At 44.1% G+C, this 72089-nt stretch overlaps 1 pseudogene; it reads left to right on the top strand.

The window, feature by feature from the left end:
* Window positions 1-28669: 28669 nt before the first annotated feature.
* Window positions 28670-65071, top strand: LOC144133778 (uncharacterized; annotated as a pseudogene).
* Window positions 65072-72089: the final 7018 nt, after the last annotated feature.

Raw genomic sequence — 72089 nt, 5'->3', positions numbered from 1 at the left:
TAGCGGTAAAGTATGTTACATGGCTTGACGAACACGTCACAGCAGCCAGGAGGACACCGACTTTCAATAGCACCATTTGACTTGCGCACGGCGCAAGAACGTGCGGATACGCAGGCACCGCTGGCTTCGTCGCTTGTGCATTACAGCTTTCTGGCGTTTCTAAGGCGCATTACTCTTGTGTATGCACTACCTTCGTCACACTGTCATGTGGGAACAGAAAGGAATTAAGTGAGTGCTCGAGCAGTGCTTCTCCTCTACGCCAATTCCCGTTCGGAGAGAGAGCCATGTCGCGGGAAGCGAGTTGAAAACTCGACTAGCCAATGTGAATTAGCGCTTCATTTCGCTCGGTGCCCGCCAGCAACATACCAGAGCACCTCGCAACCACTTCGCCACTCGCCACAGTGAACGCGCTTTAACGCACCTTTAGTCAGTTTGATCATATCGCTGTCACAGGACGGCTCGACAGTATTCTGCAGTAAAACAATTCTGCAGTAAAAGAATTACCCTCGCCAGGAATCTGTCGTACGACACATCCCACGATAGGTGTCTCTCGCGCGACACATCCCACGGCAGGTATCTGTTGCGCGACCGACTCCACGACAGGTCTCTGTCGCGCGGCACATCCCACGACAAGCTTTTGTGTCGCGCGACAGGCCGCACGACAGGCACTTTTGTCGCGTGAAAATAGGCGTGCTAGAAGTCTGTCGCGCTACTGAACCCACGACAGCCAACTCTGTTGAGGCACGCCGTCTATGTCGTGCCGCACGACTCCCTGTGTCGCACGACAGTACCTGCGACAGAAACCTCTCGCGCGACAAATGCTGCGACAAGGACCTTCCTGGCGCGACAAAGTACAAGAAGGATGTCTGTCGCGCGGCAGAACCTACTACAAACACCTTTGTCGCGCGAGAGAACCCACGACACGAGCCTCTGTCGCACGACAAAAGGCACGAAAAGACAGCCTGTCATGCGACACAAAATTGTGTCGCGCGAATGATGCGCGCCAAAAAGTTCTGTCGTGCGTTTTGATCGGGAAGGCTCAGCACACCACCTAGAGGAACTGCCACTACGGTTTAAAGAAGGCCGGTTCATACACTTCCCCCGGATGAACAGTCAGTTGGGAGAAATCTTAACATCCTGCCTGTACGAACTGCCAAGCTCGCAAGCTGTCTTGCAGTCTGGTCGTCTTCTTAACATGCTCGCGTTCACGCCTGTTAAACAGCCAGTCTCTCACGCTGTAGTTTGAGATGTGGTCTTCATTATCTTCCATCCGTGCGCATGGAAGCGTCATCAGACGAGCAAGCAGCAAACCGCACGAAATGCAGGGAGATTAGAAGCAGCGAAATTGAGAAGACTCAGTGGTATTGCAATGTGATCGGGAAATAGTAATTAAAAGACCTACAAACTTTCTTTGTTCAGAGTATATTCTGTGCTCGGCATTTATTGTAAAGGCCGTAGTAAATGCTACTGCATTGCTTTCTAAATATTCTTCGTATACATTAGTTTTTGTGCAGAGACACAACAACGGGCTGACTCATTTGAGCAATGCATATAGATAACAATGAAATGTCATAAGTGCAGGGCGCATGTATGCATGCAGTGCATGACAAAATTAAAGGCACAGATATTCTGGGGCTCAGCTCATTACTGTCTTGGTTTTGTTTCACGTATTACCTGAAACAACATACACACGTACACGCGCAACAATAAACTGTCTAACCTCTCATTCAATAGTGCCTTGAGCCGCCGTGGTGGCTCAGTGGTTATGGCCCTCCGCTGCTGACCCGAATGACGCGGGTTCTATCGCGGCCGCGGCGGTCGAATTTGGATGGTGGTGAAATTATAAAGGCCTGTGTACTGTGCGATTTCAGTGCACGTTAAAGAACCCCAGGTGGTTGAAATTTCCGGAGCCCTCCACTACGGTATCCCTCACAGCCTGAGTCGCTTTGGGGCGTTAAAGTCCACAAACCAAACCAAAAGTGCCCTGAGGGCTTTGCTTGTATGTTTATTACTGAGTAATATCGCCTGAAGTTGCCAACTGCAAAAAATAAATTGAGTTTCACAACGACTGCCAGTGGGTGTGAGGGAGGACCGACGATCTGAGGGCGAGGGCGAGGGAGGGCCATGGATTTAAAATTGCGGGCGAGGAAGTTGAGTTCAGTATATTTATTTCTTGCTACAGAGAGCAGTGGGCCCCGGGAAAAAAAGCAGTAGCTTGACAAGCTCCAGAGGCCCACAACATCCAGCAACAGTGGCGCCATTGGTCACGTGAAAACAAGAAGGGCATACATCAACCGAAGGCATGATTCACAATCTGTGAATGAACAGCGGAAACACAAACTAAGCGCGCAATATAACATAAAGAACAAGTAATATATAAAATTGAAAGCATGCACTGAAAGCAATATTTAAACATTCTATATGCGCTGAGATTATAGCACTTAATTTCACAGCAGTTAACACATTGACAACGCATAAAAGAACAATTTTCAACATACATGAATGAAGACAGCATGATATTGGCGTGCTGACGGGTTACGATAAGCATTCAACGAGCCTGCATATTTCTACCGTATACGTAAGAACCACAAACTATAAAAAAAGAGAATTATTTAGAGAAAGAACGCCCGGAGGTACGCATTGCTGCATTTATTAATGTCAATGCCTGCATCAAAGAGACGATTGAGTAGTGCGGGGAGATAATATCTAAGCATCTGGATCCCGTAGTTCGTGGCGTGTTAAGGGTGTAGTGCCGCAGACGGCGTAGCGGGTATGTAGGCACTAGGAGCTCAAGGTTAGCAATTGGAGATATTGTTGAAATTTTGTCCCGTGTTTCCTCTTTGTAGCGCAAGGACAGACGTATATCATAGAGACTAAATATTCTCGGCACGTTAATATTGTGAAAAAGGGCTGCGGAAGGATAATCGTAAGGTTGGTTAAAAATCATTCTAAGGCCTTCTATTGAAGGAGGTAAATATTTTGAAGACTGGTCTTAGTAGTAGCTCCCGAAACTAGGTTGCAGTAATGCAAATGTGACATGAAGAGGGTTTTAAACAGAAACAGATTAATTGAGGTAGAGAAAAAATGGCTATAACGTGATAGTACGCCAACTACACGAGCAACCTTAAGGCATATATGATCAATATGAGTATCCCAGAGCAGTGTTTTCTGTAAACCAGATTCCTAATGTTTTAAAGGTGTTAACAATTTCTATACTACTCGAGGCACAGCAGAGTTGTCTGGAGAAACTTAATATTTTTCGTTTCGGACGAAAGAACATTTCTTTCGTTTTAGTAACATTTATCTGTAGAGCATCACAGTTTACCCAGTGGACAAGCGCTGAAAGCGTCCTGTTTGCAAGGATCATCAGGGTTGTAACCACTGAAGAATATGCTTGTGTCGTCCGCGTATATTATAAAGTATGCATTCGTATTAATAGTGGTAATATCATTGATGTATAAATTAAACAGAAGTGGACCTAAGATACTCCCTTGTGGGAGGCCAGTTTTGATTTGAGTCATGCGCTAGGAGCATCCATTGATGTCGACTTATTGATATCTGTGAGAAAGATAAGAAAGAATTTGCTCTAGCACATGGCCCCTGATGCCATATCTCTGAATTTTCGCAAGAAGAGTGTCATGACTAATGCTGTCGAAGGCTTTTGTAAAGTCTATAAAAACCCCAAGTGTAATCTTTTTTTCTTCAAAGTTTACTAAGATAAATTCTTTTTGGGCCACCAATGCAGTTTCAGTAGAAAATCCTTTCTGAAAACTGTGTTGAGATCGGGCAATAATAGTGTGGCGATCCAAAAATTGGTGGGGGCGTTTAGCGACTTTTTCAAGACCTTTCGAAAACACTGGTAGAAGGGATATTGGTCTATAGTTGTCGATATTATTGCGATCACCTTTTTTAAATACAGGCAGTACTCTAGCAACTTGCATCTCCGTGGGAAACGTACCAGTGCTAAGACATAGATTAAAGATATGAGTAAGTGAGGGTGAAATAAAGTCTATAACATACTTCACAGGAGAAATTTGAAGTCCGTCCGCATCACGCGATGGGCTATTGTGTAGTTCCCTGAAGATTGACTGAACTTCGTTGTCAACTGCAGTAAGAAAAACACTCTGCGAGTTGTTAGTCTCTAGAAATTCGATCACTTCAGGGTTATGTTGGGAAAGCGAGTTATCAAGGAAGGAATCATTAAACGCATTAGCCAAACACTCTGCGAGTTGTTAGTCTCTAGAAATTCGATCACTTCCGGATTATGTTGGGAAAGCGAGTTATCAAGGAAGGAATCATTAAACGCATTAGCCAAGTCGAACCTACTCATCTCAACACCATTACTGTTAAAATAGTAAAAGTGAAAACGAGTGAGGGCATTTGCCCTTTCTGGTAGAGAGTGAACACGAGCTTATGTGAATGCTTGTGAGTGAAAGTGGCCGTGAGTGGTTGTGACTGGTCATCTGTGTGAGTGGTTGTCAGTGGACTGGAGTGCGAATGAGTGGTTGTTAGTGTCAGTCGACAGGAGTCTGAGTGCGTGATTGGTTGTGAGTGTGAGTGGATGTGAGTTTGCGTGAGTGGTTGTGAGTGCGGGAGGTCATGAGTGTGAGTGGTTAAGTGTGTGAATGGTTGTCAGAGAGTGGACATGAGTGCGAGTAAGAGGTTGTGAGCGCGAGTGCACATGAGTGCGAGTGAGTGGTTGTGAGTGCGAGTGGTCATGAGTATGAGTGAGTGGCTATGAGTGCGAGTGGTCATGAGTGTGAGTGAGTGGACATGAGTGCGAGTGAGTGGTAGTGTGAGTCGACATGGCTCTGAATGCAAGTAAGTGGATGTGAGTGGCCGTGAGTGAGAGTGTGATTGAGCCACCTCTCATGGTGCCGGCGGTTTGACGCGCTGTAGCAGACGACGTGGCGAAAGCCACGCCTATGGTTTACCCAGGCGCCCGAGAAAGGTGCTGCGCGGAGCGCCGGCTAGAGGTGTGCGCCGTGTTGGTTTCGAACGGCGGCGGCGTGGCGGTCGTTTCTAGCCGGCGGCGCGCGCCTGGTATTCATCGGAGGCGGCTCTAGGCCATTTTAAGAGCGTTAGCTCTTACTCATTACGTTTGGAGATTTCGCGGGGTCTACTACTACTCTGAGATCAGAGCGCCATCTGTGGCAGCAACTGCTCATCACGTTTGGAGATTTCGTGGGGTCTCCTACCGATTGATGGATAAGGCTGAATCCTTTAAAACGGGCGGTGGTTCAAGCCACCTAGCCATGACTTGTGAAATTTTACTCTAGTCTTGATTTTAGCCATCAATCAGATAATCTTCGCTTGGTTACTTCTACCCGCTTAAAATTTACTTTCCCTTCACTGTCCTTAAACCCCAATGCCTTTGATAAATCACAGCCCTTCTTTCCACTGTAGGGTGAAGCACTTTACAGATAAGTATCAAGTGTTCAGCCGTTTCCTCCTCCCCGCACGCAACGCACAACGTGTCTATCTCGTGGTACCTGTCTCTATTTTTCTTAATGCGCAAAACTCCCGTCCTGCCCTCAAACAACAAAGAGCTTCCCCTACAATTATCGCAGATATTTTCTTTGGCAGTTTCCTGCTTAAAGATCCTGTATGTTCCCAGTGCCGGTTTAGTCAGCATCTCTGTTTACCACAAAGCTCTCTCTCTCTTTCTTTAACCTTTTTCTTAACCGATAATTGCTGATTTGCCCCCTACTGCTGTCCAGATATTTGCTTGTCAATTTTCTAGTACGCTTTCTCTATTTCGTGTCCACATTCCATATGTACACGTATCTGAAAACATTCCTAGCCCACTGCTTTTCCCCCATTTTTCTCAATCGCTCCTCAATTGCTATCTTACTGCTAGCTTCTCTGCTTTCGAACGACACCCATCCTATATCACCCTGTACTCCCTGATTTGGTGTATTGTCATGTGCTCCCAAAGCTAGCCTCCATACACCGCGTTGTTTGATTTCTGACCTTGCTTGAACATCTGGTCTCATGCATAGGACTGCATTTCCGAAAGTCAGGCTAGGAACCATCACTCGTTTCCAGATCCCTCTTACCACTTCATACCTATTGTAATTCCACAGTGCCCTGTTTTTCATGACAGCTGCATTCCTACTAGCTTTATTCATTGCATATTTTTCATGCTTTGTTAGATACTAAGCACCGCTATTTATCCAAGCCCCAAGATACTTGCACTCATCCACTACTTCTAATGTGAACGCCTGTATACTAAGCTCGCTGCCCTCATTATTAAATATCATGACTGCAGATTTTCTCTTACTAAACTTGAAACGTAACCTATCTCCCTCTCTACCACAAGTGCCTATCAACTTCTGTATATATTCCATGTTTTCAGCCATTACCGCAATATCATCCGCGTACATTGGTCCCGGTAATTACTGTTCAATCCATTCTCCTTGCTTGAAAAAAAAAGAAAGGTCGAGGCCTAGTCTGCCCCTCTCCAGTTTGGTCTCTAACCCTTACAGGTAAAACATGAAAGCAAAGGAGACAGAGGACATCCTTGCCTAAGCCCCCGCTGTATCTCAATAAGCCCTGATACAATTTTTCCCATTTTATAAGCACTCTGTTGCCTTTATATATATGTTTTAAAAGATTATTTACTTCATCTTCCAGATCCAATGTGCCTAGTATGTTCCACTGATCCTCTTGAATAACGTTGTCGTAGGCTCCCCTCATATCCAAAAATGCTAGCCATAGGGGCTTGTGTTTATTTTCAGCAATATCTATACACTGCGTCAATGAAAACAGATTGTCCTCCAACCTCCTATCGAAGTGCTCGGTGCGGTGAAAAATTGCATCCATTCATGCGAAGATGCTCGGTAAGAAGCATCAAAGGGGTGCATCTAAAGAAAAGGCGTAGTTAGAAAGTGAAGAGAGTGAAAAGAAGCTACCAAAGACGACGAAGTACCTACTGAATGCAGCTTCCGCGGAGCAGTATAATCGCTCTATCCATAGTCCGTGTCAAACTCCCAACAGTACAGACTGTGCTTCTTTGAAGAACTTGCCAACTCCATCACCATGGTTTCCTGGCAGGAAGCAAGGTTTGACTCATCTTGGTTGTCTGGATCCTGTGAAAACTGTGCCAACCTCGGTCGCCTATATTTCTGAGCAACCGACGCTAACCGAGCCCTGTCCTGAGTCAGCAACGTCTATGCTAAGTTGCTGGACTTCCAGGAAAAGTTGTGCGTGATAAAAACGCCTCGAAACTTAAAAGGTCTCATTACTACAATAGTGAAGATTTTTCAGCCAGTGTCCGCGCTATTAGGAAAAAAAAATTGGGATGCTTCAGCACTTTTACGAAGCCTGGGTTCTGTGGTACATTTACGCTATGATCAGGCTTTTATCGACAAGGTTCGCTACATTTGGGACGACGTTTCGAATGCTCTTATCAGAGACCCGAAGTTTTCGATTACTGGCACTTCCCGATCACCATCTCGCGATTCTTCCCCTCAAGATAAATTTTCTGAGTTACCACGTTCCGCTTCCCCCGTTGACTGCCGAATAATTCCGACTGTAAGCTTTCCATTTTGAACCTAAATGCCAGAAGCATAACTGACAAATTCGCCGACTCTATCTTTAATCACTGCGCACTCACCTCATGTAGTTGGCATCACAGAAACTTGGCAGCATGACAACATATCATTAAACTCAGAATTCACGCCTCCTGGCAACGTTGCGGTTCGCACAGACAGGCCACACTAAAAGTGGCGGCGTTGCGTTGCTTTTGCTTTCTGGCCTCAAGTTTTCAATGTCACCGCCAGATGACATAGAAATAGTCTGGTGCAAACTTTATATGGAAGTCATGTCGTAATCGGCGTCTTCTACCGCCCTCCAAGTTCCTTTGTAAATGAAGTTCAATCCATTAGTGTACTAACAACCAGCAATTCAATGCGGGCAACCTTATTTGCATGGGTGACTTAAATGCCCCCGGCATCCACTGGACTACTTCAACACTTGTGAAAGAAACTTCGATAAATAGAGAACTACTTTCATTTGCGCTTTCATTTGACCTTATAAAGGTTACCAACAGCCCTACAAGATGTGATGCTCTGCTCGATTTGGTTTTCGTTAGTTCTAACATTGTTGTAAAGGGCTACAAATGTGACGTCATTGAAGGAATCTCCGAACATAAGGTCGTTCTTGTCTACTTAAACTTTTCGATAACTAAACAGAATTTCGTTTTTTTTTCCACATTTCCCGATTTCAATCAAGCTGACGAAACTTCAATAACTGACACCCTAGCTGATGGATATGAAGAATTTGTTGCACTCAGCCCTAGATGTGATGTTAACACATTAGTGAGCTATTTCGAATCCTTAGTTAAAAAATGTATTCACTGTTTTATTCCTCTCAAAACCAAGAAGAAAAATATAAAGATTTCCTGCATGACCCGAGATATATTACATCTCACATAGTGTGCACACAGACTTAGGCGTATGAAGCGCTCAGGTAATCAGGCAGCCATTGCACGTTTCATCAAAGCGAAAGAAGAGCTTCGATTGAAACTTAACTGCACTAAGGATTTTTTCTTCCGTGTGCAGCTGCATGATCTACTAAAGACTAACCCGCGTAAATTTTGGTCATCTGTTTTTCCACGTGATACGACAGCTAATGCAATGAGGGTTAACAATGAATCTACAAACGATCCATATCATATATCCAATGCATTTATTGAGTACTTCCACCCCGTATTTTCTTGTGACAATAACGTCATCCAGCCAGTCATCACTGCTCGTAGTGCCGTGCCATTTGACGATATTAATATTAGTGAAGAAGGTGTTTTGAACCTAATATCGAAACTTGACACGAAGAAGTCTGTTGGACCTGATGGCATCTCGAACTTGTTTTTGGTACGCTACTCATTATGAACCTGTCGATACCTTGCTGTCATATTTCTGGTGTCTCTAGCTTCCTGTACAGTTACTTCATCCTGGAAAATGTCTCAAGTTGTCCCTTTATTCAAGAGCGGTGACAAGCAAACAATATCGAATTATAGACCAATCTCTCTGACCCCTCATGCATGTAACATTTTAGAGAACATCATCTACAAACACATTATGGAATGCTTGGAATCACATAATTTATTAACGAATGCTCAGCATGGCTTCAGACGGGGTTTCAGCACTTCAACACACCATAATGAATTCACTCATAATATTTGCAATAACCTGGATGCGGGCAATCAAATAGACTCAATATTCATTGATTTTTCGAAGGCGTTCGATACAGTGATCCACTCGAAACTAATGTATAAACTTAACGCCATTCTGAACAACCCCCGCCTTCTCAACTGGATTTCAAATTTTCTTTCTAATCCTTCCCAATTTGTGTCTTTCAACGGAAGTAATTCTAGAATAGCAGACGTGCCCTCAGGAGTTCCACAGGGTTATGTATTGGGTTCCTTGCTTTTCTTGATTTTTATTAACGATCTACCTTGCGACAACACCTCTAACCTACGTCTGTATGCTGATGACTGCGTGTTATATCACAAAATTACATGACTCGATGACCACTTACACCTTCAGAAATCATTCTCAGAATTTAGCTGTTGGTGCGACACATGGCAAATGACGACTAACATCCGCAAAACCGTTGTTATGACTTTCCATAACAAAACAGCACCTTCCGTATTTACTTACAAAACAAACAACACCCCTATCCAGAGCGTGAATCAATACAAATACCTTGGTCTTCTTTTTACAGCGAACATGTCATGGTCCAAACATGTAGATTAAATAACCTCAAAGGCACTTAAAAAGTTAGGATACCTACGTCGCGCAATAAAAGCTGCTCCTAGAGATACTAATCTACTAATGTACAAGTCGGTAATCCGTCCGCTACTTGAATTTGCCACTCCTGTCTGGAACCCGCATAAACAACGCGAAATTAACCAAATTGAGGGAGTCCAGGAAAAAGCCATTCACTTTATATACCACAGGTTTGATAGAGATTTCTTGCCTTCCACAGCACTTTCATCTTTGGGCCTGCAACTTCTCTCAGCTCAACGAAGGGCTGAGTTTTTAAATTTTCTGCACTGTATTGTTAACTCTTTTTGCCGGACCTCTTCAAATGATTACCTAAACCCAGCTATACCATCTAAAACTAGAAGTCACCACAGCATAACTATCACTCCTTATTTTGCCCGTCCGACCACTTTAAGTACAGTTTCTTTCCGCGTGTAATCGAATGCTGGAATTCTTTACCTGGTTGTACGCGCTCCCTTCCCTTAAAACTGTTTTTAGAGGCTATTGAATTGTATTGCCTTTTCTTGCATATGTTTTTTTTCTCTACTCACATTGTCTCTGCTGTTCGCCATGGTTGTGCTCCTTGTTTCTCTACGTTGTTTTGTTTACACCCAGCCCTGCATAAGCCCAATAGGGCTGCAGTATGTACAAAAAAATTGTGAAGAAGATGATGACCCAGACAAAACAGATGACTCGTGAAAACGAAGAAAATGGCCCAGCGCGTCAGCCGTATTGCTATCGCCACGTGTGTTTGTGCCCGACCTGGTTGCTCTCGGATTGTTCTCGCCGCTGCTCCCTTCCTCCCAGCTCTTTTAAATAAACCCCCGCCTTACATTTGGTGGAGGAGCCGGGTAACAGCCCTAGAATTGCGCAACCGTACTCCCCCGCCACCTGCGATGCCTCACGACGTTCAACATCAAGCCGTGCAAGTGGGCCCAGCTGTTGAGGCGCGTTTATACTCCGACTTCCTCGGCGTGCGGGCGAGCGCCGGCGGTGGTCATTCACGTCAGGTTGGCGACACCACGCCAGGCGCGAATTCGGCCCTCCTATACTCCGGCCACTCTGACGCGGCTCAGCGGCTGCGTAAGGAGTAGCGCATGCGCAGACTGCGCAGAACGTTCGACGCGCCATCTCTCGTAGGTTTGCGAAGCAGTGCCGACCCGAGGAGCACGCGGAACCGGTCTGGCGGGGCCGGCGGCGGCTGGCGCATTCGGCACGAAATGCTCCAAGTCCAAGACATGCTCGAAGTCTCCGCCAGCGCGGTCAGAATGCGCCGAAGCCATCGAACGCGTCGGCGGTCAAGCGCAGTTGGAGTATAGAGGGTCTCGCTTTGGCCGACGTGACGTCGCCGTGCCGCGTGCGCGAGTTACGTCGGAGTATAAACGCGCCTTTACCTGCGCCGGCTCCCTTCGCCAACGGGACCGGCCATCTTCAGTGGGACCGATGAGCAGGATGTCGAAGATTGGCTCACGTCTTACGAGAGGGTGAGCCTTTACAACAAATGGGACGATTCCACCAAACTAAATAACGTAATTTTTTATCTCACCGGCGTGCCTAACCTGTGGTATCGGAACCACGAGGTGGACATCCGCACCTGGTCTGCTTTCAAGACAACCTTCTCCGAAGTGTTTGCTCGCCCTGCTGTTCGGAAACTCCGCGCCTAACAACGCTTGCGCGAACGGTCTCAGCAAGTCGCCGAAAGCTGCACCAGTTACATAGAAGACGTCGTTGACCTATGCAAGCGTGTCAACCTCAACATGTCAGAAGCTGACAAGATTAAACACATTTTGAAGGGTGTTGACGACGACGCCTTTCAGGTGCTGGTAGCGCGCGACTTGCGCACCATTGCTGAAGTCGTCACCCTCTGCCAAAGCTTCGAGGAGCTGCGGAAGCAGAGGCTCCTGACTCGACGGCACCCTCGACGGGTTGAGTCGCTTGCTGGACTGACACCAGCACCTGACACCTCATCGCTGCTGCAACAAATCAAAGACTTTGTTCGGGAAGAAGTGGCGCGTCAGCTTTCCCTTCTGCCGAACCCTACAGGGCAAGCGACAGATTTGGCTCCGGCCCTTCGACACGCCATCCAAGAACAAGTTGCCGAGGCTCTTCCACCCACCCATCCGCCACCTTCTGTCGCCGCTCCACTGACATATGCTAAAAAAGACAAACACGGCGAGAGAACGACGACACAAGGGATGTGTCGTCGTTCTCTCGCCGTGTTTGTCTTCTTTAGCGCTGACCTGTTTCAAACGAAATGCTTAACCAACTAGCCCAGCACCAAATTTTGCTGACATATGCTGACGTTGTCGCCCAGACGCCGCCCCCTGTGGGCGCTCCCCTGACATACGCGGACTTCGTCGCCAGACCTCGACCGCCTACCTATGCTTTGCCTCCAACACCTGCGCGAGCAGTGGCTCCTTCTCTTCGGCCGGCACCGCGAGTCAGCAATCCCTGGCGCACCATCGACAACCGGCCTATCTGCTACAACTGCGGCTTGCCTGGTCATGTGGCCCGGCTTTTCCGCCGCCGTCTCCCAGTCTACGCGCCACCTCCTCCAGCTCCCGCGTACTGGCCTTCCACGAGTCAGTACTGCGGATCTGCGGAGCCGCCGTCTAGTCGTCCTTTTTCTCCTGACCGTTCAGCCCTTTCTAGACGCCGTTCACCTTCAGCCAGGCGCCGCTCTGTTTCTCCTATGCGACATCGCCCCAATCTCCCGCAGGAGGAAAACTAGGTGCCGCAGTTCCTGAGGCGAGAACTGCGTGCCCGTCAAACTTTCCAAGGCCTCACATATCCCCTGCTAATCTGATTGAAATGTCTGTCGAGAGCATTTCTGTATTGGCCCTTGTGGACACTGGTGCTGCGATTTCTGTTATGGACGAAAACTTTTGTAGTTCGCTGAAGGTAAAGACGCCGATTGCTGGACTGTCGCTGCGTATGGCCAGCGCTGAGTATATCAAGCCGTCCGCAGCGTGTACCGCTCGAGTTGCGATTCAGGACTCCCTCTACACAATAGAATTCGTCGTGCTACCTTCTAGTTCCCATCCTGTGATTCTGGGCTGGGGTTTCCTTTCCGCCCATGAAGCTATCATCGACTGTACTCGAGCGGAAGTCGGGTTCTCTTCTCTGCCCAATCATTTTCTGGACGCTACTCCTCCTGTTGCCTGTGTTAAAGCCCTCGCCGCCGAAGACAACGACATTCCCCTGTGCTCTACCATTCTTGTACACTTGTCTTGCGTCTCTATCGGTGACGACACTGTCCTCTTTACTCCAAGGCATACTTTTCTGCACCGCAAGTGTCTTCCTCTGCCATACGCCGTACAGACTGTGTCCACTGGTCTTTGGATACTTTTGGTTTCTAACCCGTTTTTCTGCCCTACCACACTGCGCCTTGGTGAATGCCTCGGCAGTGCGCAGCCTATCGCATCTCTGCTCATCCGCGAGGAGACCGGCGATACACCACTCCTCGCCATGAACGCGCTCAGCCCTCTTGCCTCTACGCCAGATCGCTCTTCTACTGAATTGTTATTGCGCTCCATCGACGCCGATCTTCCACCGCCGCAAAGAACACAGCTTCTCGCCCCCTTCATCAATTTCGCTCTTCCTTCGACGCTCACCAAACTTCCTTGGGCCGAACTTCCACCGTTACCCATCGCATCAACACTGGTGCCCACGCGCCAATGCGGCAGCGCCCCTATTGTGTGTATCCAACCGAGCGCCAGACTATTACAGAGCAAGTCGACCAAATGCTTCAAAACGGCGTCATTCAGCCCTCAAGTAGCCCTTGGGCATCGCCTGTTGTCCTTGTGAAAAATAAAGATGGCTCCATACGCTTCTGTGTCGATTACCGCCGCCTTAATAAGATAACGCAAAAGGATGCCTATCCGCTCCTCCGCATAGATGACGTTCTGGGCTGTTTGGAAGGGGCGGAGCTCTTTTACTTCCACGATTTACGTTCTGGGTACTGGCAGGTCCCCATGGAAGCAGCCGATCGTCCCAAAACTGCTTTTTAGACCCCCGACGGATTGTATGAATTTACTGTGACGCCAGTAGGCCTTTGTAATGCCCCTGTAACCTTCGAACGGATGATGGACACCATTTTACGTGACTCAATTGGAAAATGTGTCTATGCTATCTCGACGACATTGTCGTCTTTTCCCCCGACTTTGAAACCCATCTATTCCGCCTGAAGCACGTTTTGAGCTGCCTCTCTGACGCTGGCCTCCAGCTCAACTTGAAGAAATGCCGCTTTGCTGCGCATCAGCTGACAATTTTAGGACACGTTGTCTCTAAGCAAGGCGTTCGTCCTGACCCAGCTAAACTTCGCGCTGTCGCAGACTTTCCCGAACCCACTTCCATCAAAGACTTGCGCAGCTTCTTAGGTCTGTACTCTTACTTTGGGAGGCTTATTCGCAACTTTGCTTCAATTGCTGCGCCTTTAACACAACTGTCCGGCAGTTCCGACTTATCGATGTGGTGTCTTTGAGGCATTAGTGTAGAATTCTGTGCACTGGTATTTTGCTTGTAGGGACAGGAACTGCTGTTGTATGCCAATTGGTGGCCCATTCTTAGCAACCTCACGAAAAGAGTGTGTCGCAGTCAATTGGATGCACTTGCCAGGGAGAAATTATGCCTTTAGAAGTTACCAGAATGTTGGAGACAGGTATGCCCCTGTCTTGGACAAGTGTGGCGACTATAATGGGTAAAAGCGGGGATTCAGAAGGTCGGTTTGAAAAGAGCAGTTTACTGTTTGGGTTTCGCAATAGCGCATTGCATGGATGGTCAGCATGAGATAATACCTTCGTAGCATACTATATACTTGTGTATTTCCGTCGTCGTTCAAGTGACCATCGGTTGGCCTCAATGTACAAACTTGCAATTGGGCTTGTACGGAAATCACCAGTTGCTAACCGCAGACGAAGGTAGTACACAGCGTCGAGCATTTTTAAGGAGCTTTTTCGTGCTGACTCTTACACTACTAAGCAATAGTCTATATGTGATAGAACTACACTATTTTGAAGACTCAGCAGGCAGTCTCGATCTGTACCCAAGACCGGTGGGACAAGATTTTTAAAAGGTTCATTGATTTTATGCATTTACGTCTAAGGTGCTTAATGTGTTTGATGAGTGTAAGCTTTCGTCGACTATGACGCCAAGTAATTTGTGCTCTTTTTGGACAGCAATACTCTGCCCGTTAAGTGTAATGTCGGGCTTAGGTCTTATACCTCGCTTTTTTGTGCAGAATACGCTTACAGTCTGATGGATTGAGTTTAAATCCATTTTGGTCTGCCCACTTTGCTACTTTGTTTACTCCTACTTGAATTTGCCGCTCACATATGGCCAAATTACATGTCTTGTAACTTATTTGTACATCGTCGACATAAACGGAGTAGTAAATCGATCTAGGCAGAACGCTCTTTAATGAATTCATTTTTACTATAAAAAGAGTGCAGCTAAGAACGCCACCTTGAGGGACACCGTTATCTTGTATAAACTGCTTGGATAACGAGTTCCCTACACGCACCTTGAATCTTCGTTCAGAAAGATAACTTTGAATGGCGGACAGCATATTTCCTGATATACCAAAGACAAACAGGTCAAAGATTATACCTTAGCGCCATGTGGCATCGTAAGCTTTCTCTAAATAAAAGAAAATAGATAAACAGTGCTGTTTATGCTCGAAGGCGTCCCTCATGTAAGATGCGAAGGCAACGAGCTGGTCAGTGGTTGACCGCTTCGCTCTAAGTCCAGCTTGGTGCTGGTCAAGAAGACCGTTGATTTCAAGAAAATGCACAAGGCGACGATTTACCATTTTTTCAAAGAGTTTGCATAAGCAGCTGTTAAGGGCAATTGGCCGATAACTGGCCGCAAGTGTGGCTTCTTTGCCTTGCTTTAATACCGGGATAATGATCGATTCTTTCCAGGAATTTGGAAGACGTCCAGCAGCCCATATCTTATTAAACAAGTCCAGCATAGTTTCAAGGGTTTCTTCATGCAAGTGCTTGAGCATTCCATTTGTAACGCTGTCAGTGCCTGCTGCTATTCAGTTCCCACAAGTGCCTAAAGCAACTTTCAACTCTTGTAAAGTAAACGGGCCATTGTATCCTCCTGCTGATGGCCTTTTATTATTGTGAACAGGCTTGCACTCCTCGGATAGTTTGTATCTCAAGAAGGAATCTGTATATTGTGCTGGGCTAAAAGTGTATTCGAATTGTTTGCCTAATGCATCTGCTTGGTGCTCCAATGTATCACCAGCAGTGCTAACAAGAGGAATTAGATGTGAACTATTCCCTTTAAGTGCTTTTAGTCTACTCTACACTTTATGTGTATCTGTGTAGGAATTTACAGAGGAGAAAAACGATTGCCAACTTTCCCGTTTAGATATACGGCGAGTACGCCTGTCATTGGCTTTAGCTCGCTTAAAGTTTTTTAATTTGTGAATTGTGGGATAACGGCGGAGTTTTGGCCATGCATTATTTTGGTCCTGACGATCTTTCTTGCACTGCGCATTCCACCACAGTCTTCGTATGTTTTCTGGTTTACCTGATGCCTGTGGGATGGATTTCTGTGCAGCGTCTATTATAAGCAGCGTGATCAGGCATTGAAATTCATCTATACCTAGTTCTGTAATTGATGAACAGGGCAATGCTGATAGTTCCTGGAACATCTCCCAATCGGCAATCTGTTTTTTAAACTTCCTATGGTTATTTACCCCCGGGTTGATATTTTCTGTATATTTTAAAGAAAATGGAAAGTGATCACTTCCATACAGATTTCCAATAACAGCCCAATCAGTAGCTGCCAAGAGGAAAGGAGAGCCAATAGCAAGGTTTATCGCTGTGTATGAGTTGTGTGCTGAATAAAAATATGTTGGTTGTTTTCTATTGAATATGCATGAGCCAGATGACCACAGGAATTTTTCGATTAGCGCTCCTCGAGAATCTGTTTTGGTACCTGCCCATAGTGGGTGGTGAGCGTTTAAATCACCAACCAACAAGAATGGCTCTGGAAGCTGAACAATGAGTTTTTCGAGTTGATCAGTCGACAGCCGATGACCTGGTGGGATATATAGGGAACATATGGTTATTTTTCTGTCAAACGTTAGGGCTCGTATTGCCACTGTTTCTAAATCAGTCGCCAGTGGAAGACATTGAGGGGCAATTGAATTCTGCACCACAATAGCAACGCCACCTGATGAGTGCCCACTGCCTTGCCTGTCCTTCCGGTATACTGCGTATTTATTTAGAGAGTTTCTGTGTGTTGTTTAAGTGCGTTTCTTGTAGACAAAGTATGCTTGGTTGATACTCCGCGAGTATTCCATATATGTCATCCAGGTTCTTAAGTAGACCCCGGCAGTCCCATTGGTTAATGCTCTCTAAAGCCATAGTTCTTGGTGAGGAAGCGAAGATTAGTGGGAGTTATTTAGATGTCGCCGCCTTTATCAGGCGGTTTGACTGGGGGATGTCTTTTCGTTTTAAGGCGGTCTAGAAGACTCCGCCTTTCCAAGGGGGCCTCCCTACGCGCCTCAGACGCTGAGGGTCCCACTGTCATGTCCATTGCTTCCGGTGGAGACGCGGAAGCACACGTGCAGTTTTCAAGATTGGGAGACTCCCTTTCATTTGTCTGTGTTTTCCCAGAGGTTTGAGAAAAGTTGACCTCTGAGACATGGAAGTGTGGTGCAACCGGAGGCTGCTTGGTGAGGGGCCGTAGTGGACGCGCATCAGTAATGTTGAATTGCGTGCCCACTGAGACGAGACGCCGCCCGGCCCCCCGGCGTGCTGCGTAAGCATAGGATCTTTCGGAGAGAAGCGAGAGCTTCTTCCGGGCTTCCGAGAATGTGATGTTTTCTGTTACTTTCAGGTGAATTAATTTTTTCACATTTTGAAATTTCTGGCATGATCGCGAGTAGGCGGCATGTGACCCGTGGAAGATTGGACACTCTACTTGAGCGGTACTGCAGTTGTCGGTTGTGTGCTTATGGGCACCGCACTTCGCACATGTGAGTTTTTTCCGGCACGTTTTTGATCCGTGTCCATATTTTTGGCAATTGAAACATCTCGGGTTGGGGATATATGGACGGACTTTGCAGTGAATGAACTCTGTATTTACAGCGTCTGGAAGACGGGACTGTTCAAAAGTCAAGACATTGTGCGGTATCACCACCTCTTCATCATTCCGCCTTATGGTGATGCGACGAAGGGCAATGACACCTTGCTCTCGGAAACCTTCCAGGAGGTCAGCTTCTGTTTCTTGGATCAGATCACGTTCTGATTTGACACCTTGCACAGTGTTTAGATTCCGGTGTGTAGTGATGGTCACCAGGAGGTGAGCAAACTGCCTTTGCCTGAGAGGGATGTCACAGTGGTCTTTCTGAGACACTTCAACAAGAAGGTCACCGGATGAGAGTTTCTTTTCTTTGTACTTTTTCCACTTAGCTTCTCAAGGGTTCGAGCGATAACGAAAACAGGAATCGCTGAAATGGGGCCATTATCTGTCAGGGAGTGTATCACTAAGAAGTGAGGAAAGTGGTCAACGTCAGGTCGGGTACTGGTGAATGTTTCATCGGTGCGGTTCCTTTTCAGGGACCGTGCAGGTTTTTTTGAAGAACAGGTACTCATGCGCTATTGATATACTGACGGTTCCTAAATGTCGCCTGTGATTCACCGTCTTATTCACAGGAAGGTTCCGGAGCCCCCCGCCTGGTAAACAGATGGGGAGCCCGTCGGCCGGGGCTTGGCCATGGCCCCGACCGCCACCGTTCATGGTTTCTACCCTTCACCTTACAATCTATCGCCACGGTGCGGATGACAGCTTCGGTATGGGGGCTAAGGGTCCGTGGTAACGCCAAGCACTATCACCTTGAGACTCAAGGTGCCCTTGCGGGGACAGTGGTCTCGGCCTCGGCGCCGTACTCGCCCAGCGCATCTGTGGTTTTGATGACTACGTTGTTGCCTGCGCAAGCCGCACACGTACGAAGGCTGAAACTAATTACTACGTCAGTGAAAAAGAATGTTTGGCCATCGTATGGGCCCTTGCCAAATTCCGCCCGTACCTCTATGGCCACTCATTTGACGTTGTGACGGACCATAATGCGTTTTGTTGGCTTTCTTTCTTGAAAGACCCATCCGGCCGCCTTGCCAGGTTGGCTCTTCGTCTGCAAGAATATGACATCCGCGTGGTCTATCGTAGCGGCCGCAAGCATCAAGACGCTTATGCCCTGTACCGCTGCCCACTTCCAGCCGAGATCGCCAGCCTTTCCACCTCTGACGTCTCCTCGTCGTCCCTTCACATCAGCGACATACCCTCAGCGCAACGTACTGACCCATGAATCGCTTCTCTTCTCGACTTTCTCTCCAACCCCAAGGCTGCTTCTCAATCCCGTGCTCACCGCCGCCATGCTTCCCACTTCGTGATTCGCGATAATCTCCTCTATCGCCAGAACTACAGCACCGACGGCCGCATGTGGTTACTCGTTATTCCTCGCCACCTGCGCACGAACATATGCGCCTATTTCCACGCTGACCCGCGATTCGGTCACGCGGGAGTTTTCAAGACATACACCCGCATCCGGCTGCGCTATTACTGGCGCGGCATGTACACCTTCGTACTTAAATACGTACGCGCCTGACTCGCCCGTCAACGTCGCAAGACATCTCCTCATCGTTCTGCTGGAGAATTGCAGCCACTCCCTTGCCCACCACGCCCTTTCGACCGTATCGGCATTGATTTCTACGGCCCGCTTCTGTACATTGCGGCCGGCAACCGTTGGACTATCGTTGCGCTTGATCATCTCACGAGATATGCCGAAACCGCCGCCCTTCTGTCTGCCACAGCGACAGACGTTGCCTCCTTCCTTTTGCAACGTCTCGTCCTTGGTCACGGTGCACCTCGTGAACTGCTTAGTGACCGCGGACGCGCCTTTTTGTCCGATGTCGTCACCGCCCTGCTCCGCCAGCGCAACATAATACATCGTACCACCACCGCCTATCATCCGCAGACCAGCGGCCTCACCGAGCGATTTAACCGCACCCTCGGGGACATTCTCTCTATGTATGTCGCATCCAATTACTCGAATTGGGATATCATCCTCCCTTATGTGACTTTCGCCAACAACACCGCCCAGCAGTCCACACTGGCTTCTCTTTCTTCTTTCTTCTTTACGGCCGTTATCCATCTGCTACAATAGACACCATTCTGCCTTAAAAACCTGACGCCTCCGAATATACACCTGTTTCCGAAGCCGCCCAACACGCAGAAGATTGTCGCCAAATCGCCCGGTCACTCACAACTGACGCCCAGTATTGCCAGAAATTCCGCCACGACAACGCTCACACCACATCGCACTTCTGGTGCGCTTGTGTGGCTCTGGATACCATCAAGTACTCCTGGACTCTCCTCGAAATTTCTCGCCAAGTATCACGGCCCCTACCGCGTCCTGGAGCGAACATCTCCAGTTGATTACGTCGTCGAACCCCTCACGCCATCTCCCGATCTCCGCCGCCGCGGCCGCGAGACAGTTCACATCCAGCGTCTCAAGCCTTACTACAACCCCTCCATATTGCAGTCGCCGTAAATCGCCAGGATGGCTCCTCTTCGCCCTGGGGGTGATTGTGAAGATGACCCAGACAAAGCAGATGACTCGTGAAAACGAAGAAGATGGCCCTGCGTGTCAGCCGTATTGCTATCGCCACGTGTGTTTGTGCCAGACCTGGTTGCCCTCGGATTGTTCTCGCCGCTGCTCCCTTCCTCCCAGCTCTTTTAAAAAACCCCCGCCTAACAAAATAAATATATAAATAAATAAATCTAATTTCGCCAAAGGGAAAGCACGAAAGATGCCATTTCAAAAGAGGACTGTTTGCGCTATACACGTATAGTTCCAATAAGTTCGTTGTGTCGCCTCCCAGGCTCCACCTTGCCAATGAAACGCTGAGCAGTGTAATTCAATATGTGCAAATCTTCGTTGTTCGTCTCGTTTGTTCTTCGTGATATTTATCGTGCTTATAAAGAACTGCATTTTTGTTGTTTTTGATTGTGCCACGTTTATTTGGTGTCGTCCTTGCTTGTCTTACCTTTAACGAAAATATTTTCAAATAATGTTTTGTAATTAGTTTGTAATTTTGATTTGTATTCTAGTGGATATTTATGGTGTTTGTAATGTCTTAAGTATTGTATATATCTACTGCACAGGAAGAGGGTCATGAGATCCGTCTTCCAGTGAAAACCGGGACACTCTGACATTGTTAGAAACGACGCAGCTGACGCGGCAGCTCGAGCGGCTCACGGCACTGCCAACATTGTCCAGATACCGTTGACAAGAGCCGAAGCAGCAAGACATCTGCGAATGTTGTAAACTTGGAAACGCAAAAAACCGGACGACGGACAGAGTAAGGGAACACAAAAAACAGGTTCACGAGCGCTTCTCAAGTTTCTCGCTTCTCACTTTTCAAAATTTTGAAGGACTCAGGACTGAGTGCCAGATTGTGAACTATCAGTGTGTGCCCTGTGTATCCTGCAAGTAACGGCCAACGGACATGTGGAAAAGTGATCATCTCCCTTTGTTCTCTCCCCTTTCTATCTCTCCCTCCGTTCCCCTTCCCACGAGTAGGGTAGCATACCGGGCGCTGCCTAGTTAACCTCCCTGCCTTTCCGTCTTTCTCTCTCTCGCTCTATTGCATATTTATACAGTAACGTGTGTAACGATTACTGCAGTCTGATGCTTGAATTTTAATAATGTTTTGAATACAACTATGCGTCTCCTCACGGGATTAAACTTAGTGATGCAAACAAAGCCCAGCTTCAGAGGGATCGACATCTGAGCTGTGTTGCCTTGTCTACGTTGTTGTTCGTCTTGAGTGCACTAAACGTTTCCTTAAAGCCTAGCTTTTGCTGAAACCAGAATGCAGTTAAACACAATGTGAACATATGTGTTGGTGTTTACAACAGCACGCGTTTCAAGCAAGTTTTGTCGTTTTCCTTATAATAACAATAATAGTAATCCAGTTGATCGCACTTCGTTTTTCTAAATTTGGTGGAATTAAAATGAAACGGCATATTTTCAGTAGCGTAGCAGGCGACAGGAGGGGGGGGGGGAGGGGTCAGTATAGGGAAAGAGGGCCTGCATGTGCATTAGCCCAGGGCACCCGTTTTTTTTAATCCGGCCCTGTTTCTGTCCACCTAACGAGGCTGCACCCCCACCAACGCTGTACCAGCGCTCTTGCTTCACTTGCCGGTGGTGGCGATGATGGTCGGTGCCAGTGTGAAACGCCGGGCAGATCACCGCAACAAACGAAGCGCGTACTATTAAACCACGTGCGATTTGCTTTAAAGGGTGCTGATGATGGGTGCTGCAGAAATTTTAAACCAAGCATATTTTTCCTGGAAAAACTGAATAACCCGATCTGTTTGATTTATCTGTGGTTGTAGGTTAAATTGCAAAGAAAAAAATGCTCGTAATACTTTCCAATGGCTGATGTGATGGCAATTTTTTAACCACAACGTTGGCTATTTTTTGGCTTTTAGCTGTCTTAACGTGGCTCGGGACCCAGCAGAATCTTATCGTATGTCCTTTTGTTTTGAAATTTTCTGTTTTGTGTATGATGCTGCCCACTAAGGGTTTAATTGCATTTCTTGACTGCAGCGCGTTGAGTAGGCTCAGGGAATCGGTGTATATTATACTGTTTTTGATGTTCTCATGTATTATTTTGTCCACAGCCATACAGACTGCATAGCATTCCGCAGTAAAAATTGATACATAATTTGGTAATCTTACTATTTTTTCCCATTTCCCCTGTACTATGGCACTTCCAACATGCATAGCTGTTTTGGAGCCATGTGTGTAAAACTCCTTGTAGCTTGAATATTTCTCTTTCAAAGCCAAGTATTCTTGTAGTAGGTGTTTATGTGGTGTTTGCTTTTTCCAAAACTGTGTAAGCGTGAAGTCAGATGCAGTGTGAGGGCAGTGCCATGGTGGCAATGGATCGTGTCTCGGGGCAATTTTAGGTAGAGCATCTAGTAATCCCAGTTCATGACATGTGTCTTCAAAGCGTAATAGCAAAGGTCTGATTGATTGTGGTTTATTACTGAACAGTCTTCTAGATGTGCACTTGGTAACTATGGGGTAGCAAAGGTGTTTTGGCACGGATCTTATTTTTAGTACATACGCACATGTAAGCATTGCTCTTCTGTTTACAAGAGAGTGTTCATTTGTTTCTACATATAGACTGTTTATTGGGGATGTTCTGTATGCACCAGTTGATAAACGGAGACCCAGGTTTTGTATAGCATCCAGTTTTTTGAGGTATGATGGTCTTGGAGACCCATACACAATGCATCCATAGTCCAAAGTGAACCGCACTACGGAGTGGTAGATCTGTAAAAGGCACATCCTATCTGACCCCCAATGTTTACGTGAGAGTATCTTCAGTATATTTAGCGATCGGGAAGCTTTCTTTTTGAGGGTGTTTATGTGAGGTAGGACAGTGAGCTTTCTATAAAAAGTCATGCCTAGGAATTTATGCTCTTGTTTTACTTGTAGAACAGTTTCATTCATGTGCAGAGTGGGATCAATTTGCACGCTTTTTTCAGTGAGAAAAGGACGGCAACTGTTTTTTGTGGAGAGAACTTAAATCCATTTTGGTCTGCCCAAGTCGCTAGTTTGTTCAGTGTAAGCTGTATCTGTCTTTCGCATATTGATAAACTGGAAGATGTGCATGAAATTTGAAGGTCGTCAACATATACGAAATACATGATGGTCTTTGGAATTGTTCGCGATATTGAGTTCATTTTTACAATAAAGAGTGTGGTACTTAGAATACATCACTGCGGTACGCCGTTTACTTGGATGAATTTTTTCGAAAGCGTGCCGCCTAGACGTATACGAAAGGAACGGTCAGAGAGGAAGTCTTTCAGACAGTTTAGCGTCCTGCCACGGATACCTAGATCCGCGACGTCACGAAGAATCCCAAACGTCCAGGTGGTATCATTAGCTTTTTTCAAGTAAAAAAATATTGCCAGACAATGCTGTTTGTGCATGAATGCTTCACGGACTGTGTTTTAAAGACGGACGAGATGGTCGATTGTACAGCATTCTTTTCTAAATCCACATTGGTGTATATCAAGAAGTTTTTGCGATTCTAGGGTGAACATTAACCTAATATTTAACGCACTTTCAAAACATTTAGCAAGACAACTCGTAAGTGCTATTGGCCGGTAACTTCCAGCCGAGGTTGGCGGTTTTCCTGATTTCAGGAATGTCACAACCACGGTGTTTTCCACGCCTCCGGTATTTTTCCAGACTGCCATATTTTATCGAAAAATTTCAGAAGAGCTTCTACAGAATCTTCAGAGACGGGTGCAAGCATTTCATAATGAATTTCATCTGGGCCTGGTGCTGTCTGTTTGCCGGCCGAAAGTACTGTACGGATTTCTTCTAGTGTAATTAATTTATTGTAATGTTCATTTGCACTGCCACTGGTCGGCAGTCGTTGTTTTTCAGTTGTGTTCTTGTATTTTAAAAATGATTGTGTGTTGTGTGAGGAGCTCGAAACTGTGGCGAAGTGTTTCCCTAGTTTGTCGGCCTGTTCGCTAATGCTTGTTTGTCTATCCGGAGATGCTAAGAAAGGAATTATGAAAGGAGAAAAGCTGCCATTAAGTTTGCGGACTTGTTCCCACATTTGCTTGATGTAACTGAAATATTTATTTACGATATGTAGTTTTGCCACGAAGTTTTTTCAGCATTGCGACAGATATGTCGTGCTTTTGCTCTCGTCTTTTTAAAATGTATGAGGTTGTCGTGTGTGGGGTATCTTCGGAAAGTTCCCCTGGCTTTGTTTTGATTCTTTTTTGCTTCTCTGCAATCTTGGTTATACCAACCCTTGTGATTTCGGCGTACTACACCTGACGACTGCGGAACAGCTAGAAGTGCAGCCGAAATTATACTTGTAAAAATTTCATTTTTTTCGTCAATGCTAACATCATCTTAAAATATTTTCTCCAGGCAGGCCTTTTCTTGAAATAGTGGCCAGTCCACTAAGTGCAGTTTCCAACGGCATGGCTTAGTTGGAATTTTTGGTGGTGGTGATGAAAAGGTAATTATCACTGGAAAGTGATCACTTCCGTACGGGTTATCAAGAATATCCCACTTAAAATTGGTAAAAATGGACGGCTAAAAGACAAGTCTATGCAACTCATTTTACCTGAGGATGAAGAGTAATATGTGGGTTTGCTTGTATTAAGCAAGCAGACTTTGTTGCACAGAATAAAATCTTCTAAAACCCGACCTCTAGTGTCTGTCTGTTCACTTCCCCAAAATGAGGAGTGTGCATTAAAATCTCCGACTAACAGATATGGCTCTGGTAACTGATTAAAAAGTGCTTCTAGGCCATTGCGTGTTACTGTGAGGTGTGGTTGAAGATACACTGTGCATATGGTAATTGTTTTAAAGCTAATGACAGTGACTGCAACGGCTTCATAATTCGTCTGGAGCTTGATTTCATGCGTTGCAACACCGCTCTGAACTACGATAGCAACGCCTCCAGAGTGCCTATTCGCCTGATCACGGTCATGGCGAAAGGCTTTTTACTTTTTAAAAATATTCTTGTGTAAAGGTCCCAAATTGGTCTCCTGAAGGCACAGTGCCACAGGAGACAGAGAATGTAAGCGATCTGTTGCATCACCATAGTTTTTTTAAAATTCCACGACAGTTCCAGTGGATAAGAAATGCCATTATAAATTTTTAAGGGGATGTATTCTGAACCTCAAGTCCCTCCTTTTTGAGGGCCTGTTATCATGATTTTTTCTTTTTTTCGGTCAAGGGAGCCCCGCCGTCGTTGCGGCGGAGGCGAGCCCTGAGTTGTATCCATCGCCTCAGTGGAGGCGCTGGAGTTCCGCGGGGAACCCACGGGCAGGGGGGTGCTGGACCTCTCCCGAACGGGGGAAGCCTTGCGGGCTGCCGACTTGGTGGCCGGCGGGCCCGTTTGCGGGGGTGGCATAGCAGCTTTCGCTGCATCTGCCAGGTGCGCGGATGGCCCTGCCTCAACCTCACTTGGTGTGAGCTGGGCAGGTGCCGAAGGCCGCTGTGATGCGCCGCGCCCGCGCACCACATCGGCGAAGTTTGTGTGAGAAGTGATCGAGAAAGTGCCATGTGACATCGCATAACGCCTTCTTGCCTCTTTAAATGTAATATTAGGTTTTGTCTTTATTGTAATTATTTCCTTTTCTTTCTTCCAGGCAGGACAAGACCTTGAATAAGCAGCGTGGTCGCCTTCGCAGTTTGCACAGCGTGGCGCGCCGTCGCAGTCGTCTGATTGGTGGTCATTTGAGGCACATTTAGCACAGGTGTTGCGGCCGCGGCAGCTTTGTGAGCCGTGACCGAACTTCTGGCATTTGAAACAGCGTCTAGGGTTGGGTATATATGGGCGAACGGAGATTTTTGCACAGCTTACCCCGATTGACTCGGGCAGGGTGCAAGAGGCAAACGTCAGGGCCAGGTGTTTTGTTGGAATTTCTTTGTTGTCTTTGCGGATTGTAATTCTATGGACGTTGGTTACATTTTGCGGGGAAAGTACTTCAAGCATCTCTTCCTCTGTTAGGTGCAGAAAGTCATTGTCTGAGGCGACACAACGCACTGTGTTCAATGATCTGTGTGGTGTGGCGGAGACAGGAATATCGCCAAATGTTTCAATGTTTGCAAGTTTTGAGATTTGAGTAATGTCGAGCAGTTCGAGCAAGAGGTCACCACTAGCCAACTTTGTGACTTTGTACTGAGGACTCAAGGAATTTGTAAGAACTCTTGAAACAAGGAACGGGGATATTTTTCTGGCTGGCTTTTCTGTTTCTTTACTGTGGACGATCTGGTACTTAGGGAAAGTTGTCTTTTTTTGTTGAAAAACAGGGATGAGACATCGGTCCGCCCCCTTTTCAGAGGGCGATCATTAGTAAGCAGGGAGGAAGTCATAAAAAATGTTGTTCTTCGGCCATGGCGCCAGCCACCCACCATGGAGCCCAAAAGGAGATGGGACAGGAACTTTAAAACAAGCCCTGCCCACGACAGCTGTACACCACTGCTATAACCAAATATGACGCAACTCAGGGTGGTTGGCCACACAAGGTTAACCCTCGCCGCCTATGAAAAGTGAAAAAACCGAGAAGGGAGGAGGGGACAGGAAAGTTCTAAGAAAGGTGATAGGAAAGTGAAAGATTGAGGGGAGGACAGGAAAAGGCGACTGCCGATTTCCCCCGGTCGGGTCAGGCCGGGGGTGCCGTCTACAGGAAGCTGGGGTCAAGGTGGTGCGTTGCCTCTGCCGAGGGGCCTTAAAGGTCCAAACGCTCAGCATCGGCTCAACCACCGGGATCCCCTTTTCCCCGGACGCTTCGATGCCACGCACGGCGAAGCGCGGGTGCTCGGGTCCGTGGTTATGCACTGTTCACCATAATCCCCCTGCGGGGGTGTCCCTGCGGATGCTCGGGAACCCGTGGTGTCGCCACTCACCAACGCCTGCAAGTTGCAGACGCCCTCCTGCGGGGAGAATGGTGCATTATATCTATGTCGGGTGGTCATTATATAATATGGTAGTTTGCGACAGTATGGTATTGAGCATGTGTGCGATAATAGAGGAATAAATGAATAGATTAGTCATTGAGCGAGTAACAAAAGTAATGTACGAATACAGGGATCCGCTATAGGAGCCGCAGAAAAGAGCCGTTAACGCTATCGAGTCATACTATTGAAGGCGGAGCTTAAGTGCCTTCCATTTTTTTTGTTGACAACTGAATACACATAAGTTTTCTCATCGTTGAAATGTAATATTCCTTACCCCATAGATGGTGCTGACCAGAGCACCTTTGTCACCAAGCAGATTCTTGAGTAGGTTCATGCCGTGGGAGGCATCAAACAGCATGAAAATTTTTTGCTGCTCATTTTCTGGGTAATGAAAAAGGTCTTCAGGCAGTTGCATGGTAGAAGGTGGTGGTAGAAAGCGGCTGCACGTTGAAACACGCTTGAGACACGCAGACGTGTTTTCGCAAAAAATGAGAAGGATCGCCCTGGTTCTTCAAGCTTGTTCCTTTTCCATTTTGTACTGTAAGACTTAATTAACATACATCACCAACTAGCCGAGCAGTTATATTCTATTTTTGTGATTGAAATTGTCATTCACTCTTATTTGCTTCTTGTTTTCAGCGCCGGCAGCTCCTACAGCTAGGGGTCCACAAGCTGCCAGAGGTTGCGGCTAGTGTAGGGAAGGCTTTTATGGGCCTTCCCGACAAGCTCAATTTCAACAAGAAAGCCGTTATTTTGACAAGGCTCTGCAGAGAGGCTACATGTGATATTTTTATTTCTAATCCTTACTGCATGCACTAGCTATCCTAGCTACTATAATGCATTTTTCCAAATAACGTTTTCTTTTGCTGTTTTTATATGCAGATGCCATCACCGAAAAGGAGAAGACAGCTGTATAGGTTGTTCCAGCATACATCGGCAGGCAGCCGTACGCAGCTCTTCACTGGGGTAGGCGGCCGCAAAATGCGCATGGCTGAGGTGCTAGCTGCCTAGGATTGCACCTGAGCCTGCCCTCATTGCAGCCGCTCCCTCGAACCTGGGCCCTGCTACAGCAGCGGAGTCATTGACGAGGCGGTCGAGCCCTGATGAGACCCTACAGGGCTAATTAATCGCTTCTACGCAGCCTCCACTGCCCGCCTAGACCTGCGGCTCTTTGTTATGTTTTTAATAAATGTTCAAACATTACACTTCATTGCCGGTTTGCTCATTTTCAGTGCATGTAACAATAGAATGTGGCATTTTCAAACTCACTGCATAGACGATAGTTGCCAAAATGAAACATTCGTCATAGATGAATTTGACAATGTGAAGCACAGAATGCTAGGTAAGCAGTGTCGGGAAACCAACAATGGGACTGCAAGTCAGCGTACCTGGATGCAATGCGGTGAACGACCAGTGGGTGTACTTGGGTGGGAAACATTCACTAGCCAGTGAGTGGCTTCATGCCTTCGGCGAAAACCAGTGCATTAGCTTGGGCGGGATATAGTGGGTAGCCAGCGAGTGTCACTGGACGCCTGTGATAAACAAACAGCGGATAAGCTTGGCCGGGAAATATTGGATAGCCGCTGGGTTGGGCCGGCTGCCTATGATATATACGCCAATGAGGAATCTTGGATGACTAATATCGAATAGCCAAGGAATGCCATTCAAGCCAATCAAGAACTTTGTATGCCATTACTGGCTTCTGATTTTAAAGCCAGTGGGGTGCACTGGCTCAAACATTGGGTCGGGTAGCGCCCCAGTCAGATGCCATTATAGCCCTTTATTGTAGCCAATTTTCCCCAGTATTCGACCAGTTCAGGGCCATTATCGGCGTGCTGCTTGGGAAGTCGTTGAGAACTTCAGCAGTGAAGCCTGGCCAGCCGCTGACAACTTGCAATTACTGCCTGATAGCCTGTACACTGGGCATAAAAAAGTGTACGTAAGTAAGCATATGGCCGTGGTGAATATCAGTAAAGCGTTGAAGAAAGCTTCATCTCATCAGTATACCTTCTGCGACAGGAATGCTCTGCTACTGCATTTTTCCTCACCCCTTTAAGATCTCTACCGGCAGATTCCAACTCTTCAATCTTTTTTTCAGCTTCTTGTGAAAGCAAATTTTTCTCTATCTCTTCAATGACGTTTTATAATGTTGCACTTTTTTTTCGTATCTGCCGTGCAGCACTTTCATTTTCTTCAGGGCAGATGTAACAGTTTCCTCCAGCAGCTTCACCCTGTCCTCGGTTATTTCTCGGCTGCATGCGTGCTCATGCTTTACTACCGATGGTTGTTGTGCTGCAGCCCGGAGATTGCACCATTTGGCTGGTCTGCTAAGTATGATATGGTGGTGTGTTTTCTCCCCGTGGGACCGTGTCAGCACATCCACTGGGTTGCGGTGCTTTCTGAAAGAGAAAGACAAGCGTGTTCAACTTTCTTTTGTGGCACTGCCGTACATCTTTATAAAGAACTATAGACACCTAATTTTATTGCGCGTTTTCTTCTGTCAAACGCTGCGTTCGACATTTGAATACATGGATTACCCGGTGATATTTGCCTACAGTCGCTAAATAATTTAGAATTGTTTATCTTCTCTTATGTTGTTTCGGTTTCATCGACCGACCGACGACTATGACGTGAAGTTGATGTTTTGGTCACGTGATCCTCTACAAAAACTAATATGCTCGGTGATATGCAGTTTTAATTCACTGCGACATTTCATCCTGCCTCTTCCATTACCAGCAATGAGAAAAAATGACCTGTCAGTGGCAAATATTGGTTTTTCTAATGCATCACATGACGAAAACATCAAGTTGACGTCATAGTCGTCGTTCGGTCAATGAAACCGAAACCAAAACAGCGTCAAGAAGGACTTCATTTCTAAATTATTTATTGGTCGTACACGAATACCACAAGGTGATCCATGCATACGAATGTCTAATGCATCGGTTGAAAGAATAAAACACAGAAGCTAAAATTTGGTGCCTACAATCCTTAAAAATTTGTTATATACCATTGTCACTTGTATTAAATTGGGACAAGAGATTGCCTAAAATTGCAGTGTCCAGCTAAACAACACAACTCTATCCCTCTGTAAAATACCTGCAAATTGTGTTCAATGTTTTGAAATGCCAGTGGTAATATTTATTTCAACAGGGCCCTGCCCCCATGGCAACTAAAGTAAGGTACATCACAGTTCTTAATTAGCACTGTGCCTACACTGCATCACGTTGGCAGTGAACCTACATTTCATATTTTACTGTGTGCCGAGCCAAGAACTTCTGTACCTAAATTAAGCCGCTGCTATTCTCTATGTTGTGTGGTCGCTAATTGATGAAATGCAATAAAATGTGAGTGTGCCTCCAGTGTGGTTTAAAACTGCGATGGCACTGTGCCTTCATGCAGCAAGCGTTGACACCCAGCTCTAAAATCGCTTGCCCTAAAGTGAGCCGAGCACAGTTTTTGGTGTCTGCCGGGCATGAAGTCTGGTTGCCCCATCGCTTGGAGCCTTTTAGAAAGTAAATTGGGGTTGTACAGTGGGGGGGGGGGGGGGGGGAACCTGCGCATTGAACACATTTGCAACAGGCGAGGAAATGCAAAAAGGTTTTTGTGAATTTGAAACTTAACCTGCCAAGAGCAGTGAATGCATTTGCTACAGGTCACAAAATCGAAAAATGTTTTTTGTGGATTTTAAACTTACCGACTTGTTACTGTCGCAACTGCACATTCCTCGTACTGCCACTTGCTTTTTAAAAGCGCAAATTACTTCGACAAGCGACAGTTGCGTTACCCGCAGTGGAAATTTTCCCGCCGATTTCGAAGCCGGGTGGTAGCCGCCCATTGCAGCAGACGCGACTTCATGAGTTCACGGAAATACCAAGATACTGCGCAATTGTCAACATACACGTCGGGCACTTACTTGTGGTAGGACAGGTTTCCGCTTCGTACATTATGATTCTCTTTGCAAAGTCCGTAAGCGCAGTGCCAAGACATGGTAAGAGCCGTCGAATGGCGCACAGCGCACGCAGATGACGTTGGACTTCGGCGCGCACCGCGCAAACGTACAGTGTGCAACAACCATAGTAGCGAAAGCGCAACAGCACACGATGCCAATAAAAGGTTTTTGTTTTCCGAAATGTCATGAAAAAAACCTCTAAAAGTGTTCAAGCGAGAATAATTTTTTAAACATATTTCTTTTTAAAAAGCGCCTGTTAAATACGAAATATTGGCTTTTGTGATGTGCAATGCTTGGCCAATAGGAGAGCAAGCTTATTTTTCGCTAATTGTGAGGAAACTTTACATATTTATGTTTTTCTGCTTATTTGAAGCAATTCATAGACAGGATATTGAATTTAAGACCCCTGATTATCGAACATTTGTGTTTTCATTAGTTTTTGCCCAAAATTTGTGGTTCCGCAGTCGGTAGGTATCCGCCCCATGATGCCTAGAGCGCCCATGGTGGCTGAGCTGGGGGCCTATTCTCGACAATTGGCCATTTTGTTCAAATTGTGACGAACGCCTGACGTGTACATCAAGGCGGTGCCAGGTCACGTAAGCACAGAAAGCGATTACGAAATGTGCACAATAAAACAAAAAAAAAGACGGATAAACACAAACTACGTTGTCTGATACTGTTGGTGCCAAGTACGAAAAAGAATGACGTTCCGGGAGCGTCATTACAGTCATTCTGCTGCGAGGCCGTCTTAAATAGCACTCACTGTGCGCCACCTGTCAACAGGATCAACCGGTTCGTGCATAAAGACCATAGCAGCCTCGGTGAGAACACGTATATGCAGCAACTGGCGCGCACTTTCACTGGAAGAGTAATGCTTGCCCTTGGCGACTGGGCCTTCTAAAATGCCATTACCGAAACATGAAAGAAACACACTAAGTAATTTCTCGGCAAATTGAAGCGATGTTCGCTTCACGGCCTTAGCATCGCACTGTTGCATAAGTGGTTGTGGTGACAAAACATATCAATCATTTGGAAAGCTTCGTGATGCGCTAAAAAAGTAAGCTCATCCAACCACGAGAAGCGTTTCGCAGTCAGCGATGAAGTAAGCGCAACTCAATTTTTCGCAGAGCTGCTACTGCGCTGGTAGTGGGGGCTGTGATTGATCTTGTTAGCAGTGGGTTCGTTTTGGTGGAGTAAGCAGGGGCCTCGCACGGCCATGCTACGAAAGCAAATAAATTTTGTTAAATATCATGCAGCCTGTAATGTACATAAGATGGAATATGTGTGAACATGACAAGGCATGTTCTCTAAAGTAGTAACTTGTATCTTCAAACCGTGAGAAAAGTCTCTTGGTTTTCCCCACGTAGTTATGCTGCAAGTCTCGTGATCTCGCCCACGTGGTTATGCTGTCGTCTGCTACGGAGCACCAGTGACGAGCATGGAGCCTACGTGTGCGAGCATGGCCGAGAGTCAGCAGCACGGTGTTTATACACCGCACCGCGCTGCCACGCTGAACAACTTGAGGTCATGCTGTGTTTCATGAAGCAGCATGTCGGTCTGCACCACGGGGCCAGCAACGCGATGCGGACAGAAACACGCCAGCACCTGTGGGTGCAGCTCGCGGCCGAGCTGGGGCGGCAACGAGCTCGCCGGAAGGCTGGAAGCGCTTCTGGCAGCAGCGGGCGAGGCAAGTGCGAATTGCACGCTCGCTAGCCGGTGCCGAACACAGGTGAGCTAATGTGCTTTCGGAGTGCGGCATGGCACGGTTACACTTTCACTATCACGTGTCTGCTCTTCGGTGCCCGCCAATTTTGCCCGTACGTCCAGTTAGGAGCGCCTGCACAAAGGCCAGTGTACTGCAGTGCGCCTGTGTTTACCCTATGAACGTGTGCACACGCGCCGAACGTTGTCACACGCTCTGCTGGCTTCTAAACAACTAGTGCTGCAATGGCTTTCAGCTCGAGGCCCGTTAAGAGACACACAGTTGAAAACTGCACATATGGAATGCCTTAGTCTGTCTAATCCAGCAGGGCAACCTAGACATTTGGCATATTAGACTGGAAGCTTTTTGTCCTAGCTTTTATTAAGGAATAGTCGGACCTCTTGGAATACTTGTAACTCTCGCGCCTCACTTCCCCTTTATGTATGAGAGCCATATCTTTTATTCATGCAGAACTACAAGCGGGGGGCTGCCGAACCCGGAGGAAGTGCTCCGCTCAAGTGACGCCCGATTTCTGGGAATCGTTGGCAAAGACTGCTCCGTGGGGTGCAGGTCCACGGCCGTATTCGGCATGGCACCAGCAGCTGCAGTTTCGCCGGTGAGTAACTATCAAAGAATTTTCCCAGCATGCAATAAGATATGTCAGCGCCTTTCCACAGCAAGTGGTGGGTGCTAACAGGCAGGAGCTGAAATCGCAAGGCAACTCTGCAAGCGCATTACAGTATGACGCAAGCATGCATGCTGGCCGTGCGTAAAATGACATAGCTTTTGTTCCCATATCACGATGGTACATTCGTAACATCCTTCTGAATATATGCCACAGCAAAACATGTCTAAAAAGAATGCAGCTGGAATCATAAATATATCAAATATTTTTTATTCAAAATAAATGTAGCATGGCACAGCGTGGAAAGCGTAACCAGAAATCACTGCTTGTGTTGCTGCTGGAGTATGACTGAACTGTGGGTATTCATCTTATGAACTCGCAGGCACCCAGCCCAGTGCCACAGGCGTCACAAGTCGTGGACGGGCATGACTATTGCTCAGTACAAGGTTTGTCATGTATTTCAGTAGACAACAACTTTCTAAGCCTGGTGGAGATGACAATTACAAGCATGGTGGGACATAGCGTTTAAGCCATGTTTCAGGAAATGTGACCATAACTACCACACTATCAGTTGGCTAATATAGCTGCTGATTTACACTGAACAAACTTTACTGTAAAACACCACTCTTTTCGCAGTCATAACATTACTTTTATGCATTTATGGCCAAATTGTTGTATACATGGCACGACATTTCCATGTATGCTACCGGAAATGAAAAAAAGGTGCACGACCCAAAAAGCTCCTGCAGTAAAGTGAGGCATAAGACAATGCAACAGAAATGTGATGTATGTTCCGAAGCACAGAAGCAGATGTGCCCTGCGATTTCACCACAGGAAACACACTGCAATTACACATACGCAGAAAACGAGGACCGGCCAAGTACGCGATCTGCACCGCCACCAATAGCAAGATGTGCACACGAGCAAGGTGACCCAAGCAGGCAGCCGCATGCGCTTCCACCTCACCGGCAAGACCACCCAGGAAGGGTGCAACAAAGGCACAATGCTATCACCGTCCTCATAGAACGGCAAGGACGCCTGGCCACAACACAGGACCAGCAGCTCTGGCAGATGACCACAGACCTTGCAGTCATTAGGGCCCACCTGGCAAGGGTAAAGTATTAGACTGTTTATTCAGTGTTTCCAGCAACACAGTGTTAAAAAACGCTTGTTGTCTTTCCAAAAAAAAAGATCGAAAACCTGTAGCTCCGCCAGGTCAACGCCGTCGAGCAGTTGGTGCAGGCCCTGCGAGATATTAACAGCGCACTGCAAGGCTGGAACCAGGCGCCCGGTGAGGATGGCGGTGATCCACGAGGCGAGTTCAGAGGAACAGAACAGTAATGCTCAGTATGAAGACGAATTTCTTTTCCTGAATGTGTTATCACTTTGTTACTGGCCATTTCATCTCAAGTGTTAGCATATTTTTCTTTCAGTCTGAGAAAAAAGCTTCCCATATTAGCGAGCTAATTCTAATACCCATTGTAAGATAACCGTAAGCAAGGTCAAACTTTTTTATCATATCAAAGTTAGCTGTTCTGGTTCCAATGCATTTGTAGTGCTGATTTTTGCTTATCAGTTTACCTCTGTACTACGAAAGTGTTAAACATGTTCAGGACATACTATTGTAACCAAGTTTTGCCACATTCTGGAGCCAAATGTGCATGTGTACCTTTTTTATGTGTTTAAATTTGAAATTCTATATATTGCCATATAGTGACATTATGCATAAAAGCCTGAATAGTGGTGCTGCATCACTTATTGAGTCATAAATGCCCAAATAATGTTGTCACCTTTATATACTCATTATGCTTAATTGCCTCTAACTCGCTGTAAGAAGTTGTGCAGTTCATTGAAAGTTTTCTGGCTGGATATGCGAGAAATCTATCTTTGACCAGGTACTGTACCTGTCTGGAAAAATCCCAGAATATATTAACATTCCTTGCTTCAGCTAGAGAGTTAAGCTGGGTAGGTTACTTCCTTCTTGTATGTGGAATTTGTTGCTTTCCAGCTGGAAAATGTCATTTCAAGCCGGAAAAGTTTCCAACTGGAATTTGATGTTTTCCAGCTGAAAGCTTTCCAGCTAGAAAGGCTTCCAGCTGTAATTTGATGATTTACAGCTGGAAAATGCCATTACCAGCTGGAAATTCTTGTTTTCTAGCTGGAAAATTATATTTCCAGTTGGAAAAGTGTATTTCTAGCTGGAAATGGAACTTACATTTTCATCTCAAGAACTACGCTTTGTCTTAGCCTTTTCGCCCCAGATGATTTTTTTTGGTAGTTTGTGACTGGTATACAAAAGGTTACCTGTTTAGGTGGTTATAACAAAAAGTGCAACTTGAGTTAAGTGACAATATGCTTCTGTGAAATAACATATTTGCATGTTTTATTTTTATCTGAGCCTAATCGTTCTTCAGACAAGCAGAACACAATGGTCATTCTGCATCAAGTAAGCAGTGTTTTTTTATTTCTTTTTACAGGTCAGCAGGCAGTGAAAGCAAACAGAGACGAGCCATACAGTTTGAGCACCTGGATATGGCCCCAATGAGTAATCCGGAAATCTACCATAAATTCTGAGGCAGTAGCCCTGATCAGCTTAGTTTAGTAAGTGTATGTACATCTTCTAGAGAGAGTACTATTTAATCATGAACATTCCCTCAGTTCCTACAGTGTTCCAGGCTCATCGCGGCATGCATGCTGGATTGAAACTGTTCCTCTCAAGGAATTGTGATAGCTAATAAAGAACAAAAGAAATTACTGATGTGACCTTACTGTAGAGAGACTGTTTGCTGCTGTGAAATCCTAATCGAAATTTGAATTTCCTGAAATGTAAATTTGAAATGCGTTCTCAACATAATGTAAATGCAACAGTCGTCAAGCCCGAATACTCCTATGGATTTCAACTTGTTAAATATCTTGAAATTTACTGCACTGCCTTGTAAATTATGAAACTCCTGCACTTCGACACCTGTTCTGTATATGTGTCACATCCATTGAAATCCACCTCACCCTGAGGTGTTGAAGCTGCTACATTCCATCTGCATGAGACAGCTGGAGCCCTCGTTTCAGATGAACTATTTGACTTCCTAGGTGAAAGTGAAAATGACTTTCCTGGATGATGATGATGATGAAGGTGACAGCACTGAGGTGCCATACGGATTTGAAGAATTCTTGGAGTTCGACAAGAAATTGTCAACCTCAGCAGCCATGAAAAAGCTTGCTGGTAATTTTTTGTTTTATTGCTCGGAACGTACCGGGTACTGCATAATTTTAAGCATGACAATTTGGCATTTGCTCGCGAGAGTGCACTTTCGGGTGTTTTAAAAATTTTCTTCTTTCTCAATCTCCGGTGGGCATGCCCAAAACAGCCTATGTTATCCTTAGTGGCCTTATAGCTTGCTCATCGATGCATTATAGCTTGATCATCAAATGGTTTACAATGTCTTCCTTCTTTTTAATCAGCTGCACGTGCACTTCTTCGGTATGCTGCTTATAAAGCAAAAGTATTTGGTTGGCAACTTTATGCAATCCGACATTTATTAAGATTAAACTAAAATTGCAAGTTAGGTTCATTTGTAATGTGTGAGAATGTTTAGGGCAGAAAAAAATTTTAGTTACAAGAGTGACAGATAACACAAGGGGCTGACTTTCAAGATTTATCTGGAAACATTGTCCTTATATCGAGAAAGCACTATTTCTAGAAAACTGTAAATTCAAAACCGCCAAATACCTTGAAAATAGTGCCAGATAAATGGCAGAAGGAAACAAGGTGCACATCAGTTCATAGATGATATTCGTCAATAACAGAACAAGTGACTTTACAACTGCTCCTGATGACTGGGGCATTGATGTGGTGTATGTTTCGCACCAAGTTTAACTGTTGGCTAACGTAATGCCAGCTGTGTGACCAAATAAATCTTGTTGATTCAGCACTTTTGTGTCATGTCAGCCTTCTCATCCTTCATTAAAAGCTTTTTATGCCACAGACAACCAAAGAGGGTATTTTATTGATGTGTGCTGTTATGTGGGCATACGTGCAAGTCGTGATAAGCATGCCCATAGAGCGTGGCCCTAGGAATGTTAAGTGCGTTTTGACGTGAAACGTCATCGTATGACCCAGGTTCTTACCACTGTGTGGGCGCAAAAGCTGTGTAATCTGATGTAGGCAGCCATGCAAATAGCTGTATTTTGCCTTTGTTGCTTTATCTGCAGTGCACCTTATTGGTCTATGGTTTGATTTTTAGCAAGCTTGTCATGCGATGTAGGCAGCCATGCAAGTAGCTGTATTTTGGCTTTGTTGCTTTATCTGCAGTGTTCCTTACTAGTATAGGAAGTTACCTGCAGTTACACTTTTACATTATCCTGTTACAGAAAATGCGTTGGAAGAAGTACGGTGGTACAATTCTTGGCGATGCAACTACACTCATACTAAAAGAGATGTTAAATGAAAGAGCCAGCCACTTCAGTTGGCAAGGGGGCACAGAAAAACTACATTTCAAGACAACAGCCTGTTGTCAAGTAATGTTCGGTATGAACACTTGCATGTTATGGCTTTCTTTTATTCATAGATGAAAAAATTGACTTATGCGCAATGTAGTAACACTGTATGGCATGGCCAGTAAAGCAACTTGCAAAGCTGGTCTGAATCGATCTATGGGCCTTCGTTTCTAGCTTTAGGTGGCTATAGTGTGTCACAACTAATAGTTACATGCTCAAAGCAAACATTGGTAATGCTTTGTTTTATGTATATTTTCTAACCATGTTGCAGGGCTGCTGGAAGGGAACACATGGCTTTTCTTTTTGCTTTTTATACTGCCTTGTTAATGGGTGCTGTCTGCATGGCACATGACCTCCGCAAGGCTGCTTTACCACATAGCACAGCCTAATAAAGAGGAGTTGCGATTGTTTGGAAAGTGGAGCACATTATAAAAGCAAAAATGACAAGGACGGTGTGATTAAGAAAAACAAGCATGGGTGTTTTAATTTCAGTGCAGCACATGCCACACTCCTACAAAATGTGCTGGTAACACACTTTTGCATCATTTTTGCATTGCTAATACTTGCCACATGCCAGTAAATAAGTGGTAACTGCAATCTGTTATGTGTGAAATTAAAGCAACTTTGCTCATTTGAATAATCGATTCAAGTTGGATTTTAAAGTAGACTGAGTCCCTTATTTTTCTTGCTTTTCTGCAAACCTGTTCATTCTTTTCTGCCCTGCGGTTTTTATGACAAACTATTTTTGCACTGAGGGTTCAGTAAGAACTCATTTGACATCTTGCAAAAAGTTATTTCTGTTGTAATTGCACATGTATGCCATTTTTGCACATGTTTTGGCTCCCAGTTTCTTGTTTCGAGATAGCACTGTAGCTCAAATTGAGCAGGTTATCAAATCATGCAAAAGCGCGTATTGAAAGAAAGACAGGCAAGAATGCAGTAAATGACAGGCAAGAGCATCTTTTTTGTCTGTGCATGCACTGAGAGTAGTTGTATGTTAATTAAAAACAATCATAGAAGCATAATAAGCCAAGAGTTGGTGGCACCAGCATTTACATGGCTGCTGCCAAGTAGCCGTAAGATGGTGGTTTCAGTTAAAAGTAAAGGGTTCTTGTTTCACCAAAGCAGCAATGACATTGCTAAAGTATTCACCTCGAGGGTTCAACAGCAGGACTACAGTGCTCCCACCATTGCATAAAGAGTCAGAAGTGGAGCTTTAAAACTGGGGTGGAGATTTTACTCATCTTATAAGCTTAGAAATTTATTTTATGATGTTCTCTTCATGAAAGAACCACTGACAGCTTCTCTCGTCAGCAGCAGCAGGTTTTGTTTATTGCCCTGGCCACCAATTAAACTCGGCGTTGCTGCTGCATTTGTACTGTCTTGGGATCTTTGCATAACATAAGACGCATCCAAAACTACATTCAGGCAATTTTTATACATCTGGTATGTTTTCAAAGCTATTTAACTGCGTAGCTTTTCTCTTCGCATTTAGTTTACTAAGCCGGGTGGTGCTGCAATCGCAGCTACTTGAACGCTGCTGGCTTCAAATGTCTCAGATTGCCATTTTCGCTTCTAAGGCCTTTTGAGGCAACAGTGTGTAACACATGCTGCGTAGATGTGCACCGTGAGCCTTTTAACAGAAGGACCCAATTCTCTAAGGCATTTGCCGTGCCTATGTGGCAGGCGTATTGCCGGGAATCTTTGTAGCGTTTTTTCATTCATCAAAGCTGTCGGCACTCTGCTTTATCAATTTTTTTTTGTGTGATGATGATGCAAGACGCGACCATATTTATCACTATTGAACGCATCCAGGCGGAGCCGATTCTACACCGTATCTCGAAAGTTTGATGTCAGCTTTAAATCTAGCACGGCCGAGCGCGGCGGGCATTCTGTTCTATGACCGCTAAATCGTTCATTTCTTTACGGGCGCAAGTTAGCACAAATAAAGAGTTTCGTTTGAAAGCCCTTTTCGCTGCCTTCCTGCTCGCTGGACTGCTGGCTTCACTACGTGACATTATTAATGCCATTTAAAATATGAGCGTTAGGCCAGTGGTCGAATGCCATGTCAGATTCTCATATTGTGCACTCAGGTCAGGTATCATACCTGAACGTAAAATTAAGTGTTTTCCGGCTCTCAAAAACCTTATTGCAAAAGCTTTTGTTTTCCGGTTTTCATTCACAAAGCTAATATTCAACTGCAGGACGAAACTACAGACATCAACACCGCCTGGTGAGCCGGCAGCCTCTGAAAACCATGATGGCAGCCTCGAGAGTTATGGCAGCAGCCCCTGCTTCTGATGATAGCCCCAGACATGAGTCTGATGTGTAGCTCCTAAAGTTTATTGCATTGTTTATTAAGGGGAAGGTAGTCTTGAACCAAAAATTATTAGCGAAGTTTTAGTTGTGAAGTCAAAAACATATTTTTGTGTGTCTATTCCAAATAGCTCAATCTCATTGAAAATGTGCTTGTGCACTTCGTTAATATGTTGTGCTGGTTTCTGTTGAGCGTTTTCGAGAACTATTGGTGTAAGAAAATTGCTAAAATGCTTGCCATTTATTTTCCTTGACAGCAAAAAAAGCAGTTAGGGTAACATCATCATCCCGCATTCAGCAAGTGAAGTTTAGGGGTTTTTTCATGATAGGGAGGATGACTGTACCCTTATTTCAATCCAAGATGTCAATAAAAACGAATAGCCTGCATTTGAGCTAGTTTCCAGCAGCAAAATTATTTGAAAATTCGACAGGAACTTGCATAACAATACACGAGTGCGCGAGGAATTTTACTTAAAATAAATGACATGCTTGAAATCTGGACACAAATATATTGCCTAAAATATCATAACAGGGAGTTCATTAATAACATTTTTTCACTGAAGACCTTTCTAGTGAGAGGAGGCATGCTGTCTATGGTGCTTCTATGGTATCGCGTCAGATGTGCTGTCAGCACTCTTTTGGGGCACTTCCCTGCTTTGCCTGGCATATTTGTCAGTGCTCCATGCCGCTGACACGTCTTTTGTTAGGTAGTTAGTTATATTGATTTTAATGGCGCAAAATCAACTGAGGCTATGATGCGCCAAACACACATTTACAGCTTTTGTTAAAGGTTACGCTTTTTATATCTAAAGTTTGTTTAAAACATTGGCATCTCGGAGAAACTTAAGAATGCTTGAAAAATCAACCAGTGCTTGACCTCCCAAAAGTAGCATGGTGTGTAGTGGTATGTATTCATTGTAGAATGTAGTGAAATATTTTTTCCCCAGTTGTTCCAGTTTTGTGCATAAAACTAAAATGTGGTTTACCGTGAATTCATAGCCACACATTACGCAGAGAGGTTTGTCTTTTTTTGTCAGTAAGAAGTTGGGTGTAAGGTGTTTCTGTCCAATGCGTAGTCGACACAAGATAACTTCTGTAAAACGCTCCTGATGTTTACATGATCTTCATTCTCCCAAAAGGGGTTATATAATGTAGTTTGTTGTTTGTCTGTTCATTCCATGCAATCTGCCACTTATTTCTGAGTTTACTGTGCAGTAATTTAGGAAAATCCCTCTGTGGTATGCTAACTTGTTTTATATGATCAATTCGAGCTTGTGCTGCGCAAGCATCTGCTCTCTCATTACCTAAAATTCCAACATGGCTAGGGACCAAGCAGAATATAATGCTATGTTTTTGCTTTGTGATTTTAACTATGTTATGTATGATTTATCCTATTATGGGTTCAGCAGCATTTGTAGAGTTCAGCGCTTTGAGCATACTCAGTGAATCGGAGTAAATGATGATATTTTCTATGTTTTGTTTTACTATTTCTTCTACGGCTAAGAGGATTGCATACGACTCCGCAGTAAATACCGGTGCATACTGTAGCAATCGTATAATTTTTTTGTTTTTTCCTAGAACTACTGCGCTTCCGACATGACTTTCTCTTTTTGAGCCATCAATGTAAAATTCAGTGTAGGTGTCATATTTTTCTTTTAGTGCGAAGAACTCTTGCAGTATGTGCTCGTGTGGCATTTTCTTTTTGTTTACGTGTGTCAGTGTGAAGTCACACACCGAAGGGAGGCTGTACCATGGTGGCAGATATTCATGTCTTTGTGCAATATTCGGTAGGGCGTCCAGCACTGATAACGTTTCACATTTATCTTCAAAGCGCCTTATTATTGGCCTGATAAAAAGTGGTTCATTATTGAATAATCTTCTAGATGGTCACTTGGTAACAATGTGATAGCAGAGATGTTTAGGAAGAGAACGGGTTTTTAGGATCTGCGTGCACGTAAGTGTGACTCTTCAGTCCTCAAGTGTGGGCTCATTACCTTCAACATAAAGACTATTTACCGGGGATGTTCTATATGCTCCAATTGATAGGCGCAGGCCAAGACTATGAACAGGGTCCGGTCGTTTCAAGTAGGATGCTCTTGGTGAACCATATACTATGAACCCGTAGTCCAGTTTCGAGCGCACCAAAGAGCGATATGTTTGTAATAGGCATGCTCTAACGGACCCCCACCGTTTTCGCGAGAGTACCTTTAATTCATTGAGGGCTTGGGATGCTTTCTTATTAAGGTTGTTAATGTGTGGTAGGAATGTAAGTTTCTTGTCAAAAGTGACGCCTAAAAATTTATGTTCCTGTTTGACTAGCAGTGTGGTTTGATTCAAGCATAGATTGGGATCGACCTGTAGGCCTCGTCGTAGTGAGAACAGAACATCTACTGTTTTTTGAGCAGAGAACTTGAATCCATTTTTCTCTGCCCAAGCAGCCAGTATATTTAGTGTGATTTGTATTTGTCTCTTGCAGGACAGTATGCTGGAAGAAGTGTATGCTATCTGTAGGTCATCTACATAAACTGAATACATTACAGACTTCGGTATTACTTCGGCCAAATAATTCCTTTTTACTATGAAGAGTGTCGTACTTAAAATGCATCCCTGGGGTACACCATTCTCTTGGGTGAATGTCATTGATAGAGTTGCTCCAAGACGGACTCTGAATGTGCGGTTAGTCATGAAGTCGTTTAAGCAGTTCAGCATCCAGCCGCTGATCCCTAGCTCTGCTAGGTCATGGAGGATGCCGAACTTCCACGTGGTATCTTAGGCCTTCTCCAAATCGAAGAAGACCCTGATACAGTGCTGTTTGTGGATGAATGCCTCCCGGATGGTGTTTTCTAGGCGGACAAGATGATCAGTGGTCGAGCATGCTTTCTTAAATCCACATTAACGTACATCTGAGAATCGACGAGATTCAACTGTGAAGGTCACTCTAATGTTTAGTATGCTTTCGAAAGAGTTAGCAATGCAGCTGGTGAGGGATGTCGGTCTGTAATTGTTAGGACTTGTTGGTTGTTTTCCGGGTTTCAGAAAATGTACTATTATTGCTTTCTTCCACTTCTCAGGTATATTCCCAGTTGTCCATATTTTATTAAAGAATTTCAACAATGCCTGCACGGCAGCCTAAGAGAGATGGGCAAGCATAGTGTAATGCACATTATCTGGGCCTGGTGGTGTTTTTTACCAGAAGATAATACCCTAATCAATTCCTGGATTGTGTTGGGTTGATTGTAGTCCTCGTGCATACCTGCTGAAAATGGAAGTTTCTTGTTTTTCTGCCACTGCTTTGTACTTCTGGAACGTGTTTGTGTAATTGGACGAAATGGAAACTTAGTAAAATGCTCACCCAGTATGTTGACATGTTCTTCTAATGATATTTGTGTCCTGGGTGTAGTCAATAGGGGAAGTGTGAAAGTGTTATGGTCATTACTGAATCTACGAGCTTTTTACCACGTTTTTTTTAGGTTATTGAGTTGTTTATTGAGGATACATATTTCTGCCGCGAAGTTTTCTCGGCATTTATTCGAATGAATCGCGCTCTGGCCTTGGCCCTCTTATAGGCAATCAAGTTCTCCGCTCTGGGAAACCGACGCAGAGAGCCTCAAGCTTTATTTTGTTGTTTTTTGCAAATGTGCATTGTTGTGTCCACCATACTTTATGTTTATTGTGTACAAGTCCTGCTGTTTGTGGTATTGCTAGTGTAGCGGCCGATATTATGCATGTAGTAAACTTTTCATTAATTTAGTCTATGCTGAGGTCTTCACAAAACTCTTTTTCTAGTGTGGCACTTGCTGTAAAAAGTGACCAGTTGGCGAGGTGAAGTTTCCACCGCCGCGGTCTTGTGGGGATGAATGGAGTAGACGACGAGAGGCTGATGATAGTAGGTAGGTGATCACTTCCCAGAGGGTCGTTTAAAACATCCCATTTAAAATCGTTAAAAAAACGATGGTGATGTGAAAGCTAAATCGAGGAAGCTCATTTTTGCCGAGCTTGGGCAACAATAAGTGGCTTTTTCTGTATTTAAAAGACAGATATTATTTGAGAGGATAAAATTTTCGATTATTTGTCCCCTTGATTCACATCGTTCGCTTCCCCAAAATGGGGAGTGAGCGTTAAAATCGCCAACTACCAGATATTTATTTATGTATTTAATTATTTCGAATACTTTCCAGGCCTGAAGGCATTACAGAAAGGAGTGGTATTGATACTTAACACAAACAGTGCATATGATAGAATATTATTTTACAAAGCGGCAGAAAATACAGTGGTCTTGAAGTTGTTTATGTCAGAATGGCAGCGATGGAGGGAGCAAGGTCGCTCCAGTTTACGCTGCTTTTGGGAATAAATGAATTATGACACCCTTTTGTTCTGAAAAATGGGACAGCAACTTTAAGCATGTGGTCAGAACGGGAGGATATGTATGATGGGCGAGCGAAAAGATGATCCTTTAACACAGGGTTATGATGATACATTCTATGAAAAAGACAAAGTCGAAAGCATTTAGGGTGCGAAGAAAGGTCCGGTAGGGCAAGGGTGCTTTTCATGGAAGCAATGCAGGCGTGACGGGAATAGTTAGATAAGATAAAACTTGCTGCGCAATTTTGAATGGATTCAAGTGTGTTTATTAGTGTGACTTGAATGGGATCCCATACTGCGCATGCATATTCTAGTTTAGCCGCACTAATGCTTTGTACAATGTTAGTTTTATCAGCAGAGGCGCAGCAAAGAAATTTCGACGTAGGTACCTAAGAACCCGGTTAGCGTTAATAGTGACGCGTTCAACGTGTATATGCCATGATAGGTTACTTGAATATGAACACCTAGGTATATGTATGAGTTGACGGATTTAAGGGAAGTGTCGCGAATAAATTAAGTGCGCGTGTTGTCAGGGATGTTGGTGCGACACGATACATGCATTGTTTTACATTTGTTAGCATTTAGTCGCATGAACCATTTATCGCACCAGTTAGATATGCTGTTAAGATCCTCTTGAAACTTATTAGAATCAGTGTGATCAGTTATTTTGCAATAAACAACGCAGTCGACAGCGAAAAGCCTGCTAGATGAATGGGAAATGCATTTAGGAAGGTCGTTAATGTAGATAAGGAAAAGAAGAGGTCCCAGTACCTATTTCTGGAGTACGCCCGATGTTACGGAAATGTGAGTAGATGAACAGTCGTTAGCAGAAACGTACTGAGTTCGATTTGACAGAAAGCTTTTAATCCAGTTTAGAACATTTGGATCAATGTTAAGCATACTAAGTTTAAGAATTAGGTGATCATGTGAAACAGTATCGAAAGCTTTCGCAAAGTCCAAAAACACGCAATCTACATCGAAGCTCATGTCACCATAGGTAAACCGGTCATTAGTAAAACATATAAGTTGTGTTTCGCATGAGAACGTCTTTCCAAAACCGTGTTGTTCAGCCGCAACGAAGGAATTAGACTCAAGGAAATTGACGAGATGAGAATATATATTAAGCTCCAAATGTTTACGTGGAATACTTGTGAGTGATTTAGGGCGATAGTTTTCGGGGGAATGAGTGTTACCTGATTTAGGGACCGGAACAACCTCGTCAACCCTCCAATCGCTTGGGAGTACTGAGGAACCTAGAGAGCGTGAAAAAAGCATCGAAAGCAAAATTGCAGAATATGGTTGAGTAATTTTGAGCATTTTACAATTGATTGAATCTTCACCCGATGAAGAAGATATTTTCACGCTTTCAATCAACTTTGCAATACCGGCCCAATCTATACAAATAAAATTCATTGGCAACTAAGAGTAATTAGGTACAGAGGGAAGAGCAGTGTTAGCACTTTTGAGGAAAACAGAACAAAATACATCATTTAAAACGGAGCAGCACTGCTTCCTAGGAATGAGGACAATGTCAGAACGGGCTAGTTTGATTACTTTGCTTTCTTTGCCACCAGCAATATTCCAGAATTTGCGTGGATTAGATTGTAGAAGTGATGGAAGGGTGTTATCGAAAAGAATTTTTTTTCCATTCTTGACTGCGATAGCGTATTCCGCGTGAATGTGATGATATGCAGCCCAGCGTTCAGGAAGGTTAGTTGCTTTCGCACGACGAAAAATACGTTTCTTCATATTGCGTAGGCAGCGCAGGGTTCCAGTAAACCACGGTGAAGCAGAATTAGAAATGATCTTTCTTGTAGGCACATGGCGATCTATTAGTGCAAGCAGTTTGTGCTTGTACAATAACCAGTTCTCTTCAACGGTACGTTCGGAAAAGTCTAGTGTGTACTCAGTAAGGAATGATTCTAATTCAGCTGTGATGGATGTGGTATCGGCGGCATTGTAGTCACATATAGTTTTAACAACTTTCGTAGAACGAACTTTCTTCTTAATTGTCAAGTGGAGAAGAGAGTGGTCACTGATTCCTTTCATGTTCTTCGGAGTAGAGACCAAATGAGGGGCTGTGGTAAAAAAAGGTCAAGCATTTGAGGAGCTACTGGTAGTGCGTGTAGGTTCAAGATATCAGCTGTGTTAGATTGAAGTCGGCGCAGATGTCTAAAAAATGGATGCATTCGGAGTATGGCTGCTTAAAAGAGGAAACAGCGGATTTCCGAACAATATATTTGGAAAATTGAAATCACCTAGCAAGAATAAATGTGATTTTGGGTATTGAACAATTAATTTGTTAAGAACATCATAAAGATCAGTGCAGAAAGGAGCTGGTGAGGATGGGGACCTATAAAAAGCACAAAAGATAAGGTCGCCTGTTGGAAAAGCTACATGAGTGCAAACTATTTCTAGCGGTGAATCAATGGGGATTGCGAAGGAATTGATAAGAGTTCACGGCAATGAGTACACCTCCGCCAGCACGGAAATCGCGATCGAATCTTTAAAAGTTACATGTTTCTTCACAGTCTAATATTTCACTATTTTTAATATTTGCTGAGAGCCACGTTTCAGTAAGGACAACTATATCAGCTGAGCATGCGTCGATATGGGATGACAGTGATGAGCGTTTGTTGGCGATACTTTGAACATTCGTGAAAAGAAGCGATATGCAGTTTTTTCTTCGAGCGTGAGATAGTTTCTGAACCTAAATGCGGAGAGGGTGAAACCGGTGATGCGTTGACCGTTTTGGGTTCAATCGAGCTCCTAGCTGGTCCGATCTTGTATACTTCGTCTGTGGTTGCGCTATACACGTAGAATTTATTACCTATGATTAGTTTGTTAAGTCGCAATAAATAGGACTGACCGCTAGCCTTTCCAAAGTCATTTAGTGCTTTCCTCAATCGACGGGTAGCTTTGCAAAAATCTTCGCCGATTGAAACACCCTCACCTTTAAACTTTGCTTTTTGGGAAAGTATGTAATCCCTCATTTTAGAAGAGGCAAACTTGGCAATAACAAGCCGTGTCTTGCCGGCATTAAATGTTCCTAATCTATGAGCTCTATGAATTGAGAGTTTCGAGGAATTCATGTTGAGACACTTGTAAAAAAAATGATGTATCTGGGCTTCTTATTGTACCCACGTCTACGATAAGTTGTCTGAGATTCCATAGAAAATTAAGTTACCGCGTCTTGATTGGTCTTCCAGAACGTCTAGCCTTGACGCGAGCGCAGCGTTTTCATTTGAAATTGCTTCTTGGACTGCGCTAGTAATATCTGTTCCTGAAGGCGTATTTTCAAGGGACTCGACCGCGGCCTCCACGGCAGCCACCCTGTTGGATAGGCCGGAAAGAGTTTCAGTAAGGGTTTCATGGTTGACCTTAAGTTCCGCTATGGCATTCATCATTTCATTATGACGCGCGTCAAACTTGGACGACAAAGCAGCCATAGCGACCATAACTTCACTGTGCTGATGATCAGCGTTTCCAGGACCTGGATTTAACTCCACGTCCCCGGAAAGTAATAGCAACAGATACACAATCATTCAGAGTGGCAACCAGCACTTGTGGGCAAGGTAAGAGCAGCATACAGACATTGTACGTTTGCAAAGTGGCGATTCAGATTGACTAACCAGCACAAGAAAGCAGAAAGAAGTTCTTAGCAGCAACCGCATGGTAGCTGCTCTCCCGTGCCCACTGGAAGCGCCTTGGAGGGACCAGTTGCTTAAATCTGGCCGCTGCAGTGCTGCCGCTGGCGGCAGTGTCGACGTCCCACTAGAGAGGGGCGTGAAGATGACGTCTTCGGTGATGAGATAACAAAGGCTGTTGTTGGCTGTTGGGGGCGGTAGATTCAGCAGGAAATACGATGCCGATGTAGACGTGACACACGTGTCAGACGGTGAAAGCCATGAGCCGTGAACAGCAAACTGCACAAGAAAGCAGAAAAAAGTTCTTAGCAGCAACCGCGTGGTAGCTGCTCTCCCGTGCCCACTGAAAGCGCCTTGGAGGGACCACTTGCTTAAATCTGGCCGCTGCAGTTCTGCTGCTGGCGGCAGTGTCGATGTCACACTAGACAGGGGCGTGAAGATGACGTCTTCGTTGATGAGATAACGAATGCTGTTGTTGGCTGTTGGGGGCTGTAGATGCAGCAGGACATACGATGCCGATGTAGACGTGACACACGTGTCAGACGGTGAAAGCCATGAGCCGAGAACAGCAAACTGCACAAGAAAGCAGAAAGGAGTTCTTAGCAGCAACCGCATTGTAGCTCCTCTCCCGTGCCCACTGCATGGCTCCGACAGTTGATCAATCAGGCTTTCTAAATCTTCGTTTGTCAATGTGATGTGCGGGGAAGATATACGGAACATACTGTTATTATTTTGTAGGTAACGACGCTAACGGCAACTGCCTCAAGTTTTGTGTCAAGTCTGATTTCTTGAGCAGGGACGCCGCTTTGAACGACAATCGCGACGACTCCGGAGAGTCGACTTGCTGCTCGCCATCGCGTCTAAAAGTTTTGTAATGTTTCAGGATATGCACAAGTTGTGGACCAAGATTGTTCTCCTGAAGACATAAAACTATAGGTAACATTGACCACAAATGTGTTATGTCACTGTAATTCCACATAAGTCCTCTGCAATTCCAATGAATTAAAAAAGCCATGTTTATGCTTTTGAAAGGAAATGAAAGAGATTTATTTATGTAGCAGGCCCGTTACGAGGGCCCTGTCTTGTTTTCGTTCAAGAGACCTGTTCCGCCGCTGTAATGGAGGTGGAGTGGGTTTTGTATCCATCACCTTAACAGTGGTGCTGGAGGACCGCGCTGCCGCGGTTGTGTTAGTTTCAGGTTTCTTCCGAAGGGGGGAGGTCCTGCGGGATGCACACCCATGAACCGGCGGTCTCTGCTTTGATGGTGGCAGAGCAGCCTTCGCTGTCGCTGCCTGGGGCGTGGAGGGCCCTGCCAATGGCTCGGTGGAAGCAGCCTCGGCAGGTGCCGGAGTGCTTTGTGGTGCTACGCCCCTGCGCACCACATCAGCGAAGTTTGGTTTGCTGTGAAAGAGAGTGTGTTGGTAAGCGCGAAACGCCTCCTTGCCTCTTTAAATGAAATGTTTTCTTTTGTCTTTACGGTGATGATTTCTTTTTCCTTTTTCCAGGACGGACACGCCCTGGAGTACGCAGCGTGGTCTCCTTCGCAGTTTGGGCAGCGCAGTGCTGCATCACATTCCTCAGAATGGTGGTACTTCGAGGCGCATTTCGCGCAGGTTTTGCGGCCGCGGCAGGTCCTTGAGGCGTGGCCAAACTTTTGACAGTTGAGACATCGGCGGGGATTGGGTATATAATGTCTGACACTGATTTTCAGATATCCAACTTCGATCATTTCGGGCAAAGTGCTGGTGTTAAATGTGAGGACCATGTGTTTGGTGTCTATTTCTTTATTGTCCTTGCTGATTTTGATTCGGTGAACGTCAATCACATTCTGGTCGGTGAGCACTTGAAGCATTTCGGCTTCTATTAAATGGATGAAGTCACTTTCTGAGATAACGCCTTGGACTGTGTTAAGAAATCGGTGGGGAGCCACGGAGACAGAGATGTTCCCTATGGAAGCAATGCTTGACAGTTTCGAGCACTGGATGCTCTCACGCAATTCAAGGAGTAGGTCGCCACAGGCCATTTTTGATAACATGTAACCAGGGCCCAAGGCATCTGTTAAACATTTCGACACAAGAAATGGCGATATTATTCGGGCTTGCTTTTGCTCGCATTCACTGTGAATAACATGAAACTTTGAAAATGCTTGTTTCTTTTAGAGAAAAAATCTGCTTCGTTCCGCCCTCTTTGAGAGAGCGATGTGGTTTTGAAAGGGGGGAGCCATAAAAAATTGTAGTTATTCGGTCATGTTGCCAGCCACCCACCACAGAGTCCAACGAGGGGAAGGGACAGGAACTTAAAAGCAAGTCCTGCCCACGCCAGTTTACACCTCAACTATAACGAAATAAGACGCAACACAGGGTAGTTATTCAAACAAGGTTAACCCTCGCCGCCATGAAAAAAGAAAAACCAGGAAGTGAGTATGAGATAGGAGAGTTGTAAGAAAGAGACAGGAAAGTGAAAGCTGGAGGGGAGGACAGGAAAAGGCGACTGCCGATTTCCCCCGGTCGGGTCAGGCCGGAGGTGCCGTCTACAGGAAGCTGGGGCCAAAGTGGTGTGTTGCCTCCGCCGAGGGGCCTTAAAGGTTCAAACGCTCGGCATCGACTCAACCACCAGGATCCCCTTTTATCCGGACACGGCGATGCCACGCACGGCGAGGCGCGGGTGCTCGGGTCCGTGGTGATGCACGGTTCACCATCATCCCCCTTCGGGGATGTCCCTGTGGATGCTCGGGAACCCGCGGTGTCGCCACTCACCGACGCCTGCAAGCTGCAGACGCCCACCTGCGGGGATTACACGTCTTTTGTCCTCATCGTCATTGTTACATTCATGCTAGGCTGAACATACTACAAGTTTTCATAGAATTCAGTAAAAATTTCGTTGCAGTGCGTATTTTTTTGTGACCTCTAGTCTCTATGTATTATATGTGCATATTATGCTATTTAGAGTCCGCGAGGCTCGAGCAAGATTTGCAAAAACTGTTCCACTTCTATGCTGAACATGGTGCAAGCTCTTACAGTATGAAATTTCCTTACAATATATATTTTTGTGAGTGTGAGGTATAGCTGATAATGCACATATACTATGTGATTTCTGGTCTGCAATGCAAAAGCAAGGTTAGCAAAGAAGTTCATTCCACTTCTGTAAGCAGAACATAGTACAAGCTTTTGTAGCATTCAGTCGAAATTTCCTTAGTGTATTTTACTGTGAGCTCTAGTCTCTAGCGTTTAATGGGGGCATATTATGTGATTATTAGACTGCAAGGCGCAAGCAAGGTTTGAGTCTGCTGAAAAGGGTACAAACTTTTACAATTTGACATTTCCTTACAATTTATTTTTTCTGTGACTTCTGGTGTTTAGGTTACATATGCAGTAACACGGACAGTTGAGCGAGTTGGTACATGATTTTAAAACTTTCTAAAGCCCTGCTACGGGGGACACCAAGAGAAAGAAAACGAAGGACAAGCGCTTGTCCTTCGTTTTCTTTCTCTTGGTTTCCCCCGTAGCAGCGCTTTCGAAAGTTTTAAAATGTTTACATATGCATATCATGCAATTTCTAGTCTGTGTAAGGTACAAGCAAGATACGCCAAATACTTTGTTCCACTTCTGTATGGTTAACATTTCACAAACACAGTATTCTCTTTTCCTACTGTGTGAAGTATTTTGTAACATCTAACATGATTCTGTCATTGTGAAGAGTATAAACTGCAATGAATATTTTTACAAAATCTGTGGATTGTTCTGCTTCCGCACATTGAACGTACTGACCACAAGTTTTGATGGGTTTCAACGCGGACGTTTTCTCCTATTTTATAGTAAGTAGCAGTGTTCAGTAGTTCTCTGCTACTCGTTTTGTGGCATACTGTTAGTAATGTATGGTTTCCTTCTAAGATTTTTTTTGGTTGCTTTAACTGATGAAGTGCTCATTTTTGTATCACTGTATCAAGTGAAATTATTTCTTGATGTTGGAGCTACTCTGTGCATTTTATGTCTGTAGCAGAATATCTATCGGACACCTCCCACAGGCTTCCACTGCATCCCTTCAAGCCTACTGAGAGGTGTCTAAGATAAAGAAAGTTGAGCTAGTTGTTTTAAAGTCACAGAGGGTGTAATGCAGGCAACTAAGACCTAGAAGGAAGCACAGGACATTGACATCATGAAAGGTTGAATGTGACAATTTTGTTGCCATCTGTAGAGGCTTGTAAACACATCAGGTCGCAACAGCTTCACCGCGAGTGTGACCTTGCATGGGCATGTTCATTTTTGCATTGACCTGCACTGTTTTAGTGCTTTGAAATACCTGTTCAAGAGCAAAATGGACAATAGCCACAAGAGCCTTGCATAGTCCCCTGTAAATACCCAAGGACATTTTATGGACCTCCGTGGCATAGAGAAAACCTGGTCAAATTGATGTGTAAGGGAGGTCCCCAGATGATTTCAAGATCTGGGGATATCCTCATCTCCTGTCGCGACATCACACGGATGTCCACAGGACGTCAGTGTTGTCACTGGGACGGGACCTGACGATGACCAGGACTCCCGATTTGAATCCGGTTTACAATTTAAATGAAATAAGTGATTATGACAAATCCATGCAACAAACTCTTCCCACCCCGTGAAAAGGGCCGGAGAAAGCCAACGAGGGGGCACACCTGCGCCTGCTCACTAACACAGTACTGCGGCCGGCAACTCTAAAGGATTTCAATCCTCAATTCGACGGGCAGCGCTCACACTGTGGGGAGGTGTCTGACACCTACCACATCGTGTGGGCCGGCCAGCAGAACCCATCCTTACCCCCCATCCAGAACCCAACCCGAGAGGAGTGGGAGACGATCCTGACTGGCTGCTGCACCCTCCAGGCCCAAAGGGGCTTATCGCAGCGTCAATGGTGTGCCTGACTAGGCATGCCACTTAGTGGTTGTAAGGGCGTGACCCTTCAATGTGATCGGAACATTATTGATAGAGACAGTAGCGCACAGCAATGCGTCATCCCGCCAGTAACGAAAGAGGAAATAAACAAAGCTTTACGAGCAATGCAAAGGAGAAAAGCAGCTGGTGAGGATTATGTAACTTATGATCTGTTGAAAGATGGCGGAGAGATTTTGCTAGAAAAACTAGCCGCCCTGTATACGCAACGCCTTATGACCTCGACCGTACGAGAAACTTGTTGGGTTGGGTTTTATGGCGCATAGGCAACTAAGGCCATCATGCACCAAGCTCGAGGCATAGGAGAAATCTCTGGATGATTTTATAGAAATGTGAAAATCGTTGATGGTGCAGAGTGCTTAAATAATTAAAATTACCTATTGATGATGAAGGAAAAAGATGCTAGAAAATGGGTACTATTAAAACTTTTATAGAGGGTCGGGTCACCTAAGCGGCCATCCATACTAGGGTAAGGATCTCGAGGCTTCAGCTTACTGTGCGTTACCTACAAGGTGTTTACTAAGGTAATCGCTAATAGAGTCAGGAAAACCTTAGACTTTAACCACCCAAACGCTCAAGCAGGCTTTTGTAAAGAATAATCCACTATAGATCATATTCAAACTATCAATTCGATGATAGAGAAATGCACATATTATAACCAACCCCTATATATAGCCTTCATTGATTATGAGAAAGCATTTCACTCAGTAGAAACCTCAGCAATCATACAGGCATTGAGTAAACAGGGTGTAGATGAGCCTTATGTCAAAATACTGGAAGATATATATAGGAACTGTACAACTACCATATTCCTCCATAAAGTCAGCAATAAAATTCCAATAACGAAGGGTGTCAGGCAAAGAGACACGATCTCCCCAATGCTATTCATGGCCTGTTTACAGGAGGTATTCTGAGGCCTGAATTGGGAACAGTTGAGGATAAGAGTTAATGAAGAATAAATAAATATTCGGCGATTCGCCGATGACATCGCCTTGCTGAACTGCAATTTAGATGAACTGCAAATCATGATCAATGAGTTAGACAGACAGAGCAGTACGGTGGGCCTAAAAATTAACATGCAGAAAACCAAAGTAATGCTCAACAGTCTAGCAAGGGAACAGCAGTTCACAATTGGCAACGAAGGGCTCGAAGTTGTAAAGGAAAAGGTCTGCTTAGGGCAGGTAGTGACAGCTGATCCGGATCATGAGAGGGAAATAACTAGAAGGGTAAGAATGGGGTGGAGCGCATGTGGCAGATTATATCATGTCATGAGTAGCAGGTTACCAATATCCTTCAAGAGAAAAGTGTACAACAGCTGTATCCTACCGGTAGTCACCTATGGGGCAGAAACGTGGCGGCTAACGAAAAGGGTCCAGCTTAAGGACAGCACGGCGAGCCATCGAAAGGAAAATGATAGGTTTAATGTTAAGAGATCGGAAGCGGGCACAGTGGGTGAGGGAACAAACACGTGTTAATGACATCCTAGTCGAAATCAAGAGGAAGAAATGGGCTTGAGCAGGGCATGTACTGCGAATGCAACAAAACCGCTGGTGGTTAAGGGTAACGGAGTGGATTCCAAGAGAAGGTAAGCGTAGTAGGGGGCGGCAGAAGGTTAGGTGCATGGATGAGTTTGCAGGCATAGGGTGGGCGCAGATGGCAAAGGACAGGGATAATTCGAGAGACATGGGAGAGGCTTTTGCCCTGCAGTGGGTTTATTCAGGCTGATGATGATGATGACCCTTTAGGTTACGACCCAAAAACCTCTCTCTATGGTTAATAAATATTTTCTACCACCACCACACGCACACTTTGGCTGAGGCCTACCTAAAAAGCATGTTAATGTTACAGAAAACTGAATTAACTAAAGAGGTGTGCAGATATTTCATATTTTGTCATAGTAAATCGAATGTCCTCCTGTTCGATTCACTCTACAAGTGAAGGATTGAAGTTTCAGTTATTTGGTACTAACTGACTTTGAACTCAACTTTTTGAATAATAGGCATGAAATTTGAATAGGGCGTGCCATAATTTTTCTTTCTGATGACTATTTCAAAAACAGCCTACTCCGGCAACGCACAACATGGGCAATTTGTGCAAAGAGCAGCCAGTATCATCATCACTGCAAAGCAGTCCACTCTATGGATAATGGTTTAGAAACAACAGGCTTTAGCTAGGGTCAGCAAACTCTGCCTTGTACCTTCTTGCCTGATATTGGAGGCCATGGCTCACCACTCTTGTCCCGTTACCACTAGAGATGTAGAACTAGTTTCAGTCATCATCAGTACAAACAGGAAATTTTATTATGTGTAGAACATGAAGGTCAGCAAGCAATATCTACAGACTTCGTGTTCAGTCTTTAGGTAGAGCTTAGCCACTTCACTCTTTTGCATGAATATTTGATTTGTGCCCATATTCACGCACAGTGAATAAACACATGGACATTCAATTGGTTTTCTCTACTTTGTTTTCTACTCTCTGTAGATGATTTGGCAGCGAAGCTGTTGTATTCAATTCAGTTCTAGAATACTATTCACACATCCCTAGGACTAACAACGCCTTTTCTGAAGACCACTCATTTCACCTTATATATTTTGCTGCTTTGTTGAGCGTGACAATGTTGCTTATGACAACCATGCAAGGGAAAGAAAATGGTTATATGTAGGGTAGCTTACAAAATGGAGGTCACATTTTTAATGTGGAAACAAGACTTAAGGCAAAAATTTTTATGACCTTGCAAAAGTGTACACAAGTGCTTCACCTAACATTTAAAAACTTTCTCATTGCAGGGTGCTGAAGAGGACTCCTGATCAATTAGCCAAATGATCTAACATCTTAGTGTGCTTATGTGCTTCCAAAAGTTTTTAGCAGTGCTTCATCGTGTGCTGTCGAGTCTGCGTCTAGCTAGCGCTTTCCAGGACTTTGTAATAATGTACCAACTAGCCCCTACTGTAGCTCTTTTTACTTTAGTTTCACTTTTAAGCAGAGTTCCTTTCTTATGCTTTATGCAAATCTATTGTCTTATTCAACTATAGCAGTTTTGTTTTTCCCAGTTTTCTATGGGACCTCATGATACATCCGCCAACACTAATTGAAACTCGTCATGCAAGACACCTGCCAGCCCCCATCAGCTTCTATTAATTTTTCCCTATAAACATTTAGAGCTTTGCTATAGCTTGTCATTTTCAGTGTTCCTTATATTGTTTTAATGTATTTTTTTCAGTGCATCTCACATTTTCATGTTTACTTTCCAGTACCGTTTTCCTTTTTCAATTTCTTTTAAACTGTATTGCTTTTTTACAGCTTTTAACTGTTTTATTTTTTTCTCAAGCCTTTCTATGTAATGCCTTCTTAGGAGCTTGGCTGTATATATAAAAATACTCATCCACCGTGGCAGCTGCCCTTAACAGCGTGGCAGGATTCCTCGTATTTTTGTTGAGTGTGTAAGCCCTTGTCATTGTTCAGTGTTCTTTTTTTGTTTCAATGTGTTTTTCAGTGCATCTCGCATTTTCGTGTTATGTATTGCTTTTTCACAGCTTTTAACTTTATATTCTTTTCTCAATCCTTTCTATGTAATGCCTTCTTTGGAGTTTGGATGTATAAATAAAAAATACTGATCCACCGCTGCAGCTGCCCTGAACAGCGTGGCAGGTTTCCTCGTATTTTTGTGGGGTATCAATTTTCATCTTTTTTTGCTCTGTATTCTGCCTAGGCAACAAACAACAAGAGACTGTACTTGTCAACATGCACAGCTGAGTTCTCAGCCTGGTTGTTCGAAAGGTTGGCTGTCTCAAAACAGGTGAAATTGTTTTACTTCTGTTAAAAAAAGAGTTGTTTCCTAAAGCCGTTTCGCCTTACCCACAGAATGACTTATGACCTTAGTGAAGAAGCACTTCGGAGCGAATTTCTCACTGCTTTCTGAGCTGTAAAGACTATATATAGTAATATTTTAGCGAGTTTCATTCTTAGCAATTAGGCACACACATGAGTCACCACATGCACAGTATTCTCCTGGGAAGCTATAAAATTGACGTTTTATCTGATGTAGCATTATCTGCAACAGTCCAGTTATGGTTGTAACATAGAGTAGGGCAGAAGCAAAGATAGCTTGTCTGCTTCTTCATGCGATGTAAATTAAGCTCATTGAGGCTGTCCCACCCTTGTGCTGTAATAAAATTGTTATGCAGCAAATATTATATGCTTTTTAAAGTATAAAGCTCTTATATATGCTCACCACCAACGACCAAGAATCTGGTCCGTATGATCTTTTTTTGCCCATTTGGCAACACTGACAAGCATGCGCCCTCGTGCGGATACATGAAACGAAGTCCGATATAGGGACTCAAATGCAGCACTTCGAAATTTGACCTCGTCCGATTCAGACCAAAATCGATGTCTAACCTTAACTGCTTGCACTCCACACAATCGTAGCCATCACGTTTGGGCATTGCCATATCGAAATTTTATCTCAGGTCATTGCCAAAATAAGCCCCTGCATTCGTACTATATTTAAAGTTTAACAGAAATAACCCCTGCTAATTTTCTGCTGCACCTCATCTAATCTGTGATCCTAATCTTAAATAGCAGTCAATATTTGGCTGTTGAAACTACAGTGAGAAAGGAACTTCTTTATGGCCTAGATAGCCCCTGAAGTCAAATTACACATGCCATTCCATGTGTACTAATGTCTTGCGCATCATTGTGAGAAAGAAAATATATGCTTCTTTAACCAGGGATCTTTTCTTTGGGCGCTTGTTAAAACGCATCTTCAGGTACCAAAATCACATTCCAAAAGTTGTCTCAATTTGTTATACTCACAGATTTTGCATTACGACGTGTGATAAGCCATTTAATGCAAAAAAATTTAAATGAAGGAAGTCAATAATGGTTCCTATTAAATTATTTTGGATATGCCGTTAGGTACATGAGCACCACCACAGCATCCGTCAAAATATGAAAGATTATAAACAAGGCGACAAAGGAATGGTCAACGTTGGCAGTTGTCACCGAAGCCAATCTTACATACAGCATGGAGAGCATTGAGAGGCATTAAATCAGTAATTTGTTGCCAACCTTTCACTGTAGATGGCTTACTATGTGTCGGAGATCATCTTCCATCTGACATATCGGAACTTCCTCCGGACACAGACGAACAGCTTGGCATTGCATGAAGTGGAGCAGGTAAGCAGTGGTGAAATTTGCCACACCTTTTTTTTTCAAATAGCAATGCATGTAGCGTACTGAGAATTTGTAGAGCACTCAGAATTGGCGCAGTCATTGCTTGGCTCTGTGTAATGATGTTTGCACCGAACCGCAACCTTAACCATCATCATAAGGGTTGTGCATTGGTTGCGAAATATTGTTTTCATTTATTTATAATGCTTTCAACTGGCCAAGCATTTATTTTATTCATACTTGCATGTTACTGCACATAGCTAAAGCTATTCATGATGAAGTAATAATGGAGAACTAGATCCTGGGAGAAATGTATCACATATATACAATTCGAGTGACCATGTTTGCAGGAGTGGCACAAGGAATTCCCTCCAGCACAGCTCCGCATGAAAGCGTGAATCAAGTCCGTCAGCCACCAAAACGCAGTAAGGTCAGTAAACACATCTGCATGGCATGTAGATTCACCACCAGGCATTTTTATGGTTTTTGGCTACATGAACAAGGTTGTTTTTGTATGCACAAAGTGCTGGAAGCAGTTTCTATACATGTCACAATACAAATCGCGTACTGACAGTAGATGCACGTCATCTGAGAGCAATGATTACTGCTTTAAATGAAGTCGGGAAAAGGAATCTAGTGTGCCCATGGCCCAGAGACAGGTGTCCTCTGTTGCTGCAGCCAAAAACATAAGCAACACTCTATTAAGTGCTGCGTCATGCTATGAAGACGGTGACGTGGAAAGTTGTGTGGGTGATTCTTCAAGCACTGGTATTCTCACAAAACTCTCATGCCTGGCAAGGCAGCTGGGGTCGCAATATTGCTGTGCAATAGGTGGAGTCGATGTGGTTGCTGCAGCAGTAGCAGATATTTTAGCAACTGCTGGAACACCCATCGATGTGTCTGCTGTTGAAAATGACCGAGCAAAGAAGTTCCTGTACACCTCTCAGAGAATTTACGTTCCTGCCGAGGAAGTAAAGCTTGAGCATGATGAAAGAGCATACTTTGTTCCACTGAAGGAATTGATTCAGAATTTGCTACATCACCCAACCTTTACCTGCATCTTTCAGTCTGCATTAGACACATCAAGCAATGGGTTTTTAAAGATCTCAATTACGGTACAAGATTTAAAATGCATCTAGTTGTAAGGTGTCATCATAAAAACACTATCGTAATGCTTCTGCACTGCGATGATATTGAATTGGCCAATTCATTACGCATGAAAAGAGGCCGCCAAGGCAAGATGTGTTCTATGTTTCTTTTGCAAGCATACCACCATCAGACAGGTCCAAAGTAGCCAACATATTCTTGCTTAAAGTAGGGAAAGAAAACGCTCTTATTTCATTAGAAGCAAAACGTTTGCTTCTTCAAGACTTCACTTGCACCTTAAGTGAACTTCACATTGGCTGCACTCTGAAAACTGTCTTTGGTGAACAGGTGTTTTATGGTTTTTACTTGCCTACATTAGAGATTCACTGCCATGCCACAATATAGCTGGCTTTAAGGAAAGCCTCACCAAGAATGTCTGCTTAGCATGTCGGACTTGCATAGTTACGACAGCTGAATTTTATAACTTTCACTATGAAATCCAATGCCCACTACATACAGCACCAATATGAACAGGACCTATTCATACTTAATGCAGCAAGTTCAAAAAATGACCGAGCTGAACTGTCGGCACAGTGCTGCATTAAGTCCAACTCAGTTCTCACTGAAATCGAAAATTTCTCTGTACTGACTGACTTGATATGTGACCTGATGCAAAATTTGCTAGAGGGATTATTCCCTTCGAGTTGTCAGTTTAGAAAGTTTACTGTAAGGGAGGCAGCACGGATGAGTTTAAGCCAACTGAACACTGCCGTCTCAGTTCTGCTTTCATAAACAAGAGAGCAAGAGTGATTACCCTCGAAGTTTTTTGTGTGACTTCAGCTTTCCTTGTGCACCAAGCTTTAGTTCAATACTACTTCTGGATTTTCTTTTTATTATTTATGAATGCATGCCTGAAGAGGCTGTGCAAGAGTCCCATTGTGAATGTTTTACGCTCCTGTGCATCATCACACAGCAGTTCATTTCTCCTGTTATTTCCCGAGACGCGATTGAGGACATCGAGCATGTCGTATCACGTCATAATGAGCTCTTTGTGCGGCAGTATGGTTCCAATTTATTTGAACCTAAGTTGCACAAGCTGAAGCATTTGCATTCATGTTGCATAGATGTCTGCTGTTACCTCTCAATTTTATATTACGCTTTTATACATTCTCAAAGCTGGCCGTATGTCACAGCAGCCCAGCTCCGAACGACAGACGAAAGCTGCATTTTTTAGTGAATGAAATTATGAAGCAGCTTTGCACAATCTGCCATCTCTACCTTGAACCTTGTAGTCGTGAATTGCCAGGAGACTGCTGCAAGTGCAGTGAACATGGAGCTGGTCACCATTTTTCGAGATCAAATCAAGGAATAGTGCATCAGCAACCTATTCTCAACCTTTAGCTCTGTGCAGCCATCCTTTTTGAGGAACCAATGCAGCTACCACATTTAGGATGTTGGCTTCATTTGATGTGCAAGTGATCACCAACAGGACGTTTTTTTACTATTCAGCGCTCTTATTTGTGGCCAGCAATCAAGAATGCAAGTGAGCGTTCCAAAAAGATTTTTATTTTCATCTATACAGAGATCCATGAACTCGCCAGCTTCTGTAAGTGCTGACTGCAAGTCAAGATTAAAAATTTGCATTGATGTTGCTTGGACGTTTGCTGTTACATCTCAATTTTATATTGCACTTTTATAAAGGCTCAAAGCTGGCCGTGTGTCACAGAAGCCAAGCGCCGAACGACAGATGAAACCTGCATTTTTTAGTGAAAACAATCTGAAGAAGCTTTGCACAACCTGCAATCTCTGCCTTGCACCTTGTGAAGTAGTCATTAATTGCCAGGAGACTCTGCTGCAAGTGCAGAGTGAACATAGAGCTGTCAAAATTTTCAAGATCAAATGATGAAACAGTGCATCAGCAACCTATTCTAAACCACCAGCTCTGTGCAGACATCCTTTTTAGGGAACAATGCAGCTACTACTTTTAGGATGTCGGCTTCATTTGATGTGCAAGTGCTCACCAACAGGACGGTTTTTTTAAATATTCAGCGGTATAATTTGTGGAAAGCAGTCAAGAAAGCAAGTTAGCGTTCCAAAGAGATTTTGAGGTTGTTCATTTATGCAGAAATCCATGAACTAGCCAGCTTCTGTAAGTGCTGACTGCAAGTCAAGATTAAACACTTGCATTCATGTTGCATGAATGTTTGCTGTTACCTCTCAATTTTATATTGCACTTTTATACAGGCTCAAAGCTGGCCGTATGTCACAGGAGCCAAGCTCCGAACGAAAGATGAAAGCTGCATTTTTTAGTGAAAAAGAAATTTTGAAGCAATTTGCACAACTTCCATTTCTGCCTTGGACCTTGTAAAGTAGTAATGAATTGCCAGGAGACTGCTGCAAGTGCAGTGTGAACATGGAGCTGGTCAACATTTTTCAAGATCAAATCAAGAAATAGTGCATCAGCAACCTATTCTCAACCTCCCGCTCTGTGTAGCCATCCTTTCTTTAGGGAACAATGCACATACCACATTTAGGATGTGGGCTTCATTTGATGTGGAAGTGATCACCATAGGACGTTTTTTTAATATTCAGCGTTCTTATTTGTGGAAGGCAATCAAGATAGCGAGTGAGCGTTCCAAAAAAAATTTGAGGTTGATCATCTATGCAGAAATCCATGAACTAGCCAGTGTCGGAAAGTGCTGACTGCAAGTCAAGATTAAATATTTGCATTCATGTTGCATAGATGTCTGCTGTTACCTCTCCATTTTATATTGCGATTTTTTACATGCTCAAAGCTGGCCGTATGTCACAGCAGCCAAGCTCCGAACGACAGATGAAAGCTGCATTTTTTTAGTGAAAAAGAAATTATGAAGCAGCTTTGCACAACAGCCATCTCTGCCTTGGACATTGTGAAGTAGTCATGAATTGCCAGAAGACTCTGCTGGAAGTGGAGAGTGAACATGTAGCTGGTCAACATTTTTCAAAATCAAATCAAGAAATAGTTCATCAGCAACCTTTTCTAAACCTCCAGCTCTGTGCAGCCATCCTTTTTTGGGGGAACAATGCAGCTACCACATTTAGGATGTTGGCTTCATTTGATGTGCAAGTGATCACCAACAGGACGTTTTTTTTTAATATTCAGCGCTCTTATTTGTGGAAAGCAATCAAGAAAGCAAGTGGGCATTCCAAAAAGATTTTGAGGTTGTTCATGTATGCAGAAATTAATGAACTAGCCAGTTTATGTAAGTGCTGACTGCAAGTCAAGATTAAATATTTGCATTCATGTTGCATAGATGTCTGCTGTTACCTCTCAATTTTATATTGTGCTTTTATACAGGCTCAAAGCTGGGCGTTTGTCACAGCAGCCAAGCTCCGAGCAACAGATGAAAGCTGCATTTTTTAAGTGAAAAAGAAATTGTGAAGCAGCTTTGCACAATCTGCAATCTCTGCTTAGCACCTTGTGAAGCAGTCATGAATTGCCAGGAGACACTGCTGCAAGTGCAGAGTGAATACGGAGCTGGTCACCATTTTTCAAGAACAAATCAAGAAATAGTGCATCAGCAACCTATTCTCAACCTACAGCTCTGTGCATCCATTCTTTTTTAAGGAACCATGCAGCTACCACATTTAGGATGTTGGCTTCATTTGATGTGCAAGTCATCACCAACAGGACGGTTTTAATATTCAGCATTTTTATTTGTGGCCAGCAATCAAGACAGCAAGTGAGCATTCCAAAAAGATTTTGAGGTTGTTCATCCATGCAGAAATCCATGAACTAGCCAGCTTCTGTAAGTGCTGATTACAAGTGAAGGTTAAAAATTTGAATTCATGCTGCTTGGACGTTTGCTGTTACCTGTCAATTTTATGTTGCGCTTTTATACAGGCTAAAAGCTGGCCGTATGTCAAAGGAGCCAAACTCCAAAGGACAGATGAAAGCTGCATTGTTTAGTGAAAAAGAAATTTTCAAGCAGATTTGCACGACTGCCATCTCTGCCTCGACCTCATGAAGTAGTCATGAATTGACAGAAGACTATGCTGCAAGTCCAGAGTGAACATAGAGCTGGTCACCATTTTTCAAGATCAAATCAAGAAATAATGAATCAGCAACCTATTCTCAAAGTCCAGCTCTGTGCAGCTATCCTTCTTTAGGGAACACTGCAGCTACCACTTTTACGATGTTGGCTCATTTTATGTGCAAGTGATCACCAACAGGACGTTTTTTAAAATTCACCACTCTTATTTGTGGCCAGCAATCAGGCCAGCAAGTGTGTGTTCCAAAAATATTTTGAGGTTGTTCATCTAAACAAAAATTCATGAACTAGCCAGCTTCTGTAAGTGCTGACATCAAGACAAGATTAAAAATTTGCATTCATGTTGCATGGACGTTTGCTGTTACCTCTCAATTTTATATGCGCTTTTATACAGGCTCAGAGCAGGCCGTATGTCACAGGAGCCAAGCTCCAAACGACTGAAGCAAGCTGGATTTTTTAGTGAAAAAGAAATTTTGAAGCAATTTGAACAACTTCCATCTCTGCCTTGGACCTAGTGAAGTAGTCATGAAATGCCAGGAGACTGCTGCAAGTGCAGAGTAAACATGGAGCTGGTCAACATTTTTCAAGATCAAATCAAGAAATAGTACATCAGCAACCTATTCTCAACAAACAGCTCTATGCAGCCATCCTTTTTTTTTTAAAATGCCGCTACCACATTTAGGATGTCGGCTTCGTTTGATGTGCAAGTGCTCACCAACAGGAGGTTTTTTTAATATTCAGCGTTCTCATTTGTGGAAAGCAATCAAGAAATCAATTGATCATTCCAAAACGATTTTGAGGTTGTTCATTTATGCAGAAATTCATGAGCTAGCCATTGTCTGTAAGTGCTGAGTGCAAGTCGATATTAAATATTTGCATTCATGTTGCATAGATGTCTGCTCTTACCTCTCAATTTTATATTGCGCTTTTTTACAGGCTCAAAGCTTGCCGTATGTCACAGCAGCCAAGCTCCGAACGACAGATGAAAGCTGCATTTTTTAGTGAAAACGAAATTATGAAGCAGCTTTGCACAGCTGCCATCTCTGCCTTGGACCTTGTGAAGTAGTCATGAATTGCCAGGAGACTCTGCTGCAAGTCCAGAGTAAACATGGAGCTGGTCAACATTTTTCAAGATCAAATCAAGAAATAGTGCATCAGAACCTATTAAACCTCCAGCTCTGTGCAGCCATCCTTTTTTATGGAACAATGCAGCTACCGCATTTAGAATGTTGGCTTCATTTGATGCGCAAGTGATCACAAACAGGACGTTTTTTAATATTATGCGTTCTTATTTGTGGCCAGCAACAGCAAGCTTCTGTTAGTGTTGACTGCAAGTCAAGATTAAATATATGCATTCATGTTGCATGGACGTTTGCTGTTACCTCTCAATTTTATATTGCGCTTTTAAACAGGCTCTAATCTGGCCGTATGTCACAGGAGCCAAGCTCCGAACGACTGATGAAAGCTGGATTTTTTAGTGAAAAAGAAATTTTGAAGCAATTTGCACAACTTCCATCTCTGCCTTGGACCTTGTAAAGTTGTCATGAATTGCCAGGAGACTGCTGCAAGTGCAGTGTGAACATGGAGCTGGTCAACATTTTTCAAGATCAAATCAAGAAATAGTGCATCAGCAACCTATTCTCAACCTCCCGCTCTGTGTAGCCATCCTTTCTTTAGAGAACAATGCACATACCACATTTGAGATGTGGGCTTCATTTGATGTGGAATTGATCACCATAGGAGGTTTTTTAATAATCAGCGTTCTTATTTGCGGAAAGCAATCAAGATAGCAAGTGAGCGTTCCAAAAAAATTTGAGGTTGTTCATCTATGCAGAAATCCATGAACTAGCCAGTGTCTGTAAGTGCTGACTGCAAGTCAAGATTAAATATTTGCATTCATGTTGCATAGATGTCTGCTGTTACCTCTCGATTTTATATTGCGATTTTTTACAGGCTCAAAGCTGGCCGTATGTCACAGCAGCCAAGCTCCGAACGACAGATGAAAGCTGCATTTTTTTAGTGAAAAAGAAACTAAGAAGCAGCTTTGCACAACTGCCATCTCTGCCTTGGACATTGTGAAGTAGTCATGAATTGCCAGAAGACTCTGCTGGAAGTGGAGAGTGAACATGGAGCTGGTCAACATTTTTCAAAATCAAATCAAAAAATAGTGCATCAGCAACCTATTCTCAACCACCAGCTCTGTGCAGCCATCTTTTTTTAGGGAAAAATGCCGCTACCACATTTAGGATGTCGGCTTCACTTGATGTGCAAGTGCTCAACAACAGGACGTTTTTTTAATATTCAGCGTTCTTATTTGTGGAAAGGAATCAAGAAAGCAAATGAGCATTCCAAAAAGATATTGATGTTGTTATCTATGCAGGAATCCATAAACTAGCCAGTTTCTGTAAATGCTGACTGCAAGTCGAGATTAAATATTGGCATTCATGTTGCATAGATGTCTGCTGTTACCTCTCAATTTTATATTGCGCTTTTTTACAGGCTCAAAGCTTGCCGTATGTCACAGCAGCCAAGCTCCGAACGACAGATGAAAGCTGCATTTTTTAAGCGAAAAGAAATTGTGAAGCAGCTTTGCACAATCTGCAATCTCTGCTTTGCACCTTGTGAAGTAGTCATGAATTCCAAGGACACACTGCTGCAAGTGCAGAGTGAACACGGAGCTGGTCATCATTTTTCAAGAACAAATCAAGAAATAGTGCATCAGCAACCTATTCTCAACCTACAGCTCTGTGCAGCCATTCTTTTTTAAGGAACCATGCAGCTACCACTTTTAGGATGTTGGCTTCATTTGATGTGCAAGTCATCACGAACAGGACGTTTTTTAATATTCAGCATTCTTATTTGTGGCCAGCAATCAAGACGGCAAGTGAGCATTCCAAAAAGATTTTGAGGTTGTTCATCTATGCAGAAATTCATGAACAAGCCAGCTTCTGTAAGTGCTGACTGCAAGTGAAGGTTATAAATTTGAATTCATGTTGCATGGACGTTTGCTATTACCTGTCAATTTTATATTGCGCTTTTATACAGGCTCACAACTGGCCGTATGTCACAGCAGCCAAGCTCCGAGCAACAGATGAAAGCTGCATTTTTTAAGTGAAAAAGAAATTGTGAAGCAGCTTTGCACAATCTGCAATCTCTGCTTAGCACCCTGTGAAGCAGTCATGAATTGCGAGGAGAGACTGCTGCAAGTGCAGAGTGAATACGGAGCTGGTCACCATTTTTCAAGAATAAATCAAGAAATAGTGCATCAGCAACATATTCTCAACCTACAGCTCTGTGCAGCCATTCTTTTTTAAGGAACCATGCAGCTACCACATTTAGGATGTTGGCTTCATTTGATGTGCAAGTCATCACCAACAGGACGGTTTTAATATTCAGCATTCTTATTTGTGGCCAGCAATCAAGACAGCAAGTGAGCGTTCCAAAAAGATTTTGAGGTTGTTCATCTATGCAGAAATCCATGAACTAGCCAGCTTCTGTAAGTGCTGACTGCAAGTCAAGAGTAAATATTTGCATTCATGTTGCATAGATGTCTGCTGTTACCTCTCAATTTTATATTGCGCTTTTTTACAGGCTCAAAGCTGGCCGTATGTCACAGCCGCCAAGCTCCGAACGACAGATGAAAGCTGCATTTTTTTAGTGAAAAAGAAATTATGAAGCAGCTTTGCACAACTGCCATCTCTGCCTTGGACCTTGTGAAGTAGTCATGAATTGCCAGAAGACTCTGCTGGAAGTGGAGAGTGAACATGGAGCTGGTCAACATTTTTCAAGATCAAATCAAGAAATAGTGCATCAGCAACCTATTCTCAACCACCAGCTCTGTGCAGCCATCCTTTTTTAGGCAACAATGCCGATACCACATTTAGGATGTCGGCTTCACTTGATGTGCAAGTGCTCAACCACAGGACATTTTTTTTTAATATTCAGCGTTCTTATTTGTGGAAGGAATCAAGAAAGCAAGTGAGCATTCCAAAAAGATATTGATGTTGTTATCTATGTAGGAATCCATAAACTAGCCAGTTTCTGTAAATGCTGACTGCAAGTCGAGATTAAATATTTGCATTCATGTTGCATAGATGTCTGCTGTTACCTCTCAATTTTATATTGCGCTTTTTTACAGGCTCAAAGCTTGCCGTATGTCACAGCAGCCAAGCTCCGAACGACAGATGAAAGCCTCATTTTTTTAGTGAAAAAAATATTATGAAGCAGCTTTGCACAGCTGCCATCTCTGCCTTGGACCTTGTGAAGTAGTCATGAATTGCCAGGAGACTCTGCTGCAAGTCCAGAGTAAACATGGAGCTGGTCAACATTTTTCAAGATCAAATCAAGAAATAGTGCATCAGAACCTATTCAACGTCCAGCTCTGTGCAGCCATCCTTTTTTTAGGGAACAATGCAGCTACCCCATTTAGAATGTTGGCTTCATTTGATGTGCAAGTGATCACAAACAGGATGTTTTTTAATATTATGCGTTCTTATTTGTGGCCAGCAACAGCAAGCTTCTGTTAGTGTTGACTGCAAGTCAAGATTAAATATATGCATTCATGTTGCATGGACGTTTACTGTTACCTCTCAATTTTATATTGCGCTTTTATACAGGCTCAAAGCTTGCCGTATGTCACAGCAGCCAAGCTCCGAACGACAGATGAAAGCCTCATTTTTTTAGTGAAAAAAATATTATGAAGCAGCTTTGCACAGCTGCCATCTCTGCCTTGGACCTTGTGAAGTAGTCATGAATTGCCAGGAGACTCTGCTGCAAGTCCAGAGTAAACATGGAGCTGGTCAACATTTTTCAAGATCAGATCAAGAAATAGTGCATCAGCAACCTATTCTCAATCTGCCGCTCTGTGCAGCCATCTTTTCTTTAGGGAACAATGCACCTACCACATTTAGGATGTGGGCTTCATTTGATGGCAAGTGATCAGCATAGGACGTTTTTTTAATATTCAGGGTTCATATTTGCGGAAAGCAATCAAGACAGCAAGTGAGCGTTCCAAAAATATTTTGAGGTTGTTCATCTATGCAGAAATCCATGAACTAGCCATCTTATATAAATGCTGCCTGCAAGTCAAGATTAAATATTTTTATTCATGTTGCATGGACGTTTGCTGTTAACTCTCAATTTTATATTGCGCTTTTATACAGGCTCAAAGCTGGCCGTATGTCACAGGAGCCAAGCTCCGAACGACAGATGAAAGATGCATTTATTAGTGAAAATGAAATTCTGAAGCAGCTTTGCGCAACTGCCGTCTCTGTCTTGGACCTTGTAAAGTAGTCATGAATTGCCAGGAGACTCTGCTGCAAGTGCAGAGTGAACATAGAGCTGGTCGACATTTTTCAAGATCAAATCAAGAAATATTGCATCAGCAACCTATTCTCAACCTCCAGATCTGTGCAGCCATCTTTTTTAGGGAACAATGCAGCTACCACATTTAGGATGCCGGCTTCATTTGATGTGCAATTGCTCACCAAAAGGACGTTTTTTTTAATATTCAGCGTTCTCATTTGTGGAAAGCAATCAAGAAATCAAGTGAGCATTCCAAAAAGATTTTGAGGTTGTTCATCTATGCAGAAATCTATGAACTGGCCAGTGTCTGTAAGTGCTGACTGCAAGTCGAGATTAAATATTTGCATTCATGTTGCATAGATGTCTGCTGTTACCTCTCAGTTTTATATTGCGCTTTTTTACAGGCTCAAAGCTTGCCGTATGTCACAGCAGCCAATCTCCGAACGACAGATGAAAGCTGCATTTTTTTAGTGAAAAAGATATTATGAAGCAGCTTTGCACAACTGCCATCTCTGCCTTGGACCTTGTGAAGTAGTCATGAATTGCCAGGAGACTCTGCTGCATGTCCAGAGTAAACTTGGAGGTAGTCAACATTTTTTAAGATCAAATCAAGAAATGGTGCATCAGCAACCTATTCTCAACCTCGAGATCTGTGCAGCCATCCTTTATTTAGGGAACAATGCAGCTACCCCATTTATAATGTTGGCTTCATTTGATGTGCAAGTGCTCACCAACAGGACGTTTTTTTAATATTCAGCGTTCTCATTTGTGGAAAGCAATCAAGAAAGCAATTTAGCATTCCAAAAAGATTTTGAGGTTGTTCATCTATGCAGAAATCCATGAACTAGCCAGCTTCTGTAAGTGCTGACTGCAAGTGAAGGTTAAAAATTTGAATTCATGCTGCATGGACGTTTGCTGTTACCTGTCAATTTTATGTTGCGCTTTTATACAGGCTCAAAGCTGGCCGTATGTCAAAGGAGCCAAACTCCAAAGGACAGATGAAAGCTGCATTGTTTAGTGAAAAAGAAATTTTCATGCAGATTTGCACGACTGCCATCTCTGCCTCGACCTCATGAAGTAGTCATGAATTGACAGAAGACTATGCTGCAAGTCCAGAGTGAACATAGAGCTGGCCACCGTTTTTCAAGATCAAATCAAGAAATAGTGCATCAGCAACCTATTCTCAACCTCCAGCTCTGTGCAGCTATCCTTCTTTAGGGAACACTGCAGCTACCACTTTTAGGATGTTGGCTCATTTTATGTGCAAGTGATCACCAACAGGACGTTTTTTAACATTCACCACTCTTATTTGTGGCCAGCAATCAGGACAGCAAGTGTATGTTCCAAAAATATTTTGAGGTTGTTCATCTACACAGAAATCCATGAACTAGCCAGCTTCTGTAAGTGCTGACATCAAGTCAAGATTAAAAATTTGCATTCATGTTGCTTGGACGTTTGCTGTTACCTCTCAATTATATATTGCGTTCCTACAGGCTCAAAGCTCGCCGTATGTCACAGAAGCCAAGCTCCGAACGACAGATGAAAGCTGCATTTTTAAGTGAAAAAGATATTCTGAAGCAGCTTTGCACAATCGCCATCTCTGCCCTGGACCTTCTGAAGTAGCCATGAATTGCCAGGAGACTCTGCTGCAAGTCCAGAGTAAACATGGAGCTGGTCAACATTTTTCAAGATCAAATCAAGAAATAGTGCATCAGAACCTATTAAACCTCCAGCGTGTGCAGCCATCCTTTTTTTAGGGAACAATGCAGCTACCCCATTTAGAATGTTGGCTTCATTTGATGTGCAAGTGATCACAAACAGGATGTTTTTTAATATTATGCGTTCTTATTTGTGGCCAGCAACAGCAAGCTTCTGTTAGTGTTGACTGCAAGTCAAGATTAAATATATCCATTCATGTTGCATGGACGTTTACTGTTACCTCTCAATTTTATATTGCGCTTTTATACAGGCTCAAAGCAGGCCGTATGTCAAAGGAGCCAAGCTCCGAACGACTGATGAAAGCTGCGTTATTTAGTGAAAAAGAAATTTTCAAGCAATTTGTACAACTTCCATCTCTGCCTTGGACCTTCTGAAGTAGTCTTGAATTGCCAGGAGACTGCTGCAAGTGCAGAGTGAACATGGAGCTGGTCAACATTTTTCAAGATCAAATCAAGAAATAGTGCATAGCAACCTATTCTCAACCTCCCGCTCTGTGCAGCCATCCTTTTTTTAGGAAACAATACACCTACCACATTTAGGATGTGGGCTTCATTTGATGTGCAAGTGATCACCATAGGACGTTTTTTTAATATTCAGCGTTCTTATTTGCGGAAAGCAATCAAGACAGCGAGTGAGCGTTCCAAAAAAATTTGAGGTTGTTCATCTATGCAGAAATCCATGAACTAGCCAGTGTCTAAAGGTGCTGGCTGCAAGTCAAGATTAAATATTTGCATTCATGTTGCATAGATGTCTGCTGTTATCTCTTGATTTTATATTGCAATTTTTTACAGGCTCAAAGCAGGCCGTATGTCACAGCAGCCAAGCTCCGAACGACAGATGAAAACTGCATTGTTTAGTGAAAAAGAAATTTTCAAGCAGATTTGCACGACTGCCATCTCTGCCTCGACCTCATGAAGTAGTCATGAATTGCCAGGAGACTCTGCTGCAAGTCCAGAGTAAACATGGAGCTGGTCAACATTTTTCAAGATCAAATCAAGAAATAGTGCATCAGCAACCTATTCTCAACCTCCAGCTCTGTGCAGCTATCCTTCTTTAGGGAACACTGCAGCTACCACATTTAGGATGTTGGCTCATTTTATGTGCAAGTGATCACCAACAGGACGTTTTTTTAAAATTCACCACTCTTATTTGTGGCCAGCAATCAGGACAGCAAGTGTGTGTTCCAAAACTATTTTGAGGTTGTTCATCTACACAGAAATCCATGAACTAGCCAGCTTCTGTAAGTGCTGACATCAAGTCAAGATTAAAAATTTGCATTCATGTTGCTTGGACGTTTGCTGTTACCTCTCAATTATATATTGCGTTCCTACAGGCTCAAAGCTCGCCGTATGTCACAGAAGCCAAGCTCCGAACGACAGATGAAAGCTGCATTTTTAAGTGAAAAAGATATTCTGAAGCAGCTTTGCACAATCGCCATCTCTGCCCTGGACCTT

Source organism: Amblyomma americanum, chromosome 5 (genome assembly GCF_052857255.1).
Source record: "Amblyomma americanum isolate KBUSLIRL-KWMA chromosome 5, ASM5285725v1, whole genome shotgun sequence".
NCBI lineage: Eukaryota > Metazoa > Arthropoda > Arachnida > Ixodida > Ixodidae > Amblyomma > Amblyomma americanum.
This window is presented reverse-complemented; position numbering and strand designations above follow the sequence as displayed.